The following is a 72,089-nucleotide window of genomic DNA, read 5'->3' on the forward strand; positions in this document are numbered from 1 at the left end:
GGGCCAGCCGAACTTAGTCCCGCCCACAACATTTGAGGTCGGGAAGTTCGGTCTGGCATTGCTTCGTTGTGGAGCAACTATGCTTACCCCAAATCTGGTGGACCAATCAAATCGGGCTTTACGATGATGGACAGGTGAGCAACAGCGCCTCGTCTATCACGTCATCTGAGCATGCTTAGGTTGACAACAAAAACACTGTGGCTAGTAGGAGACAGATGGCTTCTAAGACCCCATATGGAAAATGCATATTATTTCAATGAGGTTTTATCACTGAAAACGATTACTTCTGAAAACTTTGGCCAAAGTTGAGGTGTGGGAAAACTCATGGTTTCACTTTCATCAAGGGAAAACAGTGTGTTGCATTGTGACATGTTGTTCCCTCGTTCGTTTGAAATCTCTGATTGACCACCTGTTCGAGGGATTTGCGACAGCCTTTCGCAGCTATTTATAACATGTTTGTAGCATATCAGTGTTCAACAGAATTATTTTTAAAAACGGAGGGGATATAGGCTATCAGTTTTTTCCTAATAGCCTACCGTAGTACGTATCTCTTAGATTTCGCTAATGAGTGTTGTAGGAGATATTGACGGCACAATAACTTTTACAAAAGACCAGAAAACAATGTTAAGGTATTTGTGGAGAAAAAGCATGGTTTGTGTGTTCTTTCTACATCTCACGGTAAGTTATTTCGTTGCTCTGATTGGTTAGGTCTATCCAATCGAGTGCAGAGGCATTCCCCCCCTGTATCGGTTGAAACACGCCCCATAATTACGTCCCAATGGAGCCGTATCAGACTCATATTCTGACTAGAATTGAGTATGGCTACGTCAGGCTAGGAAAAAATAGTGTCAACATTTAAATAAGTTATCAAATACCCCAATTGTATAAGTGTAACAAAATAAACTAGCCACACCAAAACAACTAATGTAATGTGTGGATGGGGCAGTGATCAGAGGGAGCATGTCACAGTAATGATGCTTCATAAGCCAATGATTACATTGGTCCGATTCACTTAGAGGCAGATACTCTAAAGGGTGTATATATTTCACCCTCTAAAGCTGAAACCATGACTTCAAGTTGAGACTTAATGATAAATGAATATCTTTTAATGTAAAATCTATAGCACTGAAATATGACATCTGTACCAATGACTTATGATACTGCACTGTGTTAGCGTGAGATAAAAGATTAAAAGATGGAAGCACATAGACTTCTCCATCCCTCTGTCAATTACTTGAAGTAGTGAAGTGGAAATTAGCCATTGTAATAATATTCAAGCCATTACACAGAATGCACTAATGGAATTATGTTAAATCATTGAGATTTAACTTTAACTAAATTCAGATTTAACTAAATTGTTCCACGTGTAATGTATCAACTCAAAATGTAAATATAAACAAATATGTAACATCACTGCAGTTCACCTTATTCCATCATTGCAGATAACCAAAATTAAATTGTACTTGAATTAAAATTAACCCTTCAGGAAATCCTTAATTAGATATGATCCGTAATGAATTTGATCCTTCTTGGTATAACCCAGCCTCAGAAAAAAATCCTAAAACAACCCATGTGAAATAAACTTTTCAGATCATTAACTTCATTCACTAACTTCAAATTCATTTTTCAACTATTTTCAAATATTTTTCAACTATTTTAAATATTTAACTACACCATGACTAAAGGCTTTTCAATGTTCTCCCTTTTGATTTGAGAGTAGGTTTACCCATCTACATGCCACCAAGAGAAAGCTAGATATCATGCTTACTTGTCAATGTCCCTCATTTCTCAGAAAGAATATTCATATCACCGTTGACTGTTGTTTCATGTTGACTGACAGGTTAGAGAGGAAAAAGTAGGTGTGTTTAGGATGTCTAAAATTTTTGGATTCTGTTATATTTGTATTAAACATGCTATCATAATGACTACACTATCCACTAAGCTGTTCTTAGGACATTACTTTAAATGTTAGCTCTCTCTATTTGTATGCACTTGTATGCATCATGTATCTTGTATCATAATCTTGTATGTGTCATACAGTACCACATACATGTATCCTGATGCCCCCCTCACCCACATACATTTCTGTCTGTGGGTCCAGTTACACAGAACACCTTTAATTAAACCGCTCTCATGCATGTTATTTTTAAATGCCTTTAAAAGTCTTTCATTTCACTTGGGCAGGCAGCTGAAGGAATCAAACACTTAATTAGATATCGGTTCCTATGTTCATGACTTGTACATCACCACCATCACTGACATAGATCTATGGGAATGTACATGTAACACATCCAAATAATTTAGATCCAATGTTGATATCCTAATTTAATCTGATTTAAGTGAACTTTGGAAACAACATAATGTCAATTGGCTGTTTTTTAATTAGGAAGCTCTGGATGTAGGCTGATTTGATCACAAAAAATGTGAGATTGTCATAAAACAAGCCTTGGGTATTGGGATTGTATGTAGGACTCGCAGACTGATATAGCCTAATAATAGTCTAGGCTGTTGTCCCTAGTGCAAAGGATGCACAATGAATTAGCTGTACAGTGCAATTTTCTGTATGCCACTGCTCATATTATGTTAGCATAATGTGGTGCTATCTCATAGTAAATGGAGCGGCTAAAATGGAAGTAAATATGCACTACAGTGCTATTTCTGCCTCATGAATGTGGCGTGGATTTATAATGAAATAGCGACCAGCTGATAAATAGCATTTCAGAACCAGTCTGAAGACCGCACCAATGATTTCTTCAAACCTCAGTCAGAAAAAGGAGTCTAGTCAGCGTAAACTAGCAGGGCATGGAACCAAAGACAGGCAAATGAATCCAGTTTGATATTCATGGATACCCAAACCACACAGCTTCAGCCAAGCCAAGCCTTCAACTCACAAAAACACAACGCTACAATCAAGCTCCAATCTACAGTAGGGGTGGGGCAAAATATTGCTATGGCATATTGTATAATATTGTATAACTTCTTTTTTCAATAATTAAATAATTAAATGTAATATTAATAACATTAAAATATCACATTGTATTCATATTCTAAACATAATAACATAATGTGTCATAACATGATCCTTGTGGTGGCACTTATTAAGGTGAGACACTACAGGTGACTAGGGTAAAAATTTTACCTAGCAGATATCACTATGAAACTTCCCCAGTTGATTACTTACATTAATATGAAAAAAAAATGTATTACATGTTTTCTGTAATTTAATGTTTAAATAGGCAAATTAGGCTAATTCAGGATAATTAGGATCTAATTCAATATGCGCTATTTTGCATACACTTTAAAAACTAAATCTATTTTAATCATTGTGTTAATCAATCAACTTATCTATTTTATCATTGTGTACACATATTAGATGAAAAGTCTCTTACTGAGGGAATTGTGGATATCTCTTTTAGTTGTTCAGTAAAACAGAAATTTTCGTCATGTTTTTAGGAATAAAATGTCATATAAATCAGGCTAGGAATAATATATCAACAAACCCCTCTGTAAAAACCTTCTAAATATAGTTATGGTATAAGACTGGAAAGTTTGGTGTATGTATGTGCTTCTGAAGTGGAGATTTCTTTCTCAGAGTGGGAGAGGAAACTCATTTTGAGAAAACAGCTTTGAAACAGGTCAATGAGATTCCGTTCTTAGCTTAGACTCGCCACACACTTTGGTGATTGGTTGCTGATACAAAGGAAGTTTCCATATTTGGATTGTGTAGCGTCATGCAGGGAGAGAGCTTTACAACAACACCGGATATGATATGTTTCCGGTTGCAGTGGTGCATGCAACGTTAGAATGCTACAGGCGCAAGTAGACAAAATGTAATGAAATAAACACCTTTTCGTTGTAGTAGTGTGAAAGAATACTTAAGGTCTTGAAATTGACCTTATATTTATTTCGTTACTGAGATATGCCTTTTCAACTATTGATTGACACTCATGCCACTTTTTAAAAATATTCCTCTCAACGAAACCATTAAATTACACTCTGGAGTAGTAACTTTTAGATTTTTCACACCAGGTGCGTGGCGTGGCGTGAGCGTGTCATCTGCGTGGCGTGTCTGTTTTTATTTCGGCTCCCATGTTAACAGCTTAGAACTTGCACACCGCCGGCGTGACACGCACGTCTCATGTGCGGCTCGCGCCATGCTGAATACGTGTGCATGCTATAAATAGGACCGACACCTATTTTTCACGCGACACGCAAGTGTGTTTGAAGCGTTTCCATCCGTCCGTCCAAGAGACGTTTTGGTAAGCAGACATAGAAAATGCCACGCAGCGCCACGTTCCTGGTGTGAAACAGGGCTCCTGCAGACTGTCTGCGTGGCGTGAGTGTGTCATCTGCATGGTGTGTCGTTTTTATTTCGGCTGCCATGTTAATTGGTTAGAGGTTGCTCACTGCCTGCGTGACAAACATGTCTTTTGAAGGCTGTTTTATGCTTCGAATGTTTTATGCTTCGAATTGACGGCGTACCCCCGCAGACTCCTCTGCGTCGCCGTGAACCCCTCTTCGACCCCTTTGCCTAGCTCGACGTGCACCTCCAAAAATGTTTTACTTCTATGGGGTTTCCCATTCTGAGTACCGTTTCGGTCATACAGTCTATGATTTCGGTGGTTTGCGATGCAGACACAGGCAACACCAAACTTCAAAGCCACCCCCTACAGTTATGGCAGTGAAATGCACCGGGATGCAAAGCAACCCAACGCAGAACCATAAAAGGGTCACGAGGCCGTAGGAGTGTCGCCATAGCTACGCCAAGGAGTTGACGCAGAAGCATGTAACAGACTTCAGGCGCGGCTCGAGCCGTGCCAAAAACGTGTGCATGCACCCGACAACACCACACAGCTGCCACACAACTGACACGCAACAGACACACCACGCTCACGCCACTCAGGCAGTCCGCAGCTGGCCTAACATTGGAATTGGTGTCCTACCCACCAGTGATACTGATAGACACAAACCCAGATACATTTTTTACAGCAACTGGAAAATGCATATTTTTGTTCTCAAGTGATTTTGAATGTGGAGCACTTACAATCTCAAAACTTTGCAGAAGTAGAGTCCATGAGGCAAGTATACTGAAGACAATTTGAGATTTGTCTTATTCAAAAGCTATAGCTCTTAAAGTTGACCAGAATAGTGATTTTTTTCTTCAAAAACACAAATTGACCCTTCGCTAAGCCACACCCGAAAACCGCCACAGGCCAATCGTGGCTTAGCAACCCAAACTAGGCACAGGAGGTCTGTCAAGCTTTTCGAGTTTTGCCATGTTAACCTGTGGAGACTGACGGCCTATGGGTCATGAAGGGCACTTATTTGGATGTGTGGTGCCCTAACGTAAAAGCACAGTGAAATAACATGTTGCACATGACATTAAACATGATATAATTTGGAACACATAGCCTATTGTTCTAACTGTAAAAAATGGCATATTTCATGATATTTCCATAATTTCGAGATATGAGCTTCACGAAGATGGCAAGAAGTTAACAGACATTCACCAAGACGTATAGCCCGTCAGCAACCTATCTAAAATAACACCTACTATTTAAAGTGGCATTCATGATATGTTGTCAAATATTGAAGTTGTGGGAAGTACATAGCTTAAACTATGTTTCATTCGTCCTGGCCAGGAGGGACGAATGAAACAAAATGCACATTCGACCTCTTCTTAAGTAATTCATGAACGGTTTTGTTCAGAGCTGAACATGCAACTATATTTGACAGAGGACAGATGTAGGTTGCTAGTGACAAAATATTAGCTTCAGTGTGGTACAATGTCTTTGTAAATGACATTTCATTAAAAAGTCCCAGTTCTCTCCCTATGTAATAGACGTACAGGGTGCGAAAAGCTTGCCAGGCATAGCAACAGTAACTAAGGAGGGTGGGACTTGGCGAAGGGTCAATTGTCTTGGAAGGACAGCATAAATGCAAACCCATTTTTACTTTTTGTTGCAATAATATGCTACATTATAGGTAGCCAACTTAAAAGTATCAGATCCAACTTTTGTCTTTTTCCTCAGAATGTGTCCGAAAGTTGAAAAAAAGTAACTAATGCAGGAGCTTAAATGGTAAAGTACAGTGCTGCCGCTCCCACCACACGCCTCACGCACTGTGTGTAGGGCACCCTTTACTGCAAACTGCCACTCTTCCTCGATAATGTTTACAATGTCAAAATGCACAAACACCATGGGTGTGTTCGAAACGGGTAAAGTTGCTGCCTTTTAAGATATCTAACTGGGGAGCAAGGCAGCAAGTGCGGTTCGAAACCGAAAAGACAAATTCTGCTGCCTTTTAAGATATCTTAGAATTCCCAAATAACGGTCATTTTTGAAGGCAGCATCGATGCACACTTCATGCTCCCTCCTACCCATAATCCCTTGCGGCAACATCTGAAACAGCTGTGAAAGGTAAACAAACATGGCGGATGACATCGGTAATGGCTGCTGAATCTGTTTAAAATGTCATTTGTGTGACCTTATTTTGCTTAGATTTGTAGATTACAGATTAGAAATAAACAATTTACTATCTGATTATGCCATTGTTGTAACCATTAATAGCGTCTGGTCTGATATATCTGCCGGCCGTAAAACTAATTTATACCGTTAGCCTGCTAGCTTATGTAAGCTAATTTAGTTTAACGTCAGGCCTTTGCTAACGTCATACCGTAGTGTTAACCAAAGATTCTAGAGTGCTACGCTCATTTTTAAAAGATGCATTTAATCCAAAGTCATGTCTAGTGAGAGCTCTCTATGTAGGGAGGGAGGCAGTAGGCAGCTGTCTCCCGTTTCGAACACACCCGTTACATGCAAGGATAATACTTTTATCTCTTTTTATCTCCACCATGTAGCAGATCTAGCTTACTCCAATTAATTGAGAATGCATCTTGTGTGTGCAGGAGAGAGACAAAGAGAGTGTCAGTTTCTATTTGGCTTGTCATTGTGTATCTCCTTTTTAATATAATAAACTTTTAAGTAAATCACAAGGGCAACAAAGACGAGGCTACTAGAGGTTGCGATTTGTGAGGTTATCCGGTTCCCACTGACCATTTTTAAATTGAGATTGGTGAGATAAGAGGGCTCTTTAATATAGGCTGCAGTCAATGTGATTTGGAACATGGACAAGAATATAAAGACTAGTCTACTACTTTGCCTTAGTAAATGGAATTGGTGAGTCTTCAGTAATTTGTTTTCCAAGCATTTACATGAAGCACATCATATGCCGAGTTGACTGAAACACATTCCATTCAGATAGCTAGGTGGCTATCAGGCTCTTAATTGCGAACATAAATGTGAAGCAACATGTCATTACACACATTTTACAACTTAACATTGTGCATATTATTAGTGGGCTTGATCAAGCAAGCAAGCCTTAAGCACTATTGTTCTTCTTAAAGGGACACCAGGCAACGTTTTTTCGTGTTAATTACTCATCTTCGTAAGTCGGTATTTTGTAAGTCAGCTAAATGACTCGTTACAGGGCGAATGAAGACTCTCTCGCCCGCCCCTACTGCCTGTAGGAAGAATATCCCGCTTGCAAGTTCAGTGTATCCTACCCGCCGACCGAAGCAGGCAGGCTAACGAAACGCTAGAGATTGTTGCAAACGTGTGTATAATGGCAGAGCCGGTGAAGAAGCAGCGAAAACCCTTGACAGAAGACGCAAAGAAAAGGAAAAGAGCTTCAGACCGAGCGAGGGGGAGTTTCATAGAGAAAAAGCATCAGGCTTGCCTTGTGTCCCTTTAAGTGTACTTTCTTTATTCCCGTTTACCCACTTTTTTGTCCTCCCAGAGCAGTGTTTCTCAAACTTTTTCAGAAGGACCACTTAACCAATGAAAAATAAACGCACGGACCACCTAGCTACAGTAAAAAAAAAAGATTAGACCTACTTCAAGAGTATGTTAGCCTACACAATAGGCCTACTCATTGAACCACCTTGCTTATTGTCTGTGCACTTTGCTTATTGTGTCAGAGGATTCATATGATTTAAACTGGCATACCTTACAAAGACAGTGTTGCAGAACTATTTGGATTTACATACAAGTTAAAATAATAATAATAATAATAATAATAATAATACATTTTATTTAAAGCGCCTTTCAGGACACCCAAGGTCGCTTCACAGATAAAACAAATATAAGAAAAAATATCAAAAAAGGAGAAAAATTATCAAAAAATATATAGTCCATTTAGTCATATCATAGTCCATAGGCTAGTCTGAAGAGATAGGCTTTCGGTTCCTTTTTAAACTGGGCAGTGGATTCACACTGCCTGATGTCATTTGGAAGTGAGTTCCATAGCTTTGGGGCTGTGTGGGAGAATGCTCTCTCTCCCATGGTGCTGAGGTTCTTCTTGGGCACTTTGAGCAGACTAGCTGATAAGGATCGCAGCGAGCGGGAAGGGGTGTAGCTCTCCAGGAGGTCGGTGATATAGTTGGGAGCAAGGTTATGCAGGGCCTTAGAGAGTCCAGTAGGATCTTAAACTGGACTCTCTGGGTAACTGGTAACCAGTGTAGCTGTAACAGTACAGGTGTTATATGGCTTGTGGACTTTGTGCCTGTTACTATCCTGGCTGCAGAGTTCTGAATTATTTGGAGGCGATGGAGTGATTTATGTGGAATGCCAGAGAAGATGAACACTGCCCTGCACTCCAGTGCTGGTAAGACGCTCTAGAAGCAGCTGATGGGATATAGTGTCAAAAGCTGCACTCAGGTCAAGGAGGATTAGGATGGAAATGAATCCAGCATCAGCTGTACAGAGGAGGTCATTTGTTACCTTCACTAAGGCAGTCTCTGTGCTGGTTGGTTCAATATGGCAAACAACTCATCTATATTATGTTGTACCACATCTGCTCGCGGACCACTTGGGATAGCTTGCGGACGGACCACCAGTGGTCCTCGGACCACACTTTGAGAAACACTGTCCTAGAATGTTTGAGACATCAACATGGTTCCAAAAAATTTAGGCCCGATCCGGTGTATCCTGCTTGTATTCGGTTATTAAATGATAATGCAATAATAGGCTAATAAATCGTTTTCCGGGTCCAATGGCTTTCAGAGCTGCTTGGTTTTCTCCATAAACAGTAAAATAAACTATTTTTTTACACTATTCAGTGTAGCCTTTAAGAAAATTGTCATCCTACTACTCACTTGTTGCCTCAACCTAATAAAATCCTATTTTTCGCGAAAGCCTACACGTAGCCCTTGATTGTATCATTTGACTGCACAGCTTCAGTAATTGCTCTGTTAAAGTTAACCGATTTTGTTTTACCCTCAATAAGACGGAGGTGATGGTGACAAGGTTTACAAGTTGAAAAATCCGGCTGGCTGGATCTTGTTGTGCTAAAAGGTAACATTTTGGCAATGTTTGTCAGGTGGAAATAAGCTGCCTGGGTAACTTTACCGATATGGAGCTTAAACTACTACTAGCTACTACAAAGTATTTTTAACTGTTGTCTTTATGTCATGTGGGAGGTCATACATAATGTTATGTGATCATGTAAACAATATTCAAACCAAAACAACTGCATCCTAGAAGCTATTGCTCCTTTACTGGCATCATCATGGCATCATCACCTTTTTTAGGGTACTCTGAATGCATTAGTTTAACATGATCACATGGAACCATGATAATATACACAAAGGTTTTTGAATATTTGCTAGTTTGGCCACAATATGCACAGATTTATGTTCATATGATTACAGTGCCTATAAAAGTATTCACCCCACTTGGATATGTCCCCTTCTATTGCTTTAATGAATGGAATCTTTGTTTAATTTGGCCTTCTTTATAATCATTTTCAAAAATCCCCTATTTATCCCCTCACATCCTGGTCACAAACTGTTCAACCTCCTTCCCTCTGGTAGCCAATACAGGGCACTGTTCGCCAAAACCAGCCGATACAAACACAGCTTTTTTCCCCATGGAGTCACTCTGTTGAACGCTCAGAAATAGCGCCCACCCTCACACTGATCAAAGACAATCAACTCTGTTCTGCTCATCTACCTCTTGTATATTTCAATCTTACAATTACAATATTGTTATTATTATATTACCATTACACTGAACTGCCTTGCACTATATTTATATTTAAATCTTAACTCTAAGACTTTACTGATATTGTATGATTTCTTCCCTCTCTTAAATGTTATAGTACATTTCTATTTTATATATTGTGCCTTGCTACTGACCTTTCTGTTACTGACCTTTCTGTTTTTATTCTTTATATGTTAAGTGAGTGTTGTACTTTTGAGAGCAAAGATTAACCAGTCAAATTCCTTGCTTGTTTACGCAAACTTGGCTAATAAACTGATTCTGATTCTATTTAATGTCAAAAGAATGTAAAGCAAATGTCTACAAAGTAATGTTAATTAAATAAAAATATCTAATGCAAAATAAGCGATTGCATAAATCAACAGCCAGCCAATTGGTGCCAATAGTCTCACAATTACTGAAATGGAGATCGCCTGAGTGAATGTGTAGTAATATAAAGACACCTGCGTCTTGAAGGTCCAGTCACTGGTCAATCAGTATTCCTGGCTATAATTCTACCAAGAAGACAAAAGAACGCTCCAAACAACTCAAAGAAAATGTTATTGACAAGCATAAGTGAGGGGATGGATACAATAAAAATGTTACAACAAGTAGAATGTAAGGAATTTGGCAATTGTGCAAATCTGCCTACAGCAGGCTGTCACCACAAACTGAGTGACCATTCAAGAAGAATAATGGGGGAGGCCACAAAGGCACCTATGACAACTTTGAAGAAGTTAAAAGCTTCAGCAGCTGCAAGCTCTATGGGTGAGTGGTAAATTTCGACTAAAGTTCGCCTGGAGGACAATCTGATTCAGTCTGCAAGAGAACTATGAGAAGATTTACATTCCAGCCAGACAATGAGCTGAAGCATACAGCGAAAATTAAACAGAAATGGTTTAAAGATGAATGTTCTGTAGTGGCCGAGTCAAAGCTCAGACCTCAATCCTATAGAAAATCTGTGGCTAGACTTAAAAAGGGCTGTTCACACCCGATCCCCTTCCAACCAGGCAGAGCTTGAGCAGTTTTGCAAAGAAAAATTGAGTAAAATTGCAGTATCCAGATGTGTGAGCCTAATTGAGACCTATCCACACAGATTCCATGCTTTTATTGCGGCCAAAGGTGCATCTCAATGCTGACTTGAAGGGGGTGAATATGCACCACTTATTTTGCATTATAATATATTTTAATTAATTAACATTACTTTGTAGAAATCTGCTTTCACTTTGACATTAAAGTGGGGTATTTTTTGTAAATGATTGTAAAAAAGGGCAAAATAAATTGATCAACATTCCATTTATATAAGCAGTAAAAAAGAAAACATCCAAGCGGGGTGAATACTTTTTAGACTGTATAGTTGTGGTTGTAATTTGTTCAACCCTCAATGGCATAAGAAAGAATGGCACACAAAAATGTTTAAATGTTCAGTGTCCACAATACATTATGAAAGCACATGGTATTTCTGGTATTTTATTTATTTAATTCATGTAAATGTAAACAATCCTACACCTTTTTCTTACGTTCACATCGAAAAAGAATACAGGCCTACATAGAGAGATGTTATGGACAAATGTTATGGTTATGTTATTTTGCAGACACTATTGCCCAAAGCGAACATTAGTTAAAAATGTGTAAAGTAAAGTTGAAAAGGTCAACAGTAATAGTAATAATAACAATAACAATATCTGATCAACAATACAAATAATGAGTTTTTATATATTATCAAAACCATAAAACTATAACTGTACAGTGCAACAGCAGTAACATTCATGGTTCTATGATTTTAGATTAATCTGAAGATGAGAAGTCTGCATACTGTCTACATGACCAATTTTTAAGTCTGTAACAGAACCAAGTTTTATAATGTGTCTCTACCCATACCAAATCCTTATTTGTTAAATCAAATCAAAATGCACCACAAAATTTGAGCAATTATCATCTTCAGTTTGTCAAAGTTAAGTGGTGACATTTTGAATTTCTTCTCCTCCCTTCACTAACAAATATGTCTGAAAAGGACATATATAAACTTCCTAATCTGTAGAAATTACAATTAGTGGATCATAAGAAATTATATTGGCAGGGAGACTTAATGTCTCTTCGACCTGAAGAGGAATATGCGGGTGAACTGAGCTTTTTGAAACAATGGACATACCCTTGGAATTATAAGTCTCCAATTGGGTAATTGAAAGGAAACCTTTCTGAACGTAGATAAGGGGGAGGGGAGGTGAAAACAGTTTATTTTTCATTACCTTTAAATTTTGTACCAATTAATCTGCCCTATTTAATTATGAGCTGCACAAATTAAACAATAAAGCCTACTGGAGGGGAAACTGATTTTTTGAGTGCAGGGATTGCCACGTTGAGCACAGTGTAATACATCAGTGGCTTTGACAGGGCCTGTCGGCCGCTGAGAGAGACAAAGTACCCCACTGTCCATATGCTGCACCACTGATATGGCTCCTTATAGCACATCAGTAGTTCCAGGAACTATAAAAGTCAGAACCATAATTGAAAGGGCTAAAAAATGGTAACCCTAACAACCCTAATTAAATGAAATAGGTTTGCCTGGATGAGCTGCACACAAATATAACAGTGCAGGGACACTTGAGCTCAGTAGAATATTGGGAAACTGCTTGTGCACGCTTCTGTGTGAGAGAGAAGGAGAGAAAGCAAATAAGGAAAAAGTATTTGTGATCTCTTACAGATGTGTATGTGAGACTTTATTTTTTATTCATACTTTGGTAATTGATAAAACAGAGTCAAAGTGAGAAAAGCAAGAGTATATATCTTGATGTTAGGTCAGGAATTAACAGTTGCAAATAAAATAGCTTTTAGACAACATTGTTCAACATGATTGTCAAAATCCAGGCATGATCAATCACTGACAGGCCCCTTTCCATACATAAATAGTTCGGTCCTTTCAGCCAAAATAAGTCAAGAATCAAAAAATGCAGTCCAGGACATGTGTAGCTTAAAATGCATCATGTAAAAAGGGAACAGAAAGACTGTATTATTTGCAAGTCAAGTCTACTCTTTTTCATCACATCAGGAAGCATGCTGGATTCCATGCCACAGGCCTGATGAATGTGATGCAATGAAAAAGGTAATGTATTAGGAAACTATGTACCACATAGCAGTACATGATATGATGCCATGCAAAGCACGCTTCAAGTCCTCTTCAGCCCCTCCTCCTGCAACTCTTAAACTTTAAATCTTACATCCTCTCCCCTTTGTTACTCAATGATTGTTGAACAATGCAATACAAGATTATACAAGATTATCAAAACTGAACTGGATGTGCTTGAACTGCAAAACAAAATAACAAAACTAGATGCAATTATAAATGTACCAAACTGTGTAACAGTGTGCCTATGTGTGTGTCACCACCCACCACCAGTGTGCATGTAAGTGAGAGTGTGTGTGTGTGTGTGTGTCTGTGTGTGTGTATGTGTATGTGTTTGTGTGTGTTGACCTACACAAACTACGAATCATTAAAATTCCCTTCAAAATATTTTTTTGGCCGATGTTAGAGTCTGGGAACATTGTTTGGAAAAGTTTGGCTATATCTTCGTTCCCGTTGTACGAGTGGTGTTTGGTCACAGTTCAATACCCACAAGACCTCCGCTTTCAAGGTGGAGTTTGATCCGAACCCACTGTGTGTGGAACTGGAGGCGACACAGACGGAATCCCGTGCAGTATCGATCTTCTTGATTGGTATCAATATTGATACCGATTGTTAGTGACGGGTTTGAGCCAACTACTAAACACACTGTCTTTGAGCCATAGCTGATGGCTTATGTCATATGTTTCTATTTCATATTTTGGAATTCATATAAACTTTATACAGCTCTAGAAAACATCGAGAGATCACTGCCCATTTTTCTGATGTCATCCTACGGATGCTGAGTGACATTCGAATGAGTTTACAGTCATATTCAAAATTGATTATGTAAGGGATAATGGACGACACGGTGGTCTGTTCACAGAAATTAAAGGAGTTGTAGAACGCTGTGATAACACCCAGATTCCTCAGAACTACAAGTGGAAGGAATGAATGCGCCACCAGTGCATTTCTCATGGGAAAAAGCAATAGAACCAATGATTGAACGAGCGTTTGAATTTAAGACGTGACTAAATGTAATTTATGACCTTGTATGGAAAATCCGGACGTTGTTATGACTTTTTAGGGCCTAAAATTCTTATTATCAAATTTAAGATTTTTTGTGCCCTATCGTGACAGTCTAAAGCGCATGGTCACTAGTCAAAAGCTTATTTAAATTTAGTAGGGGCAGAAAGGCTAGGCAATCAAGGACATGGGTAGATAGATGGAGGAGAAAACAAAAATAATAAATAAAAAGTTCTATGGAGATGTGAAAAAGTTGGAGAAAGTCAGATATGTGTGTGTGTGTGTGTGTGTGTGTTTTGACGTGTGATGAAATAAGAAAATAGAAAATAAATTAAATCCCAGGGATGGATTACTGCACGGGCCTACCGTACCCAGGCCCAGGGGCCCAAGGAGTCGGGGGGCCTGAAGCCCAAGCCATTGCATGGAATCATTGCCTCAATATCAACACATCAGGATGTAGGATGTGAATCTGATTGAATTAAAGTACTGGCCAACCCCCGAAATGCACCAGAATACAGGAAATCACATCAAACAAGTGCAGTGGGGAGTTACTTTCAGTTTCCGTTTTGATGCCCCCATGGGTCTGAGCTTATACAACAAGGCTATGGGTCAATTTACACTGAACTTAAGCTGTGCTTTTTATTTTCATCTCTGTTATTACCCATTTGCATATGATGGTGAATAACTACTCATTGTAAGATGCATTTCGTAATATCTTTATTCTAATTATGTTTCCCATTGTAGGCCTAATCGTGTAATTTGTAATGTTTTGCATGGATATGCGCTGGTGCACGTTCATTGATGATAGAAGGATGGTGCGTTGTGCACCCACCCATATCACTGTTGATATTGCGCTCTTAAAATAACAAATGAACAACTCACCGTGGACTTCTGACCAGGTTTTTCTTGGTCAGTGTCGTAATGCATTTTAGGTAGTGTACGATAGCGATTTTTAGACGCACCAGACCACTCAGGTTGTTCATTGCCACACCTCCTGGCTAGGGTTGCCACATTTGATTTTTGAAAATTCGGGACCCCCCCCCCCCCCAAAAAAAAAAACAAACAAACAAACAAACAAACAAAAAAACAACAACAATTATATAGGTATATATTTTAGTATACATTAGCACATTGTTTAAAAATGAGACATGCAAAATACGTAAATAACGAGTTTTTCCGCCATGCCAGGGGGAAAAAACTTTTAGATAAATATTGGTCAATCAAGGTCAATGTAGGCCAAGGCCTAGCCTACCTTTTTGTGATAGCCTAGGCCTACGGAAGCTTCCGAATTTCAAGCTTTAGATTTTTTTTAATTTAATTTGAAGCTCTTTCTTCACAGTCTAGCTCCAGCATACAGTACATTATTGTTGTCTGATTCAGGTTACTGTATGCAGCAAAATAGTGCAGCAATCAACAATATCATCAACAGTATCAACATTCTTGGGTACCAGTTTAATAGGGGGGAAAAAGGTTCAATCTGAAAACCTAACGATAATAGCAACATGATGCAAAACCTATTTGAGATCAGTTGTGCAAAACGTTTTTAGATTGAACGTGCCCAAACTTTCCCAGACCAGCTTGGTTGCCAGATTCACAATTTTCTCGGTAGAATGGGCTAAGGTGGTGGGAAAAGTTTGCATAGCCTTAGGCGATGGAGCAACAATAAATATGTTGTAGCCTAGATCTAGTTGTGCAATAACATGTTATATGCCTATTGCCTCTCTATAATATACATCAGCCTGAAATTATTTTCTGTTTCCCAAATCATATGGCTTCATGTGGAAGGAACTGAATTTTCCCAGATTCTTCAGGTTTCTGTCCCAACTTAAATGCTATTTGATCTCAATGTCTGATAAGCAGCCACGTTTGTGTGGTTTTTCTTATGTTTTTGAGCTTGTTTGTGCATGAGTCAATATTGCGCCAACTTGGCAACACTGACTCACAACAAAACCTGTATGGATTGGCCATCTCTGTTGCATGGCAGCTTACTACCAAGCTGAAAACCCGTATCCTGTTTAGCTCTAGCGGTTACTGGTTAAGGATTAACGCTTTAAATAGTGTGCTAATATTGGCATGTAAGCAAAGCGCTAAAAAGGTTTGTGCTGTTCAGTACACGGAGATGGAGGTTTAGTGAGCCAGCTAGCTAACGTTAATTAGCTACCGTTAGCATAACAGTAACCTCTGTGAGATATTAGCTAAGAAGTTTGCATGGCAACCACTCTACTGTACCATTAACGATAACGTTACAGTATGTGAGACCCCATTCAGACCTGATTATTGTGATTGGATCTTAGCCACTTCAGAGTTGGTAGGCTAAGTTATTTAGCTAATCGCGTATTTACTTCATAAGAAAACATGGCTTTTCTCGTATCCTCTGCGACATCATCTAGCGGTAGGTCTTGAGTGTCTTTTTGTCTTCATCCAAAGCTCTGGTAAACCATATTCACGTGTTAAACCGATGCAGGGCAACATTGCATGTTCACGTAAATATCGATAGAAGCTACATGACTAACGTTAGCAGCTACTCCGTTAACTCTGGATTTGCCTTTCTGGAATGACGGGGTCCTGTCAGATGATTAGTTAACTTCGACGTTTTGCCTCATAGGCTAAAATAAAAATAACTAATTCAGTATAGACCCTTTCAACAATAAAAACAAAAACAATGCTTGAACAATTCAGTTAAGTTACAGCGTTACTGATCTAACGGTATGAGATTCATTTAACTGGAGATTATATTTGACTACACTATGGAGGAAACACTCCACAGTTGTGTGCATAGCGCTTGTGATAGCCTAACTCGAACATTTACAAACACTGTATGTGCAAGGCATAGTCATTTCGGTTAGTGAAAAGTGTGTTCATTCTTCCTTCCTCGCTTCTTAATCAAGCCCCCCCCCTCGTGAAAATATGAAGGAAATGAAAAAGGAATGCAACGAGGATGGTGGAATCAAGTCCCGATTCTCAATGTTCCTCCTAAGGTCTAAACCCTGAACCATCAAAGACTGAAAACCGACATCAGCTGGTAAGTGATCCCATAAAGAAACTGCTTTACAGAATTAGAAATCACTAAAACACACACATTTACATAAACATGCTTAGGGCTTAGCATACACATTTTTAGACAGCTACCTGCAACAAGTCTTGCAATCTTGGAATTCCAATGTATGTTTTGCAGATTTGCAGTGCTTTTTGTTTGGTGCTTTGTTTTTGCCAATTGTTTTATAGGCCCACCTAATGGTGATGTGGTACATCTTTTTGACACCAATACTTCTATTTTTCAGGGCTAAAGGATGTCCCTCATTTCTATCACCTTTCAAGAAGGACAGAAGAATGTCGCACAATTGGGCCAGGGTGGCATGGAAGGATTACAAGAGAGTGCAGGTTGTATTTTAGATACTGCAGTTTAGATACTGAAATTCACATTCCATCACCAAAGAGTATAGAAGTTATTTTTGTTTTCCAAGTAATTTCAGTAGAACTGTAATAGGGTATTGTTATTTGCTATATCTACTCAATCAAAACAACACCACTGCAATTTGATTGATCTGAAATACCCAATTAAATAGCATGACTTTTTAATGTTTTAATAAAAACAGAGATATAGCATTTTGGAACCAAACTCTTCAAATATTTAGATATTTTTTGTACATTTCAGGTAACAGCATTATTGTCTAGGCAACATATTTGAGGAAGGGCTTGCTCCAAAGACTCAGTCACAGTTTAGACTACTGTCCCGGACATAGCGAGCACACAGACTAAGCTGCTGACACTTGAGCCAGAGGAACCAGAGCAGTAGTTTCTCATATGGGCCAAGGAGACTGCTGGTCAAATGTCTGGTGCTTCTGTCACCGGTCTGATAATATTTGATCATGGAACTGCGGGCTGATAGAAAAAATAAAAACAATCGTTTCCCCAATCAGGCTATACTTGCTAATTTGGTGTCATCAATGAAACAGAGGGGCAGAAGATAGGAATGACATGTGATTGATGAGCATGAATTTCACGAGACAAATTGGAACAAACTGTTCCGGTAAAATATATTCTTGCCATGCTTAAATGAAAAAATGCACTTTTTCCCTGGCAATTCATTTTTGGATGACTGTAGATAGTTGTATGATATGTATGTATTAAGCCTACAATTTCGTAGACAGTAGGTTACACCATAGGCTATCTTGAGAATAAAACACTTCACAGCTGCTTACCATAACCATCCTCCACAACCATAAGGATCTAATGGAGAACGATCTTTCGTCACGTTTTTGCTTCCTATTGTAAAAAACAACTGTTACAGAAGTGGTCGGCATCTCTCTCTCAACATTTGATATTAAAATGTCAATTTTGAAGCAATTTGTAACTATTGTAACTATGTGTAGCTTATGCAGCCAGACTGTTGTATGCTAGCCTACCACTCTGCCTTGCCTACCACTCCAGTTGTAAACAAACAGTGAAGTGACATGATGCAGGTGCAAAACCTTAATAGAGGCATAAAATTAAGTGGTGGTGGTGAGCGTTCTTTCATCTGCATGAAAGAAACTGATATTGTTGGTAGGCTGAATGTTTTTCAAATATTACATAAACATCAAGAATATAATCAATAGACAGATAAATGGCCGAAAATAAATAATCTTTTAGAGGGTCATTTACACTAATTATTCTTCCTGTAAAGATATCTAGATACTGTGTACTAAATAGAAATATTAAGTAAATAGCTGATTACAGAGCCTAGGAACGTTTAACGTAGCTTTAAATACTGAAAATGGTTTGTTTTTAACAGCAGGTTTTTTTGTGTAAACTGGGTCATGTCTGAAGTAAAGCCTTTTAAAGTAGTCTTTAATTTATAATGAGAATGCTGAATATCAATAAGAGTTTTGTTCAAAGAATGATCCCAATGAATATATTTTTGTAGGACATTTGGAGCCGCATGCTTGTAGCGAAGGTCCAGATGGAAGTGTGTCAGATGATGATTTGGTAAATATTATTGCATCTTTGTTATAGATTAATGTTTCAGACAGTGCTGTTTCAAACCTTCACATAATTTTCTTACAAGTGTCATTGTATTTATTTCATTTTATTCCAGAAGAGAACAGGAGTATTTCCCGAAATATTGTCTGAAGAACACCTTTCCAGAGATAGTGGTATGTATGTGAAAAAACAACAAATAATGCACATTTTAAAATGTCATAACTTTCAATACATGACTCATGGTTTGAATAAAATATGTTTATCTTTTACAGCTTCCTGGTGCCAGACATCCCTCACCAAGTCTCTTCAGAGGGCTGAGGCCCTTCTACGCACTCGACTGAACCCCAGCCTTCGCTGGTTGCTATGGCAAAAGGAGGAGGATGGGAGCTGGGACTTTGAGAGTGAGAACACATTTGTAGCATGCCAGAACTTGACCTCCCGTTCTTCTGCTCGCCTTCAAAGCATTGAGCAGACGGTGGTGGACATGAGCACACATTGCCATATTTTGTGGGACCAAGGAAGACGGCTTCAGCCGCGTGGCTGCGTCAAGGGACTGTCATCTACTACCAGTGGTGATGCTTACTGTCACATACAAGCATCTGCTTTTGGCGAACACTATGGGCAGCTGCAGTTGTTACTGGAGGAGCGATCTAAACTAATTTTCATTCATGAGTATTCCCAGCGCTTACGTGTGGCAAATTGCTTTGTGACAAAGCTCTCTGTTCTGCTGGACCATGAGCGGCTATTGTTGGTTAACAGAACACAGAGAGCAAATAAGTCCATTTCGATGTGGAACCTTGGCCTACAAACTTTAAGCCAAGAGCTGAGAGTACATTTGAACCACTGGGATGTACTTTGTGCCAAAGCCCACTCAAATGTGTACTTGAGGAAAGTCCTGTTCTGGTGGAAGGAACCCCTTCACACAATGTGTCAAACCTTTCGAATTGTGGGGCTACAGTCATTGTTCCTGATGGAGCAATGTATCTACACTGCGCTGTGTATCCTGGCTACTGAACACCTCATCCATGTACCAAGGGATGCTTTAGAGGACCTGTTAGCCTCTGTACAGATCTTCAACCACACTGTTAAGGATAAGTTCCAGCACAACACAGCAGCTTGGAGAAAACATGTCATTCTACTCTCAGACTGGCCTTACTTAAGTGGTAGTTTGCCTAGAATAGGCCCAGAACCCAGGACTTTTACAGTGTTTCAGCTAATAAAGATCTTGGCTGAACAAAGAGGGCAGATGGCGGCAGGACAACTCTATCTCTGGACTTCTCATCAGAGTGATGTCATCACTTGGTCTGGACTTGCTACAGAAAACAACAGTTTTGATTGGAAACATCCTGAAGAGATTTTATCAGTTCTCTCAAACCACACTTTAGAACATAATTCCACTGGGCCAGAGGGTCAACAAGGCAATCTTAACTTGCATCACAACAAGGCCACAAAAGATCTTCAATCTTGCTCTTGCTGCACAGATCTTCCCTTTTGCTCTTTTGTTCACATTGATTGTAAGTGTATAGAGATTCTGTTTCAGGCTTTAGTATCATCCACTGACTTGCTGTTACCACAGACTCCAAAGCCACCCATGCCTGGTCATCTGGACACCACTGAAACCCTCTTGGAAGATTGTAAAAGACTTGGTGGGAGAGAGCTCCAGCCAGTGTCTATCTGTGAAAAGCAAAAACCAGTTCAGTGGAGAGATTTGATCAAGACAGAATTATGTTTGGAACTTTTCTCCCAGTACAAGGAAATGTTGTGGATGGAATTCAGCAAAGCAGCCATTAGATATTTTTTTTACAAGGGACATCACAATGTCATTGGAAGTATGAATCAGTGGAGGGATCACATGATGTTTCTTTTAGTCATGTGGCTCACTCATGGTTTCAGAAGTGATTTGGGTATGCATCCATTTGGTCATGGGGTAGTCACTTCGCCAAAGCTGGGAGAATTTGCATGTCACAACAAAATGTTGGTCACAAAATGAAAAAAGGTGATTTATTAGATTCTGTTCAGCCAATCTAGAGAAATTGACCAAAATGTTAAACTGTCATCATCTTAACCAAAAGTCAAGAAAATCAGCTGCAAATCCGTAATACATAAATTGAAATTATACATTTAAGATACCAGCAACCAGATTCTTCCCGTCAATCGATTGTCATGAAAAAATTGATGACGACAAGCTTCCTCATCTTTAATCTTTTGTTTAATCTAACCAATTGCGCTAATCCAAAGATCAGCCATTCTCAGCGCAGTTCCTCCATATGACCAACAAACGGAGAACACTAGATCTGTTCAAATAAAATAAAGGTTCCAAATTAATTAAAATGATCCACTTCCAACCCACTTCCTAAACAAAGTCATATTTGGGTAGTTTTACAATCAGAAATAGCATTTACGCACCTCTAAATTGCACGTAAGCATCTCTAAATTGCGTTTATCCACCTTTGTATAGCCTGCCATTTTTAAGCCATTCTTAATTAAAGGTGCTCTAAGCGATGTTACACGGTTTCTAAGCTAAAACATTTTCTTTTCACATATACAGTAGCAAACATCTGCTAACCATCCACTTACACTGTAAAAAAAAGCGGTCTCTGTAGACAGCCCAGGCTCCAAAAACAGCCTTGTGCAGCCTAGACCATGAAACAAACTTTTCCAGGCATTCACCGACGAGATGCACGTTCAGGAGAGTTTCAGTTGCATGGGAGGAGGGAAGGGGAGGGAGGGGCGAGCTAGCTCTCTGTTTTATTTGAACGTCAACAGAAGTGATGATGTCCAAAATTGCCTTTAAGCTTATGTCGCTTTACGATCGATTGTCGATCGTAAAGCGACATAAGCTATAGTTGTCTATAGTTTCATATTGTTCATATTGTTAATTTCATATTTTTGAACCTGCACAACATGTAGTTTTAGTGTGCTGCATTATGGTATAGACTGTCAGTGACAAATCCTCAGCCAGCAGGAAGAATCAAGGATTGGTCTGTCACTATGGTCTGTCACTATATTACACCACGTCATCTAAGCGAGTTTAAATAATGAGCGTATTTTTAAAATGGATATGCCCCGATTTCTGAATCGTCAACATGGCATCCCTCCTGATGCTGCTAGCAAACGGCCTTGACTACAAGCCCAAAGTGAGTGACCCAGAAAAAATAGTGCTAAACTTACGTTTTTAGGTTTATTTGGTGCACGGTAGATTCATGCCACTGACTCAACAAGGCACGGTGTTGACGTTATTAGGTTAACCCTTTTAGGCACGAAGTTGCAAGTCACCTCTACCTTTTCCCATATGCCTATGTTACAAGTAAAATTCAGAATGTAATGTCAAATAGATAACTGGTTGTTATTTCATGCAAGAATTTTATTATCACCATCTGCAAATTTGAACTATTCTGCTGATACTACTGGCAGATTAATTTAGGGTTTCAGTGGAAGCATACTAGAATGAAACCTACTTTTATTTAAAATGTCATGTCAAGTCAGTTTATTTGTATAGCTCATTTCATATGGCATACATAGACACAATGGGCCCTATCATGACCGTCTAAAGTGCATCGTCACTCGTCAAAAGCTTATTAAAATTGAGTAGGATGTCCAGTCCACATTGGGAGTGTTTTCGTTATCAAACGAGGAGTGCATGGCGCAACAAGGTGTTCCTAGGTTTCTTAATCAGTAATGGGGGTGTGTTTGGGGCATAACATCATTTAAACCAATGAGAATGACATCTGTCATTCCCTTTAAGGCGCGATGTCAAAGAATGCATCGGTATTTTGACAGTCAACAGCGCATTAGAAAGAGGCTGCTTGCAAGACCATGTGGAATAGTCATTCCACTAAACCATGCTTTACTAAAACCTAGCATAGCCTTCACGCACTTGCACTCATCTATTATTTGAACTCATTGGCAAAATGAAACTAACTTCACCATGGTGTGTCAGTCAACGACAAGACAGTTATATGCAGTAAGTTACTTTCACTATTGACTGACAATGGGTTACCATTGAAAACATAGGCTGGAAAAAAGCAACACTTACTCTAATATTGTTCAAATGACTCAATAAAACAACATTTATCCTGCAGAGGAGAGGAGTTGCTTACATCTCGTGACATTGCGTCTTCAGCTGTGCTCCATACGTGTCTCTCGCCTCTCCCCTAATCACGTTTAACCGTCATTACCAATTTGCAAATGATAGTGAATAACTACTCATCATGAGATGTACAGTATTTCGTTATATCTTTATTCGAATTATGTTTCCCATTGCAATCGTGCAATTTGTAATGTTTTGCATGGACGTGCGCTGGTGTGTGTTCATGGATGATAGAAGGATGGTGCGTTGTGCTCCTGCCAATATGACTGTTGACAATGCGCTCTTAAAATAACATATAAACAACTCGCCATAGACGTCTGACCAGGTGTACAATAGCGATTTTTAGACAATGCGCCAGGCCACTCCCTAAGTTGTTAATTGCCACACCCCTGGGCGCATTGTTTAAAAAATAAACATGCAAAATAAGGAATTAAACTTTGTGCGGGGTGGAAAACGAGTTTTACGCCATGTGCCAGAGTGCAAAATACAGCCCAATGTACTTTGAGTGGAGAGTTGTCATTAAATTATCTGAAATAAACAAACACACTTAGCAAAACAAAAAGAAAAGACAAAGAAAGAAAAGACAAAAACAAAAAGGAAAGTTAATAAATAAAAATAATAATAAAATGGAATGTTTTAAAACTAGAGACCTGGGGCCCATTGCACAAAACTAGGATAAGGGATTAAGCTGGGATATCTTGGTTATCCTGGCTCAATTTATCCGTGATCCGGTTGCACAAAAGCGGGATGGGGGCAGCAGGATATGTTATGGTATAAGTCACCATGGCGATTTATTCTGTAGCTCCAGACCAGGCTATGTTCCAGGATCTATTTAATCTCATCCCTTAGCTCAGTCAGCAGTCACCACAAACGGAAACCAATAGTTATTCCACTGCCCACTACACATTGTTATCACATATAACTAGTCTGTCCACTGTCATTATTTAAATGTTTGTAATCATTAATTAACTTTAACATATCGCCATTCCCGACCTGTCATGCGACAATGTGACGTCACGGGAGCGCCGTAACCATTTCACACGTGGTGATCGGGACACTAGTTGCAATATTCTCCTAAACAGAGGTGTTGCTGTTTGTTGCTGTTGTGAAAAGGCTATCGCTACCCACTTTACACCGTAGAAGAAGCAATGAAGCCGCTCTAGTTGCCATGGTGAATCAGTGAATTGTGATCTGTGGCGGGGTCTATTTGAGGGAGCCGTGAGCGCGCACTTATCCAGGATAGGTTTCACCTGGCTTGATAAATCCGTGTCTGCTCATCCTGGCTTGGTCTTTGTGCAACCAATTAAGCCTGTACGCTCTTGTTTTGGATTCATTGAGTGCAGCTTAGTTTACTTATCCCGGATGTATTAATTCTGCTTTTGTGCAATGGGCCCCTGTAGTCATGAATTAAAAGCTAAATAAAATAAATAAGCATATTGTACATCTACATCAATTTGAAATACTTTTGTTATTTATCATGAGTGAATTCCTTAAAGTTTACATTTAGGGTAGAACAAAAATGAAATGCCTGTATCTGCTGCATCACAAAAAAGAGTAAATGATTAATTATAGTACAGGAGAGACCCTTAAAGCAACACCATTGAAGAATAGATATTTATGGCCCTTGACATCACTAGTCAACATCATATAGCACAAAGATGGTACCCAGTTCATCAAAAACTGACTAAATGGGTGATCCTACCCGATGAACAATGTTACATAGTGTGAAATCAAGTGTTCCCGTGATGCGTTGGCAATGATAGAGACTTTATTCTCCATATTATAAAATCACTGTAGCATCAACATACGATTGAAGCTTTTTTTTAAGGTAAAATAACTGCAGGAATTGAAAAATATGTATCGATATCGGCATCAACAATTAGCCAAAATGAGTTATGAGAATATCGGCATATTGAATATCTACAGAAATCCAATATTGTGCATCCCTATAGCCTAGTTAACCAGTTTCACTTAAATGCTGTTATCACAAGGGGCAATAACAAACAGTGCAAATATTACATACAAATATTTAACCTTATACTGATGGCGAAAAAGTACATCAGAAGAATTATCAATGACAAGTTGCCATGAAACATTTAATATTCCTTCAATAGATGAAGATGCCAAACAACAACAAACAAAACAAATGCAAATAGCAAATAATGATATGTCAAGAATGTTTAATAAAGGGCTTACCTGGAATGTGAAACCAACCCTTTCTAGGTTGTTTTAGAGTGTAATATCATGGAGACAGATATCATAAATTAATGAATGTATTCATGAAACCCACTCACTATATCTTGGAATGAACTTACAACATAAGACACATTTCGTTGTGACATGCCCTATAAGACTTTTGCAGTTTGGCTTAGGTTGTACTACCACAGTGTATATATTATCTGTTTAACTGAGCCTGGTTTATTTATTTATTTTCAGAATTCATTCCAGTTGAATGTGTAGAGGTTTTGAAGGGGCTGTGTTCACAGATTTTGTATAACACTGCCTGCATGCAGTGGGATGAAGGTAAGTAAAGTTTTTGACTCAGACAAAACAAATCTTGTGACCTAATTTACTGTACTCTTTCTCAACAGCTGTTTAGTAGCACAAAATTAGTAAGTCAATGATGGTTTGTAAGAAAGAGCGCAAAGACGTAAGAGATTACCATTGGGCATATGCAGAAAAAAGTAGGCTTGTAAAGAAAATTTTATGGTAAATGTTGCTTCTTATTTGATGGATAAAACATGGTGTTCCTGAAGATGCTTCATTTTCTGGGTGATTCCAAACTTTTGAATGGTAGCATATTATCACCATCCTAAAACAATGGTATAAGTCATTCTTTTCAGGTTTTTCAGAAAACACAAAAAAAGTTAAAATTGAATGATGATGATTTAGAAATAACAATAATAATAATAATTGTTATGTCATTATTTTTGGAAGGTGACGATTTTTTGAATATTTATTTGGAAATTGCCTTAAACACATTTCAAGATGGCCAAGGTACCTACAACCTACTTATACAGTGGCAAGAAAATGTATGTGAAACAAGTATGCTAAAGTTGACTTGACCCTGGTTCTGTCATGACGAATGTCTGAGAAACTCCATCGCTACCTTGTTCTAGCCAGTGCCTGGCGTGTATGTGTATTTAGATGCAGTAAAGCAATTTGTTACACTCGTTATACTTCCTGACACTGAGGCTGGCGGCAAAGTTGCAAGGGTGGTTTTTTCGCTCACAGGCGCTAGGGGGAAGCGAGACGGCCACCATTCAACCCCAAAAAAGTCATATAACCATTCCAATGACTCCGAAGCTGTTAAGTTATGGTAAATTAACCTAAAAAACCGGCATATTAAGCTAAAAAAACCCTGAATAGTTCGCCTTTAATTAAAATCCTAAAAAAATTCAAATCTGCCTGCCTCTATGGGAATTTAACATAGGGGTTCATATACTTATGCCTCCTGTATTTAAAGAAAAACATTTATTGATTTACAATACATTATTCATTCACAAAGAAAATTGGTGTCCTTAAAGGTTGGATTTTTCCTAAATTTTTTTTAGTCAACTTCAGCATCACATGCTTTGTCTTGCCACTGTATTACTCATATCTACAGTAAGTACTAAGGTGTCAATCACGCCTTCAAGCGGCTCTTTAGGTACAAAGCTGTATGACGAGTATGTGGTAGTTCGTTCTGAAACCTAGTTCCAATGAAATCAGTAAGTGAAAAAATCTTGACAGTACTGACACCAAGGAAATCCCATTGTTATGTGTTTCAGTAATATGTGATGCATTGGGGTATAGTCTGAAGGACAAGTGTCTTCCTGGGGCTATGGCGAGGACCACCATGGTGAGAACAGCCACCACAGAGCGACTGGTCCAGCTCTTTAACCCCCTTTTCATGATGCTACAACACTTGAAAAACAGGCTACAAGCAGGTAACTCCATCCGGTCATGTGAATTTTATTTGGAAATGTATCATCACATGCCACTTGTCGTTATGTATTTTGACTCAAAGTATTCTGTTTATGTTATCCTAAATAGGACTGGTGTCTTGTGTGCTAAAAATCTAAATCTAAAATCTTGTCAGCGTTTTGGAATAAGCTACAACTTAACCCAGTGCCTCCCGAACAACCCTGGTGTGTGACTGGCCTTTAGAACTTTTTTGGCTTTAATCCCTTTGTGTGTAAATCGGGTTGGGCACCGAAACACGGTTCTAATATGGCACCGGTGCCGACACAAACGGTAGTAACTGCATCGAATAACAACATGGATTTCGGTGCCTCATTTCGGTGCTTAAATAGCGTTTTTTTATTTTTTTTATACGAGGCATCACTGCATGTCATGCGCCATCTCTAACGTCTTGCTCTGATAGCAACACATCCAGATACAGTTACCTAACATATAATAAACACTCGATGTATAAACCAGGGGGGTGCACCACATAGGCGAGTGGACAGTGTTTGACAGCTTGCGTGAGCCCAAGTAGCTTACTTTAAAGCGATATCGCGAGCTCGTGTCAAAATCTAGCAGTGGGCCTAACTACACACAAGCAAAAGGCTATGAAACAACTTCAACAGTAGGCTAGCCTATACGTTACATAATATCCTTGTCCTACGCTAACTGACATTTATTTGAAATGTTATCAGCAAAGTTGTAAGGGTGTGTTATGGGTTAAGACATGCCATTTCTTGAAGCATTTGGGAACACACTGAATTAACTGGAAAGTAGAGTCCCTGTTAGATTAGCTTGCTTGCAAATGCCGTTGTCCATGACCTGGCAGTTTTATGGCAAGCAGTTTTAACATACCTTATGGGAAACCGCCTACACTGGGTAAACTTGAAAGCAGAGCTTGGGTAGATGACAAATAAGGGTGAAACAGCATTTTTTTTTTTAAAAGTTTGAAATTGCTTAAGAATTGTATGAATTTATAAAGTTCAAATACTGTTGTTTTTGAAACTGTAAGAGGTTAGCAGTTTTTTTTTTTCTCATTATGTAATTAATTAAGCTTTTCTCACAACTCCAGGCAAGATATGTCCTGCGGTGTGACATGACATTACTATAACATTCAAATATTGATATATCATTCATTTCAAATACAAATCAGGTATGTTTTAAGTTTAACAAGTATTCTTAAAGAATTATCATTGAAATTCTGCATATTTATTTTCACAGCTGTTTTTCGATTATATTCTTTGCTTGTGCCATCTTTTACCACTCACTCCAGTGGAAATATTGTGTAAAATGAGAAAAAATATTTGAAAATGTTAATTATGTTTTTCTATAGTTTAGGGGTGTAAAGATTAACCGATACGTATCGGTATCCGTTTTTAACGTGTAAGATACGGCTACATCGATACGTGAAGCCCCGTATCGGAAAAAAACTGAAATGAACCGGTCGTTATATCGATTTACTTGTTATGAATCGGTGCACAACCTTTTCTGCTCGCTCAGACTCATTTACGTTCCAAGCAGCGCGTTCATCCCACTTCCGGTTTTGAAACTAAGCTCGTTCATCCCACTTCCGGTTTTGAAATTAAGCACTTATAGCATTCCTAAACAGCAACGATAGTCTGTAGAGTAGCCTTACCTTTGATGAAGGGATTTCCTTAATGTTAAATAATAATTTGGCCCTTGCTGCTAAAACGATGCATAAATTATTAGCCAATGATTTTGTTCATATTCACTCAGACTTGTGGCATTTTAGGTTTCTGCATTAGGTCTACTGTTGGAACAAAATAAGCCCAGAGAGTTAATGGATTTGTAGGCCTATTTTATTCTTGTAGGGTAGGCTAGGCCTATATGAGAAAAGGCCAAGAGTGTCTTAAGCACTGTTTTATTTTATTTCGGTATCGTCTTACCTCAACAAGGCTACAGCTCCATGAAAACAATCAGATATAACTCTATAAAATCTGTAAAGTCTATAAAAATTTATTTTTATGTTGTATTTGGCTGCTGTGCTTGACTGAAATGTAGACTATTCTTTTTTCATTTCAATACAGTATATGAAACAAACCCCAGTTTAGATAATCATATTCACACATTTTGTTGCCTAATTGACAACCATGACCATGATAATTGATAATATAAAATTAATGTGCACCTTGAGCAAATTATAAAAAATCTTTCAGAATGCTTTCCATGAACTGCATCGAATTGCATCGAATCGTACTGAATCGTTTTTTATAAACATGTATCTTTTCTTGTATCGAATCGTGCCCATGTATCTAGATGCGAATCGTATCGTCTTTTACATGAGAGATTCACACCCCTACTATAGTTATATTATGCAATGTTTTCAAATGTATATAATTATTTAAGCTGGTTAACATAGTAGAAGTCATTTAATTGTTTTTGAAGTGATGTCACACCACAGGACATCCCGTCACATCACAGGACGAAATGAGACACTGTATGAACAGTTATGGTGAAATTTATTGAATACTTTTGTAACAAACAAATTCATTTGCATCTCTATTTGAACATAAATGAAAATTCAGCATATCAGTACAATCATATTACTTAGTGTATGAATTTTAACTAAAAACGTAGTGAACAAGACATACTGAATAATTAACATTTTGTAGACGTCAAATGAGACCCAGTCATAAAGAACATTCATTTCTATTTTTAACTTAAAAGACTAAACAGATATTTTGTTTCTTAGTAGAAAGTCATTAAACTCATGCTAAAATAATTAAAAGCATGTTAAAATCATCAATTCAGCTCTTTGAACAAAGATTCCAGTGAACAAGAGAAATTTCACAAACAAAATATCAGACCATAAACATGACAAGCCAATATATATTAAAACAAAAGATATAAAAATGATTTTATAGGAGAAATGGCAAACTTATGTGTTGAACATGAGCCAGTCCATGTTCGTTAACTTTGCAACTCGACCATGGGGCTCAGGCTCTGAAATCTTACCAAATATTTCACTCTGCGAGTAGTAAATGGTATCTTCTTGGTCAGGTCACTGGAAGGCATTCTTGTTTCCATGTTGAACCATACAGTTCACCTGTATTTCCTCTCCCTGAATATTCAACACTTGGCCCACATATCGCTTCTCATCATATTTTACTATGATGAACTTTCCCACTTCAAAAACTTGGTCTTGATCACTTTCAACATCTTCATCCAAGAAGGACGGGGTAGGGATAGGGGTAATCTCTTGAGCTGGACTGTCACCAGCCATTGTGACTTTTGTTACCTTGAAGCAGCCACACACTTTTGGGTAGCTGCAGAAGCAACTTACTGCCCTATGAAACACCTCCTTTGGTGTGTGCCTAAAATGCCTTTCACAGCAGGGAGCACAGGAGGGAGCAGTTTGTCAATTTCTTCTATGTCCTTTTCCTCTATCCATTTCATTTGGATTTTCCTCTCCTCTTTGCTGGACAAGAAGTCAAAGAGGGCCTCTGCAGTTTGCAGATCAGCTCCCCTTTGGACAGCCTGATCTGCCATCCGCTTCACACAAGCGCCAACCCCATCAGGAGCTCCTTTTCCGTGGCCACGTTCACTATAATTCCATGTGAGACACTGGAACCCCCAGGTAAACGGTAGCGTACTCATTAGGAAACAATTTGACTTGTTGCGATACTGTGTCACAGGACCATCACTGATGAGGTGGAGTGACGCAAACTGGGTTCTATTTCCACCAAAGTGGAAAGATTGAATTTCTGTGTTCAGTTTGCATCCATAATTTTCAGAAAAATCAATGTGCAACACCAAATCATTTTCTTGCAATTTCTCCTTTAACTCCCTCATTTTGGCTGATTGGTGCATCCAATTGAATTGATGGGATACAATTGACTCCAGGTCACGCTGGAAGGTCTCTGCCAGCTTTCCCAGCGTTCCCTCAACCCCTTTTTTAACCCAGTTCGTGAACACCTTTTCCCCTACAGTCACCTTAACCCGCTCCCACTGCTCCCACCTAGCAAATCCATCAGCATTGTGTGAGTTGAGACGCACCTCATCAAAACAGCAGTTGGTGCACTGCCTGTACATACATTTTTGTTCCTCTGTGTTACAAGTAATGGAGGAAAGAAGATTAGACAGGCTTTTGGGTGAAATCATCATAATTTCATCAAGTAATATCCAAAATGGCTGCCAGATCCTTCTTCTTCTTCCTGTTCCTTGCCTTCGTCTTCTTCCATTCCTCACAAAGCTTTGCTCTCTTATGTTTTGGGAGGCTCGTTATATTTCGTGGTCTAATTTCTCCTTTAGCTTTCTTTTCTTGATATCTGTTGATGGAACAGAGACGGCTTTTACATGTTTTCTATACAATTATACGTCTTAGAGAATGTTTCACCAACTCAATTTCCCTATTATAAACTTATTTACTTTCTCCTTCTCTCCCTAAGGGTCTCCTCATGTCTGGCTTCATCCTGTGCTAACCTTTCCCGGTACCTCCTTGTCCTTTCTTTGCTCATGCCTAAAAACGGACAAAAATCACTTAAAAAACAATGATCAGTGACTGTTAACAAACACATACAACAAACAAATGAAGACCGATATATATTTATGTTTAATATATGTATAATATAAGTATATTATGTATAATGAAGACAGATATATATATATATATATATATATATATATATATATATTTATGTTTAAAATATGTATAATGTAGGTAAGTTATATTTAATATTTACAATATTTGTTTTTATATATATATATATATATATATATATATATATATATATATATATATATATATATATATATATATATATATATATATATATATATATATATATATATATATATATATATATATATATATATATAGAGAGAGAGAGAGAGAGAGAGAGAGAGGAGAGAGAGAAACAGAGATATATTTATATTTATGTTTAATATTGCAAACATAACCGACGAGAATCTAGCTAGACATCTGACTTAATTATGTCACACTACAGGACGGGCTGTCACACCACAGGACTAGTTGACCTTTGCAGCCATTTTGAGTAATTGCTATACAAGACTGACCTTGGGCATTACAGTAACTGAATAAGTTCATTGTTTTAAACCTGAATATGATTATTTTTTACAAATATTTTTCTTTTTTCTCGAACTAGATCAGTCACACCACAGGACTATCAAAAATGGACGCATTCATGGTCTGACAGAAATCATGAAATTTATCAAATTAATAAGAGATTAACACTCACCTTTTAAACTTCTTAGCACATCCAAACATCTGGGGGACTTCCTGGTAGGGGCTTGACTAAAGGACCCCTGTGGCTGTCCATGTAACTGCCAGTAAAAAAAATCTAAAATCCTATGTCACACCGCAGGACAGCATTTGTGTTTCAAAACTAAATGTACTGTAAATATTATTGTTTTTAGCATTTTTAAAACTTAAATGAATTAAGTAAATACATAAAAAATAATGCCAAGGCATTTATTAGCTGCTCCAAACATATCTGCTTTATTTTACTAATATTTACATTTGATGAGTCATCAATGTTAGTCACACCGCAGGACATTTTGCTATTCACCTTAAAATATGAACAACACCAAATACATTTTACGTCCCAAAATCATCATATTGAAATAAAATGATGCTCCATGCCCCACTGGCATGTGTTGTTTTAGTTGAGAAATGCAGTTCAGTTAACCTTTACACACTATTACGGAAAAAACAGGCGTCACGTCATCTGCCCGCTTACCATTGTGTGTGCATGCATGGCAAGCTGTTTTAACATTTTAAATTTATTATTCCTAGGAGCAATGAGATTGATAGTAAATTGAATATAACAGTTCAATTTCATGTTCAAATTTGTCTCATCAATTAAAAAAAAAAGCAATTCATGCTTTAAGACCAGCGGTACCGGGCCGCAGGACATTCCTAACCGGGCCGTAGCCTACGACATAAGTTTAAAAAAAAATGCATGCAAACTAAACTAAATTTAATTCGCAATAATGTCACGTTTTTACATGGCATAGGTCTATATGCAGTTGTTTGATTGCACGCATGTTTGCATTTTGCAAGGTCTATTTTCTTACGTCTGTCTGTCCCGCCTTCAACACTTTTACATATTGCCTTCAGCTGCGCAGCCTCAGGTCAGCTCACTTCACTTGATCAGTTCTTGGCGAACGGTAGTGTCACACGAAGTTAGCTAAACTGCTAGAATGAGCAACAAAAAACAAGCATCTTAGCAGGTCACTGGCCAGAGTGTTTGAGTTGCGAGGGCAGAAAAAAAGTCACCTTTAGCTGCACATTTTAGTGATGAGGACTGGGTGTCAAAACTCGCTTACCTGTGTGACATATTCGGGTTGCTTAATGACCTCGACCTGTCACTCCAGGGGAGAATGGCGACTGTCTTTAAACTGGCAGATAAAAGTCGCTGCATTTAAAGCCAAGCTTGATTTGTAGGGACGAATTGAGTGGACGGGGTGTATTTGATATGTTCCAAAAAGTAGTGGGGTTTTGGGAGAGACTGAGGCAGGGCCCTTTCTCTCGCAGCTGGTCTTGCGATCACCTTGTTGCGCTCTCAAATGAGTTTGGCGTTACTTCCCATCCTTCAAAGATTCACGGCAAACCAATGAGTGGGTCCATAACCCATTTGTCAATATCCCGAATAGTCCTAACTTGTCAGCGCAGGAGGAAGAGCAGTTGATCGAAATTGCAAATGGCGGTGGTCTTAAGAGTGTGTATAAGGAAACCTCTCTGGCGGGTTTTGGATCAAAACCAAAGCAGAATATCCGAGATAGCCGTAAAAGCGCTGAAAAGCGTTTCCCCTGCGTATGTATGCGAGACCGGGTTTTCGGCAATGACTGCAACTAGACAAATTGCGCAATCGACTGGACATTTCAAACACACTGAGGGGTGTCACTGTCTTCCATCACCCCAGATGGAAGCTTCTTGTTGCAGGGAAACAAGCAGGGCTCCCACTGATTATATTAAGTAATGCACGTTTAGTTCCCATGTTTTGTTCCCATATTTTGTTAAGCATGTTCACACTTATAGATGTAGCTTCAAGTTGTTCAATATTCATAGTTCATATTGCTCAATTTTCACTTGCACATGCATGCACAACACATATGGAACATGGAGCCGGTCCGTGAAAAAAATAGGAATCAAACCGGTCCATGGTACATAAAAGGTTGGGGACCCCTGCTTTAGACCATTTTAATTTTTAAAAAAAAATTCAAAACAAAGTACCGGTTCAGGCACTGTTTCGGCACCGGTATCGATTTAGCACCGGTATCGGATAAAACCCAAACGATACCCAACCCTATGTGTAAGGGTGTGTGTGGATGCAGCGATGCAGCGAATGTAATTTGTAGCCTATACACTGTAGCTACAGTGAATGTAATTTGTAGCATTGAGGCTGAATATCTTTTCATCCAAGCTATTTGTAACTAACAATGTATAAAAATTGCTCACCATTTTTCATGATCTGCTAGGCTATTATCTCTTTGTCGAACTCTCATTGGAAACATATACGAGAGACTGTGCAGCGCAGTTAACAGGCTGCTATTCACTTGTCATTTTGGACGTGAGCTAAAGTTGGACATAGCAACAGTTACTAGGTGGGGTGGGCCTACCACTGAATGACTGACAGTTCAAGAGGATCTTTGCAATAACTTTAGATCAGAATTTATTCTGAAAATATATTATAATTAGTGCTGTCAAACGATTAAATTTTTTAATCGCTAAATTCCTATAGTTAATCACGATTAATCACATATTTTATCATATGGTTAAAATTCTATTATTTTGCATTTCTGAACTTTCCAGGAGTCCATATTAACAATAAAGCAATTATTGTGTATCTTGATTGGGATTTGAATGAAAGCAAAGCAAGTTACTTTATTAACTGAACTTTAAGATGTAGTTCTATTTGATTATTTCAAATCAAATTTCAAAAGATGTGCAGCAGACCTGAGGCAACACAATATATTCTTCAGAAATCTAGCTGATATAAACTGAAATAAATGCTACTACAGAAGTGCGTGCACAAAATGTAGGCCTAAACACATTATAAAGGGCATAACAAACAGAAATATTATATTCAAACTATATTAATTATCTTTTGAGTTCAGTTGAAAATAAGGACGTTTTCAACATGAGTGCATTGCCATTTTATAGGCCTACAGTCTATGGTGCACTGTCACTTGCCACACACATCAGCACCGAAGTTTTTAACAGGCAAACACTGGATGAACAATGGATTTTATGGAGCAGCGTCTGAATCGTGATTTACACGGCGGCAAAGTGCGATGCTGGTGTGCGTATTGAAAGTTGTATTGAAAAGTTGTATTGTGCGTATTGAAGTTGTATTGAAAAGAATGGAATCTAATGTAAATGAATGTCGAAAGCAGAGTGCATCGCAAATAGTAGCAGCCAAAAAGGAATGTTGATAACAGAACAAGTGACGGTGAAAGAATCTTTGGCGGCACACATTTAATGTGTCAGCCTAGGCTACTACTCTTTGGCCGGCTTATAAGCCCAAACAAGTGTGTGCAGCATGCCTTTACGTAGCCTAACGGCGCATCATCATAAAGATACATTTAATCTGCATCACGCCCCATTTTAGAGGAAAACAAGTTAACATTATATCATTGATTCCGGAAAAGACAGCTAGTAATCACACGTTGACGTTACATCTATTATTTAATTCACAGGACATTCAATAATTTTACTAACACTGCAGTTATGAAGAATTATGTTTATGTAACTTACTCATGTCGAAACTATGTACGTTAACAACCTAATTCGTTTGTAATACCCCATGTTGAGAACAAATTTAGCATGTACACTTACCATAATATCCCATGCAAAACGATTAGCTTGCTAGCTAGCTAACTGTGGAACTTCAGTATAACATAGCCAATTATCTCACCTAGTTGTAGGAAATAGGCTATGTTCATATTACAAGTAATAGAATGAATGTGTGACTTATGTTTAGTTGATGTTATGACATGTAAAGTTAAGCTTGCTGAACTTAGTTATAGTCAGCCACGGGCAGTTTGACTGTGCCTATCGATACATTCGTGACACTTCTGTAAACTAGAAAGAGCAAACCATAGGAACATGGTCACATTAATCCCATAAACACACAGATAACTCTTACACCAACCTTATTTTGTGCCTTTTATTCACGTTTGTTTCAAGATTTAGTAAGTATAAGCCCTTTTCGCTCCCCACTTCGATGCAGCATAGGTTTCCATTATATCACATTCTATTCGTATTGTTTAGTTTCCGGTCTAGCTAAATCCAGTGTGGTGTTGTAGTTGTTCTAACGTTACTAGTTGTTGCAACAGCATGTGAAAAAACTAGTTTGTTTGTTTAACCAAAAAGAACGTTAATCTCGTGTTAAAAAAATTGACGCCGTTAAAATAGGTTTACGTTAACACCGTTAATAACGCGTTTAACTGACAGCACTAATTATAATATTTATATTTCAGAAAAAATGTGAAACAAAATCACCACACTAGAGAATATCTAATAAGGGGAGAACCACCACTCTCTGGAAACTTCCAGTTTCTGAACTGGTTGCAGTTCCCCTTTTGGTTCCACGTGTGGGCGCTCACGAATAAGTGAAGAATGAATGGAGGTCTATGGAGCTGTACCACTCAAAATCCACTTTTCTCGGGATATAATTTTTTGTGTAGAAATTTGAATGTTGCAGTCAAAAGAGGGGGCAGAGAAAATTCACACCGCTAAGTATATATTTTTTACTTATTTGTTCTAAAAAGCCTTTCAAATGTGTCAATGACGTCATTCGTTAGCAGAAAGCTAGTGTGTTGTGGGCAACAACGACCCAACCTGTACGAAATCGAAAGGACGTAAGTACTTGTTCATTCAACTTTTGACCTATAATCTATATTGAGCTTGCAGAAACCACAATCAAATCTTTGAATTTTCAACAACAACCAGGTGGAAGAGACAAATTTAGTTGTCTAGCTCTATAGACCCCCATTGTTTTTGCACTTATTCATGATCGCCCCTAGCGGAACTGCAACAGATTGTAGGTACAATGGAGTTAATAGGGAGTGAACCGGCTCTTAGTAAACAGGCTCTGACCACACCAATTGATCGATCGCATGCCCCGCCCGTCGAATGCAGATGATCCTATGGCAGACACACTCCGTCAACTTCAGCTTACAGCTCCATAGAAATGCATTGGGAGCCCTGATTTTTGTCTGGTTTTATGTTTTTTTTAAAAGGACGGCCAAACGACATGTATGGGATTAACGCAACACCGACACACAGAATCATTTTCTGTAATTATGTTAAATTAAATGTTTTCCTCCCAGCTCTCCCCTATTTTAAGCAAAGGGTCAACTTACTCCTTAGCAAACTATAACGAAACAGTGCTGCACCACATCTGTAGATTAAGCCACACAGCCGACACAAAGTAAGATAAATAACGATGTTTATTGTTCTTATCATTGTATAATATGATTGTCACTTGGAGGACACTAATAACTAACGTTAGCATAGTTAGCTAACTGCTGCTAATGTGCTAGCAGAGACTGTTGATAAAGCGTTCTAAAGGGTCTTTGGTGCTAGCATCGTCACGTCAAAAAGCATGGGGCTGTGCACAGTAGTGTAAGATTTATTAAACATAAATTAATAAAGTTGAAGTGGCTCTGCAATGTAGGCTATGTTTCTGTTTAGGGACTGTTCGTTATTTATAAATGGGGCCACCGGAGGGATTTTGAGTGCTTCAATCAAAAGTTGCATGACCCTCCCCTACCTGCAAGAACATTTTCAACGACCCTTCAGCAGTTTTTTCAAAAAATACATGACCCTCCCCGGCCAATTGTCGATACCTTCCGCCCACGCTTTTAAGCGCTATGAAAACACATTGACTTAGGCTACCGTTCGAAAATCAACCTCTGCTTTCTGATCTTACACATCACACTTGACTTCACCAAGTTGGTGGCCATTTCAGTAGATTTACTCACTAACATTGTTGTGGAAACACAATAAGCATGGAAACTAAATGCACACTTCCTGCAACTGCATTAGCCTACTTGTTACTCCTCTAGTAAGTATTCACATGAAATAAAACAATAAAACATTGAGACCATTCAACAAAGCACACTGGGTAATGACAAATTCAACACATGAACTTGTTGCTATGGACTCGATCTCTAAACTTCCTCAGTCATTGTAAAGCTGCGAAGCTGAACATTATCCAAAACTCAATTTCTCAGACGAAACGTCAATTTGGGAGCTTGCTACACTCCTTCCTTCTCAAATGACTTGAAAAGGCCGTTTGCACAATTTCACAAATAATCACAGGGACCGAAAAATACCTAACATGCCAACTTTTTCCGGGTTTATAATTTTAACTTTTCCCCGCTGTCTTGCCGTTTTAATATTTTCCCGTAGAATATCCCATATTACTGTAATTCTCTCATAACATTAGTCCTGCATTCTGGCCTGTCTCTGTGTTGTCCTGTTGTTACCCCTTGCCCTTCCAGTGAAACATGTATTCAAATCATCATTTTGCTTGCTTGAATGCGAACTCAGAGTGATGTTAACCTAGGCCTATTTAAGTTAACGACGTGGTTGTCGTAAGAGCATGATTCATTGGCGCTTGCAGTGTTCGGCCTTAGGCTATGTCTACGTGCGCACCTGCCAGGCTACTCAGCTACGAGTAGACAAAGAATTCCCCCTGTATATTCACTCCAAGTTGGCCTTCTATAACTTACCAACTCTACACTGTAGACCATAAACTGGCTATTTATATGACCAATGTATTTGTTCAACTTTATGAAGCAGAATTACGCACTGCTACTTGGAACGTAACACATTTTTGTTGGCAGGAGAGAGAATGACAGCGATTAACAAATTGCACTTGTTGTTGGTTACCAATAAATAGGGCCTACTATATATTTTATTACAAACAACAAAAACAGAAAGGATGGAGACGGCAAAGCTAAAGATGGGCAGGAACAAGGTCAATTGGTAGAAATGCTTGTCAAAACGTTAGGAGCTGGATGTGTGGATGAATGAAGCACAAGTATGCTTTATGTTAAGCATGCACACTGTTTAAAGTTGGGCTACACGGTAAACTACAAGTAAACCAAAGTTATATTTAGCTTTTTTAGGGCTGGATAAAGTTGACCAAATGGATATAGGCTGTTAGGCGTAAATAAAGTAGGCTACTTTGTTGCTCCAACCCTTCCAACGTTAATGGGGACGAATGTTGACATTTTCCGTATTTTGCGTGAGAAACCCGGGAAATCTCCCTTATTTTCATTGTTCAATGTTGACAGAGCTATGAAACGAAAGAGAACCTAAAGCGCCCTGCGTATGATTTCGATAATGTGTGTGTGTGTGTGTGTGCGCGTGTCAGTCAATCGTAACAGTCTGCATAATCTTTGTAGCCAACCTTACAGAGTATCTCTGTAAACATTGCCGCAATGCCTCGTCATATCTGCCACGTTTTAATGGTTAGGACAATGCTGAAGAGTAAGTCATCATTCTCAAAATAACCTATGGCTGCGAGTTTTGTTTTCAAATGTTTTCATGCATGTTTGGATAACGGGTGAGGAATGTTTAGGAGACAGACTATGCACGCGTGTTTTAGGCAAAGTGCAGGCCCTAATCTCTGACTGAAAGTGCACAGAACTTGTGCATTTACATAACAATATTTAATACATTTTCCCAGGGGTGACTGTAACTTTTGGGCTGAAGTACAAAAACATGTCTGAACTGTCGCAAGTTCACCAAGCTCCCGATCTCATTCCACAAACCTAGAGCGCCCTCTCGCGGCTGTAGACGGTAATGTTTACTCCTTGGTTCATGCCAGTCAGTATGAATTAACATTTATATACATTTTGATTATAAGTCGCACCTGACTATAAGTCGCAGGGCCAGCCAAACTATGAAAAATAGTGTGACTTATAGTCTGGAAAATACGGTACTGCCTGCATGGTTTAGGCTGTATTACAGTATATCAGTCTTTGCGGTAAATAAAAGGAAAAGGAAATGTCATATTACAAATATTTACATTATTTGTGGGTTGGCAAGGTAACTGACTATGACAGTGCATTTGTTATTTGCCTTTTTTCATCTCTTTTCTGCATAAACTGTTCCTGGTATCAAGAAATGCAAATGTTCACATTAGCTGGAGTTTCGTGTGTGAAACCATTTCGTGTGTGAAACCATCACTAATATGGGTTTTTTATCTGCTCAAAACTGGTTTAGGTGGGAGAAAGTTGTTATGTACTGTATTGTGTGTTTTATGTTTGCTTGTTAGATTTATTATTTAGTAATAACTGTGAACTTGAATTTCAATGCTGTTCCAAGTTGCTCACTGCTTTGTCCTCTAATGATGAACACATTAATTAATTAGTCACTGTCTTTTCTTTCCTTGAAAAGGTAATGGTGGCCGAGCAATGGTGGCTCAGCTACAGATCCTTGGTGCACTTTATAGATCTGTTGCCACTGTGCAATCAACAACTCTCTGGGTCATGAGCAAGGCATACCAGTTTCTGTCTTCCTGGTACATCAACAAGTTCCTTCTCATCACCCAAGGAGACCTTGTGGTAGGAAGGATTGTTTCAGTTCCCTGACAAAAAAGATACCGTTCTAGATTTCATCTATTCAATACCAGACAACATGTGTAACTAAACTTTCATTTTATTGGCAGGTTCTACAGGCTTCATTGAAAAGACATGCACAGGAAGTAGAGGATTTAAATGGCAAAGGAGGCCATCTTGTCATTGCACCATTGACAGCACAGTTTACTAGAGGAGTAGCAGACCTACAGGTAAGCTTAAGTAAATATGCAATGTATCTAGTGATCAACATTTTATAGTTTGTCATAGATACAAGGCATTAACTAAATGTTGACTTTATAACAAAATAGTAATGCAATTGTCCCCCTTTTTTAATCATGTTGGCTATATTCAGGCTTTTTCTGACAGGATTCTGAGGATTTTTTCCATGGATTGTAAGAGGATGTCAATTGAGATTTTTGAACAAACAATGCCATCAGCAAAACACTGGAGGGTCAATTACAAAACAGGTCATTCATTTCAACTCATGTAGGAAGTTCGGCATTTTTATTGAATAGAAAGTAAAGTTGCATCATACTCATTTAGAATATTTACCAAATCTCTTAGAATTACCCAGCAGCCCTAGCGAGTATGCCACATCTGCAGCCCAGAGTGTAATTGGCCAGGTGCTTGAGGGAGTGCAACCTTTGCCTGAGGAGGCGCGGGTCGCAGCTTTGACTGAAGCCATGACTGTATTCATGGAGGCTTGGATGGAGCACATTCTCAAGCAGAAGATCAAGTTCAGGTAGGGATGTGTTATTGCCTCTGCCATAACCTTCGGAGGATGTGTTTTGCTTCCTATCTGTTCCTTGTATGCACAGCGCCCTACACCATTATTGGCACACTTGGTAAAGTTGTCTGTACTGTGGCCAGGCACGCTGAACCATACCTGGGCCTGCTTGAAGAGATGTACTGTAGGGCTGCACAATTATTGCAATTGCAATCGCAACATGAACCAATGCAATTACCCCAAAATAGTAGTAAGTAGTAAATAGTAGCAAAAGCTACAAATAATCGCGCACATTTTGTCACATTTCTGACTTTTATATTCATTTCATCCTCTTTGACTATGCCACTTCTTGCTCACCGATCGGGTTCACAAATTAAATAGAGACATTTGGAATATTGAACTGAATCAATTCATTGACATTAAAAAATGGTATCGCAAATCACAATTATTTTCCCCTAATCGTGCAGCCCTAGTGTATTGGTTCAGTATGGTTCAGCCCTAGTGTATTGGCTACTGTATGGTTCAGTTGAATTCACAAGCTGTCCCAGACTTAGGTGCTACTTTTAGGTCTAAAATTCTTCGTGAATTACTCTTAGTCAAAATAATTAGGAGTCCTAAAGTTACAAGTGACACACCCATTATTTTTAGGAATTGCTCCTAAATTCGTCAGTTAGGAGCTACTTTTAGCCTTAAAATTTGTTGTGAATACGGGCCCAAATTTACTACACCTTTTTAAAACCACTCATTCACTAATCTCTCTGTCCTATCTTTCTCAGCATCCAGGGAGCCCTGCAGCTTAAGCAAGATTTTGACCTGATCCGAGACCTGATCCAGTCGGAGGAATATAGCTTATCAGAGGAGCTGCACCAGAGGTTGTTGTCTCTGCGTGTCTTTCAGCAAGTAGACAGTGCTATTATGTGTCTGCTGCAGCAGCCCATGGCAAAGCCCTACATGCCTTCACAAGCCTGGGAGCCCTTTCGACATTGCTGTGAGTCTTCAACATAACCTATAAGACATCTAAATATTGCATTTATAATTTTCTTACATGGTACCAAATTAGTGCCAAATTTCTAGAATTCGTCTAGAAGAATTGTCATATTCCCTTTCGTAAGAGAAACATTCTGTTCAAGTGAACAAAAATATTGAAATTCTTTAAATTGAAACAAAACTTTAACCCAGAAATATGTGTATTTAGTATATTTGTAAACAATGTTGAGCGAAAAGTTGTAAATGTATGCATATTTTGGAAAAGTGAAAAATGTTGCAGCTGGGTTAGGTCTCCCTGCACTCTGCTGTGGCAGTGCTCTCAAATGTGGCAGTGCTCTCATACAACTTTGACATAAAGCCAGTTGGGCTACAATAGGACTGGAATCTTTGATTCATCTTAATCCTTCAGGACTGAATACATATGAATGGACATTACAGCATTGCTAAAACAACACTTTTAAGGGTGGCCCAAGACCTATAATATTCACAATATATATATTTCTATAAGCCAAATTATTTTACACCAGCCCACCATCTATTCACCCCTCACAGAGGGCAGCACTGTTAGTATTGGTCTGAGCAGGTTATGAGTTCCGTATTTGCTACCTATACTGCCATCTTGTGTATAAATAGTGTAACTGGTAACACTGATCTCATCAAAAAAAAAAAAAAATTTTTTTTTTTGTAGGAGGCTTAGAACCGTTCCTTTCAGGGACTATGAATGTGCCAGACAGCAGGGACATATTTACATCATGTGATGCAAAGTAAAAAAAAAAAAAAAAACAGTTTGAAAAAGATGGTAGGCAAAATATCTAAGCAGCATGTGGTAGAGTAGAGATTCTGTAGTGTTTCATTGTTCATCAAACAAAATTCTGACATTAAGTTCTTTTTCTTATTGCTCACTCCAAATGGTGAGGTGTTCAAAGGATTTATGTCCCTGATTTTATAAATTTCACCTTTGGGGGAAACCAAAAAATCCATTATAGCTTACATTTTCATTAGTAATGTTGAGGTTTTGCTCACTTGCTACTGTTTTTGTTACATGTTACAGTTCACCTCATGGACTTTAATACTGTGTCAACCTATGTCTGGTGTAAGCTACATCAAGTGTATTTGCGTTCATAACATGACCAGTAGCCTAATTTATCTAGTAAAAAAGAAAAAAAAACTCATTGATTGATTGACTGATTAATTGCATTAGATTTATTGTGAAAATAAATAAAAGTAATAAAATAATTTTTCTTTCTTGACATTGTCCTTTGTTCCAACTCTAGGCCCCAGAATTACACAAGTGGATCAAGCTGCTGGTAGTCTCAACAACTTGGATAGCATGGATGTTCAAGCAGCTTGCCAGAGCTCACTGACCCATGCCCAGGATTCTCTTACCCCAGAGCTGGTTTCTGCATTGCCTGACTCTTATCTTCCTCTGGCTCAGCAAGAGTGGCTAGATCTGCGCATTCATAATAGTTCCCGTTGGAAGCTCCCTGGCTTGCACTGTTTAACCAGGTCGGAGCCATGAAATGACAATGCATGAGCAGCTCATTTACTCTCTGCAGCCCTCATTACAGTTTGCCCTGTGCCTTATCTCAGTTTTGTGCTCAAGGAGGAAATACTGCTACATAGGAAAATGGCAAAACTATGAAAGACTCTGCCACAAGTGCCTGACTAAAATGAAAAACAGTGTACATTCTGGTTGGTAGTCATAATAGGTAGTCAGAGTCTTCTGTCTTTATAGGAAATACCTTATTGGTTTATTTCTTTCAGTTATTCTAAATCTTACATCAAAAACCTCTTTGGTGCTTATTTTAACATCAATATTCAACATTATATACATAATGCTTAATCAAGTCATCATTTATCATTTTTATAAACCCCTATGAAAAATTAAGTAAAATTGCCATTTGACACCAATGTAACTTATTTTTTATGAGATTGAAGTCCATTAAGTACTTACTGTTTTGTATTTCTACATGTTGTTTTTGCATTAATTTTCACATAAACAACACATAAATAATTATATCTAAATGAGTCTTTTTTTTATTGCTTTCCTATTGTATTTTAGGTTGTTTAGTGTCCCATATAAAGGTAGTAGACCTCAGATTTCATTGAGGCCCCTAGTGTGGCAGCAGAAACACAAGGAAAACGGGCATCTTGCTGAATCAAAGTTGAATATGCTTTTATTCTCTCTGTGGACAGACTACACCAACATATGCAGCACAAGGCTGGAGTGCATCTGCCTCTGGGAAGTGGGGAAAGTTTCAAAGGGCAAGGGCCAGATGATAATGTAAACTCTATCATAATCTACATAAAACAAGAGAGAGTGAGTGTGATGTTTGGCCTCTGATGGTAGCTTGCTAATTAGGTAAACTTTAGTTATAGTCCATGAGCCACAGGGGGGGGGGGGCTACAATATTATATATAATACAATAAATAACCAGTTGGGCTACAATAGGACTGGAATCTCTGATTCATCTTAATCCTTCAGGACTGAGAAATACATATGAATGGACATTACAGCATTGCTAAAACAACACTTTTAAGGGTGGCCCAAGACCTATAATATTCACAATATAGATAAAATTCAAGATTTATGTGCAAAAAAAAGCTAATTTGAGTTTTCAGAACAACATGTTATGGCAATACCTGAATGCAGACCTTATTGATCATTACTATTCTACCTTTTTTTACTTTCAATTGCGAGTTGAAATTAATGTTAAATGATGACATACATAGGTCTGCAGTACAAATGTTTTTTAAATTGTAGCTGAAACGAGTACAAAGGATCTTTAATCTATTCATTGAATTCATCATCGTCAGAACAGGAGCACAGAGGATGCCATCTCTATGGCACTTCACTCTGCCCTGGCCCACCTTGACAATAGCAACACCTATGTAAGAATGCTGTTCATTGACTTCAACACCATCATCCCCTCCAAACTGATCACCAAACTCAGTGAACTGGGCATCAATACCTCCCTCTGTAACTGGATTATGGACTACTTGTATTGCATTCATTGTGTCTACACTTGAGATAAATAAGTATGGTTTTTCTTTTATCACATACACATATATTGTTCTTTCTTTACCTTGAGATGTTTCGACGTATACTTCCATTTTCGTCAGAAGGTCACACGGTGGAGTAGTGTGACACGTTTTTATCAGCTGATGTTGTTACGGAGGTGTGATCCACCTGTCAGTTTTTTGACAGGTGGACCACACCTCCTGCTGTCAGTCAGCCGCCCCCCAGGGTGGCACTCCAGGTATGGGAGAGCATATATGCTCCCTCATCTCTGTTCATCGTCTTTGGGCTCCACTTTCTTATTTCAATCGCCTCCTTTATCCAGCGGTGGTATCGGTTGTTCTCCTGCTTAATGACTCTGGCATGCAGGAGGTGTGGTCCGGAAGTATACGTTGAAACATGTCAAGGTAAAGAAAAAACATCTACCAATATATGTGTCTGTGATAAAAGAAAAAACAAACTTATGGATTCTGGACTTCCTAACCAACAGACCTCAGTCTGTTAGGTTAGATAATCGCACCTCCTCAACAATCGAACACCAGTGTACCACAGGGATGTGTGCTGAGCCCTCTCCTCTACTCCCTCTTCACCTACGACTGCACACCTGTACATGGCTCTAACACCATTGTCAAGTTTGCAGATGACTCTATGGTGATTGGGCTCATCAGCAATAATGATGAGACGGCCTACAGGGAGGAGGCCCAGCACCTAACATCGTGGTGCACTGATAACAACCTGGCTCTCAACACCAAGAAGACTAAAGAGCTTATTGTGGACTTCAGGAAGTCTAAAGCTAGCACACACACACCCATTCTCATCAACAGGACTGAGGTGGAGCATGTCACCAGCTTCAAGTTTCTGGGTGTCCACATCTCTGAGGACCTCTCTTGGACCCTCAACACTCAAAAAATGATCTGTCTCTGCTTTGCCTCTTTACGGATCATGCTATGAATAGCAGCAGCAGTGTCTGCATAAGTTGAGACATTGTTATTGACCTTCTGGACCAGAGACATTCCATCAATGATTGTTGATGTATTATATTCATCTGGAAGATGATCTGATAGTGATGCAAGTTTCTGCAAATGCTTTGCAAGTGCTGCTTTAGAGGTTTTCCTTGGGGTCCCCTCAGGTGTCGCCAATGACCATGGTTGGTCCAAGAGGGTGACAAAAGACTTCTCTCATGTCCAGTCTGATGGTCTTGCCATGTGCCTGTGTTTTCTTTTTTGACTCATGCTCGTAAATGTCTTTACTTTTTGTCAATGTATCATGGAATTTGTGCTTAGGTGTATCTGACTCCAGCCTCTATGTCATGATCTTTGCCTGTAGTATGAGCCTGAATCAGATAATCCCTAACCTCTTGTGTTGCTTTGCCTGCTGTAGATATGCAAATTAACTCATGTCCCTCTTAAAATGGATTGATCCAATTTCAGTTTCTGTCTCATCTAGGGTTGGGCACCGAAACACGGTTCTAATATGGCACCGGTGCCGACACAAACGATAGTAACTGCATCGAATAATAATGTGGATTGTTTTTTTTATACGAGGCATCACTGCATGTCATGCGCCATCTCTAACGTCTTGCTCTGATAGCACATCCAGATACAGTTAGCTACCATAAACACTGGATGTATAAACCAGAGTGGTGCAATATAGGCGAGTGGACAGTGTTTGACAGCTTGCGTGAGCCCACGTAGCTTACTTTAAAGCGATATCACGAGCTCCTGTCAAAATCTAGCAGTGGGCCTTACATACAAGCAAAAGGCTATGAAACAACATCAACAGTATACACAATACTGTATCCTCGCTAATGCGCTAACTGGCATTTATTTTAAATGTTATCAGCAAGTTGTAAGATGAAAACTTTATTTCACGGTGTGTTCTAAACATGGCATGATATTAATCTTTCATGTGCATGAGGCCCATATAGCATCACAATGAATATGAAGATCATGTTAAAAGTTAGCTGGCAAAAACATAAATGTGTAGGTTACATACCTGATGTCACTGAGCTGTCAAAGAGGCTACGGTGTACGTTATCGCTAATTAAACTCAGCTGACTAGTGTTAGCGCATAGCCATAGTTAGCCATAGGACACTGTTAAATTAGGGTTTTTGTTTTCAACTGTAATGTAAAGTGAAGGAAATTTTAAACTGAATGGTATATTTGCTATCTTAGCTAGTCAATCACAGTGCTAGCTGCAGTCATTCAGAGGTGAAATTTACCACCCAGAATATACCACCCATAACACTTTGTATCGTTATGGGGTGGTAAGGGGAATGTAGAGGGGGTGATAAGGGGAATGTAGAGTGGTTGTCATTGCCATTTAGATTACACAATTCATAAAAATTATATTTATATATAGTTTATACTGTGATGACTGGGGGAAACCTCTGTTCTTTCTGCAGTGAGCCCTTAGCAATGAGTCCATAGTAACCAGCTAATCTGTTGAATGCTGGTTCATCAGTATGCATTGGTCACTATTAATATTTTATGACTATATTGTATGCCAATGTTAGCTTACTGGAGACTATTGTGGTGAGAAATAATTATTAACTAGTTGCGATGGACTTGTTGGGAAGGGCTAACTACAAGCAGAACGGAGGTTTCTGCGGTCATCACAGCAAATGAATGCATTTCAAAATGTGAGAGTACTTAGCTTTTTTGTGTATCTAGTGACAACCCAGTCATGAACTCTCTCTCTCTCTCTCTGTCTCTCTCAACTTGGCACACACACCTAGTCAGTGTAAATAATTATGATAATTTTCATAATTTGCAGACAATCATGGCTCCAATGAGTAATGCTGAACGACAGTGACTATTCTGTGCTCGCCGCAATGCTGATCCAGAGAGGAGGCAACAGTATCTAGAGATGGAACGGCAAAGATGGAGACGAGATGTCGAAAGAGGGAAGAAGTTGTTAAGTTAAGGAAAAAGTGGAAGGAACAGAATGAGGCCCCGTCCATTTACTAGGGAAGTGCGGTGTAAATTTAAATGTTACTAACGAAGGTATTATAGCAATATTATAAATGTGGCGACGGAATAGCCTAGAACTTGGGTAGGCCTAGCGTTCAGTAGCCTATGCACTTGCGGTGATAGCCAAAACTAATGTGAATCGCGGACTATCCTACAACCAAAGAAAGTAAAGCAGATTATTTGTACCTGCGTTAGCCAAATAAAGGACGGGACTGTAAAAATGAAGTTTATTAGTTTTAAAGTTGACTACAGTTGACAGTTCACTATCAGTCCACACAAACAATTCTGGTTTCCTTGCACTAGCCATTTTCGTCGTAGCCTATTCTGTCTGTTTGTATAGCCTACAGCACACAAGCTTTGGTCAATTTCTGTAACAGAAACAGTGCCACCTCTAGGCCTGGGATATGAAGTAACGTGTTGAGTCGTGTTGAGATGGATCCGTTTGGACGCAAATATTCTTGATACGGTTCCAGGGAAGACGGAGGAAAAAAAGATTGGTTTGGTACGTGTGGACTAGCCCTGAAAGGAGAAAGCAGGCAAAGGCTAGCCTGGAAAATCCACACCCTGATAATCTAGAAAGATTAAGGGTCTGGCCACGAACAATCATGTAATGGCCCAACTCGAGGGGTGGCACCAAGCATGCATTTGAAAATTTCACTTCACGCAATTGGATAACACCAGACCAATGTTTACTCTGAATGATTCCGGACTTAGACGCAATTGGATAACACTACGATCAATGTTTCCAACGTTGCAGCGCTGTCGTCATCAGTTTAGCGCGCCTCTGGCCCGCCTATGTCAGATACGATTTGATTGGTTCCACGGGATGCAAGGGGAAAAAGTAACATGCATCATTGCTCATTGCCAGAGTGTCTCGCAGAGACAATTCCATTGTGCTCTTGCGAGAACTCTGGATTTCCAGGGTAGGCGAAGGCTAGAATGAAGGCTTTTGACACCCCTCCTGAGAGTACTTTATCTTTTTCAATGTACCCAATTTTATGATCATATTTCAAAAATGAATGGACTCAATCTTCTGAAATCTATCCATGTTGAATGTACTGTACCCAGTATTTCATGACATAAATTTGCATTTTAAACTTCATATTAATAAATATGTTTATATATACTTTGGATCTTGCCTTATTACGACATTAACAGTCCACACATATGTCCAGAACTAGTCAAATTATTGTTAAATTATGGAAACAAACAAAATTAACCACCCCGTAACAGGATTTACCACCCTGTAACATGACTTACCACCCCATAACATGTGTTTTTTTTTTTTTAAAATACTAGAGAGTGAGTGAAATAGCCCATAAATAAATGTTTGATCATAGTGTGGTGAAGTGGGCCTATTTACACATGTAACTTTAATTTGACAATAGGGAGTAAAATAGCCAATATTGTTCAAAACACCAACCAATGGACATGCGGAATTCACAGTTTGAAGATTAGAATCTAAATTCTGCAAATCTCCAATTAAAAAACAAACCTATAACTTTTAATATCAAATTAAGGACATTTTTATGACAGGAAAACATGAAATGTTCTGAATTCAATTTATGCATTATGTCTAAATAGAACGCATCTTGTCCGTTACGGGGTGGTAAAAAATAGACACCTGGGCTACAATAAAAAGGAAAATATTAATAGGGATTTAAGCCTGAGGTGGGAAAATGTTTTTTTATGTAGGTCATATATGTCTTATATCATGTGGATGTCTTAAAATATGGCTTGTCCTACATGATTTTTTTTAAAAATGTCAAAGTGAAAAGGCACCGGTTTCGTAGAATGACCCATCAATAAAAAAAAAGCAATTCATGCTTTAGACCATTTTATTGTAAAAACAAAGTACCGGTTCAGGCACCGTTTCGGCACCGGCACCGTTTTAAAAGTATCGATTTAGCACCAGTATCGGTGGGCTCACGCAAGCTGTCAAGCTGTATCTGGATGTGCTGCTATCAGAGCAAGACGTTAGAGATGGCGCATGACATGCAGTGATGCCTCGTAAAAAAAAAAAAAAAGCGATTTAAGCACCGAAATGAGGCACCGAAATCCACATTATTATTCGATGCAGTTACTATCGTTTGCGTCGGCACCGGTGCCATATTAGAACCGTGTTTCGGTGCCCAATCCTAATCTAAAACTTTATGCCAACCACAAGTTACAGTGACATAAGGGGGCGCTATGAAGTTCCCCCTGTGTATTCACGGTACCTCTTGATGTGTGTGCCAAATTTCATGCGTTTTCACCGATGGCAAGCACCTCTTTTGGCATCACAATTCATCACATTTTAGTCCGCACAAAATCCCAAATACCTCACTTCCTGTTGGGCGTGGCTAATGCATTGTACATTTGAAAGTTGTTCATCTTGGGGAGATACACACACCTACCAAATTTGATGTGTCTAGCTGAAAGTATGTACCAACCACTGCATCAATCACCTAAGGGGGCGCTACTGAGTCCCTGGGCCACGCCCGGGGCCAAGCTCTTGTGCCTAACTGCGTTGCGTGACACTGATGTGTGTGCAAAATTTTGAGAGTTTCCGACCATGTTAACCACCTCAAAAACAGGAAAGCAAAAAAGTAGAATAATAATAATAATAATAATAATAATAATAATAATAATAATTCTTACTGTTTCTCTGTACAAGCCAATAAGGTAAAATTGTGTACCTGACAAGTTTCGGCTACCTTGCCTCTGTAGCCTTCATCAGAGGTGTCACATGATGTTGGTCTGACGACGGCGTGGTGTCAGGTACATAATTTTACCTTATTGGCTTGTACAGAGAAACAGTAAGAATTAGTAATACAGTAAGCCTAATGAACCTCTTCAATATAATAATAATAATAATAATAATAATAATAATAATAATAATAATAATAATAAATATAGCCGCAAGCGGCAATGGCGGGCCCGAGCACCTGCGGGCCGCAACCCGTGACATTTCAGAATCCAACAAAGCACCGACGTGGTGCATTTGAAAAATGTACATATTTGATGTGTGTGCTATTTGTTTTTGCATGTTATTTTCTGGCACATTTACTTGCTTGGCCAGGTGGGGGTGCAATGCAAGGCAGGCCCATTGTGTGTCATCATAATCATAATATAAATTATCCTGAGAAATTTCAGATTATTTATTTTAAGCAAAGAACATTTCTGATACACTTTTTGGCCAGATGGTGGCGCTATATTAGGCATTTGAATTACACATGTGAATATCATCACAATAATGATATCCAATATTTTGCAAAGTTTCAGATCAACCAATATGGGCATTACCAATTTCTGGCACATTTTCCTCCTTGGCCAGGTGGTGGCGCTATGCCAGGCAGGCCCATAGGGTCTCTGGATATCATCATTATTATAATATCTATTAACCTGAGAAGTTTCAGATTCATTCAAAGCATAGAACATTTCTGGCACATTTCCTGCTTGGCCAGATGGTGGCGCTATGCTAGGCATGTGAATTATTTGTGTGAATATCATCACAATAATGATATCCAAGATTTTATAAAGTTTCAGATCAATCACTTAAGGCATTGTCCATTTCTGGCACATTTCCTACTTGGCCAGGTGGTGGCGCTATGCCATGCAGGCCCATTGGGTGTCTGAATATCATCATAATCATAATATCTATTAACCTGAGAAGTTTCAGACCATTCATTCAATGCACTATGACTTTATGACACATTTCCTGTTTATGTGGTGAGATATTAAAACCATAAACATATTTCAACATATCAAAAATTCCTTCACAATTTAACATCAGCAACATCTTGGCATAATGTTCAGCAAATTTCACATGAATCTGACAAACCGTCTAGGAGCCGTATGTTAAAATTGATCATCCGACATCAGTGTAATCGTCATTCTTTCTGTTTCCAGTTGGTGGCACTATGCCAAACATGCATTATGGGCATGTGAATATTATCATTAACATGGTATTCAATGACCTGTGAAATTGAAAACATTTCAAGCCATGCATGGTGAATTATGACACATTTACTGTTTGTGTTGAAGGGTATTAAAATTAATAATTTCACCATTTCGTCAAATTACAACATATCAAAAAAAGGCTTCAGAATTTATAATCAGGAACATCTCGACGTCATGTATACCAACTTTGACATGAATCGGATCAACCGTCTAGGAGGAGTACGTTAAAATTGATTATGTCCGCAACGCACAAAATCTCGATTACCTCACTTCCTTTGGGCGTGGCTAATGGCATGTTAATACAAAAGTTGTTTGTTTTTGGGAGTTACATACTGTACACCCCTCAAATGTGGTGTGTGTATCTAAAACTATATGCCAACCACAAGTCACAGTGACATAAGGGGGTGCTATGGAGTTCCTGGGCAACGCCCGGTGCCAAGCTTTTGTCCCTGTCTATTCACTGTACCACTTGATGTGTGTGCCAAATGTCATGCGTTTTCACCCATGGGAAGCACGTTTTTTGGGATCACAATTCAGCACATATTTCATCACATATTAGTCTGCACAAAATCTCAAATACCTCACTTCCTGTTGGGCGTGGCTAATGCATTGTACATATGAAAGTTGTTCATCTCGGGGATATACAGACACCTACCAAATTTGGTGTGTGTAGCTGAAAGTATATGTCCACCACGGGATCAGTCACCTAAGGGGGCGTAATGGGGTGCTAGCGGGTCCCTGGGCCATGCCCGGGGCCAAGCTTTTGTACCTAGCTGCTTTGTGTGACACCTGATGTGTGTGTCAAATTTCAAGACTTTTCGATTAAGTTAACCACCTCAAAATATATTCCAACCATGAGATCAGTCACCAAAGGGGGCGCTAGCAAGTCCCTGGGCCACGCCCGGGGTCAAGCTCTTGTACCTAACTGCGATGCGTGACACCTGACGTGTGTGCCACATTTCAAGAGTTTTCAACCATGTTAACCACCTCAAAAACAGGAAAGCAAAAAAGTGGAATAACAATAATAAGGCCTTGCGCCTGTAACCCACTCAAAAAATAGCATTCATACAGGATTAGGTTATTTTTAGTACGACATCCAACTTCTTGATTACTTTTGGTTAAGTTTTCCCTGCACATCATATTTGTCCAGTAGGTGGCAGTGGTGGCGCTGCATAGAGGGGAAACTGCTATACTTTGTTAGAGAAGAAGACCCAGACAACATGAGCAGCAGAACGCTAGTAAGCTGAAGCTGAATTAGAGATTCCACACTGGTTAAAAAATAAATTAATAATCGCATTTAAGAGATAGTTATGAGTTTTCCCATCAAGCTTACGTCTAAGTAAGAGACAACAGAGGAAAATATTCTAAGTTACTGAAAGGAATTTACTTTCTTTCATTCCTTTTCTCCGGTTGGTTTTTCTTGGATGCATGATTTGAGAAAACGATTTCCTTTGGAAAATTCGCCATTGGACATGAGGCGGCAGAGCGGAGGGCGGGGAAGGATCATCTTGCCTGCATTACGAACTGCTACTACTCACCATTTCATTTCATCAATCAGATAAGCGTGAGATTTCGACCTACTTTAAAAAAACATACTACCCGGGTAGATGGACTTTGGATTTATTATTTTGGGGTTAAACAGAGCTCTGGTCATTTTATTTTCTATTTCTGTTTGATAACTGATGTAAATAAATGCCGGCTATATGTTCTGAGTAAACCACCTTGTTTTTTTATATTTCTCTCCTCTTTTGAAAAGTTCCTTAGAAAGGCAGCACTTCACTTTTATTACAATAAGAGCCCCTTACACACCCTTCGGTGCTTGGGCCCTAATAATAATCCTTACAAAAACAATAGAGCCTTGCGCCCTTCGGTGCTCGGGCCCTAATAATAGTGAAAAATAATAATAATCCTTACAAAAACAATAGGGCCTTGCGCCCTTCGGTGCTCGGGTCCTAATAATAATAATAATTGTACATAATGATAACAATGTGTAATGTATGAATATTTTCACCAACCAGTTAATCTACATCTCATTCCCACATTCTTACTAGTCAAAAGTACAACTGAAATGAATAATGTAGATCATTTTAGCACCTGTGATGCAATTACCATAATTTCCCAACTATTAGCTGCAGTTTATACATTGATTTTGCAAAATTTCTTCATCTATGAGGTTAATACACGGTGGCAGTTCATATGGTATATGATTTTGTTTCTTTTAACTTGCATAAAACACTGTCCTGTGGCTTATACACAATACGGCTAATACACAGGAAATTACTGGACATTATACAATTATAATATTTATGTTAAGCTGGGTACACGTGGTGATGTGAAAAATTTTCATTTGGTGTTCCTTGAATGTAAAGGTAATATGTGATTGGTAATCATCATGTTTTGATCTCTTGGAATATCTCTTATGGGTAGTTTCAATAAAATACTAATTTACTGAATTTTGGGGGGGGGGGTTCCGAATAGTACATTTACAAATAGTAAATAGCAAAGCAATGCAGACCTATGTAATCATTTGTATATCAAGTCTCTGCTGGGAGGTAGGAAGGTAGAAATACATTGATTAATAAGGTAGTGGGCATTTCAAAAAGTGCTCACGTTGTGTCTCTGAAAACGTAGATTTGCACATTATTACACATAAATCTTGAATTTGACCAACCAAAATGAAGGGCAAAATCGCATAACGATTCAAAATATGTATGCCAACATCAAACACCACATATACATCAGTAATAATGAGGTTTAGATTATTTTCTTATTATTTTTCTTATGAGTGGTTTAACAAAAAAAGCCAATAGGCGGAATTTGCTTTTTTCAAATCAGAAGTCAACTTTGAAGGCCTGTACAGCCACAAAGCTACAAGATCCAACTTGCTATCATACCATTTTATACTCCAGTAATATGTAGCTTTCAGAAAAATATAGTGAGAATTTCCCCCAAGTGGTAGTGGCACACCCCTTTTTGGGCCTGTGGCTCATGGACTATTACTGAAGTAAGACTTCACTATGGATATCACACTTTTTGAAAAGGAAAAAATATGAAGGCAAGTTGTGGGCAAGGCAAGAGTTAGAGGAATCTTGTCTCCTGTTTCTGTAAGTGCCGTTGACTGACAATAGGTTCAAGGTCACAGCATGATGTCCATAAAAGTCAGTATCAGCAAACGTGGTTTGGAAAATGGGTGCACAGAACCGTGTGTGATAGGTTAACCTGCTCTATTTGAACATGGCTGGTAATCTCAAGTAAAAACCCATGCTTGAAAGTCACACAGGATGCCACTGTACAGTAGATCACAGCATAGCCTAGTTTTCGCGAGTGTAGCCTAACATAACAATTATGCCTAATGGAAGCAAGTCTGATCACTACCATTGTAAACGTACATTAATAAAATCGACTACTATCAATCTGTTTTATGTGGCAAATTCATGTGGTCATGATGCTTTGTGCATGATCGAAATATAATGAAAGGGAGGGATGTAGGCCTACAAGCACACAGCACAGCACTTGTGTAAGACACGAAAACAGCTGCTAAATGGATATGCTCATCAACTGAACCTCAAGGTGTTTGTCAATGTTGCAGTTGAAAAAAAGACAAACCTATCGGGCTTCAAGCCAGTGGGGTATACTACGAAGGTCGATTAGTGGGTTGGCGAGGTATGTTGCGCTCAAAGCCAGGGTATGCTGTAACACAAAAGTGGCTCTGTTTTAGCGTCGCTGTATCACCATGGTATCTTATACTGCCAACCAATCCTGGTCGGGAGGAGGTTCAGCTAAGACTTTTGGGTTAGATTGGCACATTGGTGGACACAGGCCCTTAAAGCACTAAGCGCAGCTTCCTAGCCCCTCCCTGGACCTCGGAGACTGCATCGTACAGGGGTCTCTCAGGAAACACAGGGTCTTTCGGGACAGATCCGATTCCTTGGCATGCCTGAGAATATTCTTCTTTCTTTGTTTCATTTGTAGGCGAATTTTTAATATAATTTTTAGGTGTCTTTTGTGTTTGTTTAGAAGAAATACAATATACTGTAGACGGACATACATTTGTTCATCTTACACTACGCCACTGCCTCTCCTTCACAGCTGTTGAGAGCATAGTCTATGCTGAACATTAGGAAGATCAGACCTTATCTGATCCCACTGGATCCCTGTAGGTCCGTAAAGGACTGCTGGCCACAGTTTTGCCCAACTTAAGTCATCTTTTGATGATCTATTGGAGCTCACTTTATTTATTGTTCTCCACTCCTGCATACCTGAACTCTGGGTGGTGGCCAACATACGAGGCTGTTCTGTTTCTGGTTTCATTCCATATTGTCTTGCCTCCGTTCATGTGACGTTTGTGTCTGTTCTCCCTGTGCTTGGGCAATGCTGGTTCGGTGGTTCCGTCGATGAGGCTGGTTTGGGCGGCTCCAGTCTCTCCCTGTTTGGCCCTGCTGTTCCAAAGGTGTGAGCTGTACAACGGAGGCCGAGACCTGTTGCACCATCCAGACTCATCTGTGTTCAGTCTGTGTTTATTCTTTGTTATTTTCAGTTAGTGTATTGTATTTATTTTTCTGTTCTGTGCTTGGGCTAATTGTGGAACTCCCTTTAAGGCGTTTACTGTGTGCTGTGCTGTGCTTTGCCATGCCTATTGACTTGTACTGTTGAATCACCCAGCTTGGTGTGTCTTTTGTGGAGCACTCTGACTTGCTTCTTGGTTGGGAATGTTTCATCCCTCTCCTAAGTTCTCTGGAAACCAGCCCAAGCCCTGAGTAGATTGTTTCTGGTTTGTTTAATAAATTATATTATATTTTTGTAAACCACGTCTCTGCCTTTTCAGTCAACGAACTTGTGTGACCTGGGTCATTCTCTAATTTAGGGTACATTTCATGTCAGCAAAAAAGCACAAGAGCAATGTCCTTTCTCAGTGGAACATTAAGTGTCTCAATATAGTATATTAATTCAGTGTTACATATCTGTTAACTGCAGAGCTTAAACATTAACTGTTTTTAAATTTTTTAAAAACATGTTTTTACTTCAGAGTTTGTCAGCTATGTTATGGACAAACAGGGTGTTCTAAAAACCATTCAGTCTTGCACTTGAAATTAAATGCAATTTAGAAGGCTCTTGAGTCTATTTCTGCCACACATACAATTGTTATTTAAAATGATTTCCATAATCAACCTTTTTTAAAGACGAACATGCAATGCATTTATAACTGTCCTTATGGACAATGATGTTTTTCATCATAAATCTCCATTAAAGTTATTTTTGATCATTAAAAAAGATGTTATAGTAAACTCCAACCTATGCAAATAAGTACTGTAGAATGCTTAAAAATGTCAGAAACATCAATATTGGCTATTTTAACTTTAAAAATCTAAGTGTAACCTAGGTAACAATGAAAATCACACGGTTGACACTAGTAACCTAGTTGACTGGACATATTGTTAACCATATTGTTAACATTTTATTCATGAGACAGAATTTAATTAGCAAAGTTGCTTTCGGTGAAAACCTCTTATTTTAAATGTAGAATCATCTCTCAGGGACCAGAAAAAGCGGTTCACTGCAAATCCAACTTTACTCATGCACTTCACCTGCACATGAGTCTCTGTGATTTCCTGAATGGTGCCAGGGTAAATTGTCTCCTCATAGGTCAGAACACACCATTGTCCAATCAATTGAGGACTCCACAGAATTTCATTGTCCTTCTTTGAGTGTACTAGAGGCAGTGCAGGGGTTGATGGCTGAACCTCAAAGCTGAAGGCATGTGTGTCTTCACACTGGCACTCAAACATTTGCCTGGTAGTACAAGGGCAACTTACATCTCGATAGAGAAGCTTTCCCAAGGACCCTGTGACCACCTGATGTATTCTCATGGTTGAAGGCACTGTTGGCAGAGAACCTGGCATCTCCTTGAGGAATTCATCCACAAGATTTTGAGAGATGTAGGACACTCGTACAGTACCACTATCAACCAAAGCACTGTATAAGTCCTCTGCTGATCTGATATCATGCCCCTGGCTTACAAGCCTGTCAGCCGTCCGTTTCTGGAGGCCTCCTACTCCATCGGGAGCACCTTTCCCGTGGCTCGCTTCAAAAAAATTCCATGTTCCCTTTTTGAAGCCACGGTTCACCAGCTCTGTGGTCAAGAGGTAGAAATTTCCCTTCTGCCTATATTGTAGGGCCATCACTAAAGAAATGCACCACCTCAATAGGAGGATGTGAGGCCTTAACTTCATCGAGAATGGGGGACAGATGTGGCCATATGGCAGGAGGGCCCTTCTCTTTTGATGAAGAAATTGTGCCAAAGCACATGTGCTCTGCTGTCCCCCCAACATAAAGAACTCCTGTGTGGAGGGTAGCTTGTTTCTGGTTGAAGTGCATTGCTTGTATTTCAGATGAACGCTTACATGAATAGTTTTCTGAAAAATCCACGAGAATTAAGCATTTGTTGTTGGACATATTTAGCCTCAATTCACGGTAATGTGAAAATTGACTTTTGATGTTAACTACATGCCGTTTCAAATGGGTCAGTTGATCTTGAAACATCTCCAGCATGTCTCCTAACTCTATTTCCTTTTTCTTCTCCACTGCTATTCTCATAGGGACCATTTCTTTGACACCATCATTGTTCTTCTTTTCTCTAATCATTGTTTCAGTCAACTACTGAGTGATCTCGACACGTTTCTGCAGGTCACCTTCTGCTAGGATAGCAAACTCCTGCCCTTTGCAATCAGGACACACATTGTACATACAGTCCATTGATTTTGTATTGCAGCTTATGGATGTCATCATATCCTCCATGTCCACACCCTTAATTCATTTAAGCGTGTGAAGCTTTTCGGCAAGAAATGAAAAATTCTCATGGACCTTGCAAAGACAGGTTTCTCTGTCTGCAATTGTTGGATGAACTACCCAGAATGGATGCAGATGGCAAAACAAGGAGTAGGAAAGGCTGGAATGAGGATGTTCAATGAGAAATTTTCCTGTGGAGGTTTCTCAAGGTGTCATTTAAAAACCTCTTCTGTTTTTTCTTCTTCCCTCTCGTGATTGTTTGAGCTTTCCCTGCCGTCAAACAGCTGTTTTCATCCCTCATCAAAAATGTGTGAACATTTTCTTGCAATCTATAGCACAATTGGTCTGGTGCATTGTCTAAAAATCGCTGTCGTACACTACCTAAAACGCATTACACCACTGACCAAGAGAAACCTGGTCAGGTCAGAATGATGTAGCGTTGTCAAGGCAGCAATTGCACTGGATCTAAACAAACCAATCTAACCATAGTGATGGCTTTCTTAATCTATTTCAATATGTCTTCTAACGTTTTTAAGATGTTAGTACATTTTTATTACACTGAATCACATACTACAACACATATTCATACCAACACAATCAAATTCGTGACTATAGAGTTTTGTAGCATGGGCTTCCTCCGTAAAAGAGACTAGCATTGAACTTCACTGCTGTTAAAATCCTTAAATTCACACGTGTCTTGGCTTTATTTTTGAGGCAAAAAACGTCACTCTTAAAGGAACATTTCACCGCTGGGAAGATTAATGTGTATTTAAATTAAGTCATTTATGTAGTAGAAATGTGGAGTCATCATTGAAGTCAGTGCCTTCTTAAGTATAAGTATATATACTTTTTTGATCCCGTGAGGGAAATTTGGTCTCTGCATTTAACCCAATCGGTGAATTAGTGAAACACAAACAGCACACAGTGAACACACAGTGAGGTGAAGCACACACTAATCCCGGCGCAGTGAGCTGCCTGCTTCAACGGCGGCGCTCGGGGAGCAGTGAGGTGAGTGAAGTGCTCAAGGGCACTTCAGCCGCGGTCAGGGCTCGAACCGGCAACCCTCCGGTTCCAAGTCCAGAGTGCTAACCAGTGGGCCACGGCTGCCCCATAACCAAGAAAAAGAAAAAAAATTATATTTGGCTCATGTGGATTAAAGCCAACAACTCTCAGAACTTCCTGCCTTTCACTGCTCTTCACTGCCCTACCAAGCAATTGACCCAGGAAGTAGCCAAGCACACAGAGGGATTCATTAATATTAGATAGATAGATAGATAGATACTTTATTGATCCCCAAGGGGAAATTCAAGGGTCTCAGTAGCATACAGACATCACATACAACATGCACTTACAGCAGAAATGGTAACATAAGTATAAGTATAAACATATAACTAAACTCCACTGTACAATAAAGACAGTAGAAGATAAGAAAACTAACAAAACTAAATACTAAATACACTATATAAATTAAATTTAAAAAGTCCAATGTGCTTGAGGGTGATCAAGCATAAGACGCTTGTAGTGACAGGGCCGGGACTGGTAAGGTGCTAAAGGGAGTGAGTGTCATGGTGAAGGTGCAAAAAGTAGTCCAACCATAGTCCTTTAGTTGTGTGTGCATGGCAAGGTGCTCAAGAGAGTGAGTGTCATGGTGAAGGTGCAAAAAGTAGTCCAACATTAGTCCAACAGTGCAACAGTTCAAAAATTAAGGTCTAGAGACCAGCATAATAATATGGACAAATAGGAGAGTAAAGTATAATGTAGACAAGGTAATATAAAAAACTATGTCAGTGCAAGAACAGGTTGAGGTAATAGGGTTATAGCCATTCATTCATTCAGTATTGTAGCAGAAGCTTGACCGCAGCCATTGATCATGTGTGCTAATATAGCATGAAAAACAGTGTAGCAGTGAAAACATTAGGGTGTGGACATTAAAAACAGTAGTAAAACAGTAGAAAAGCAGTAGTGGGCAGTCAGTACTCAAACATGGAGAGGGTGGAGAGGCAGACAGACTAAGCAGAGAGGTCTATCTCTCCTCTTCCCTTTAGTGCGGCATTGAACAGTTCAATGGCCCTGGGGACAAATGACTTCCTCAGCCTTTCAGTTGTGCATGGCAGTGAGCGAAGTCTCCAGCTGATCAAGCTCTTTTCTAGTGCTGTAGAGTGGATGACATTCATTGTCCAAGATGTTGATCAGTTTGTTCAGGGTCCTTTTGTCAGATGTTGAAGTGATGCACTCCAGTTCAGCTCCCACTACAGAGCCAGCCTTCCTTACCAGCCTGTCAAGTCGCCCAGCATCCTTCTTCTTTGTGCTTCCTCCCCAGCATACCACTGCATAGAAGAGGACGCTGGCAACAACAGACTGGTAGAATGAGGAGCTTGCTGCACACATTGAAGGACCGCAGCCTCCTCAGGAAGTACAGCCTGCTCTGTCCTTTCTTGTAGAGTGCGTCAGTGTTGGCTGACCAGTCCAGTTTATTGTCCAGGTGGAGACCCAGATACTTGTAGGGTGAGCGTCCACACCCATCTGCAAGAGCTTGTCTGCCAGTCTGAGGGGTTGGATGGTGTTAAAAGCACTTGAGAAATCAAAGAACATGATTCTCACAGCACTTTTCCCCTTGTCTAGGTGAGAATGTGTCCTGTGTAAAAGATAAGTGATGGCATCGTCCACGCCCACTTTCTCCTGGTATGCAAACTGTAACGGGTCTAGTGCATGGCGTACCTGGGGTCTGAGCATGCCTAAGACCAGTCGCTCCATTGTTTTCATCACATGTGATGTTAGAGCGACAGGCCTGAAGTCATTAAGCTCACTGGGGTGTGGTTTCTTGGGGACGGGGGTGAGACATGATGTCTTCCACGGTGTTGGAACTTGTCCGAGACGTAGACTCCAGTTGAAGATCAGTGGCTCCCCTAGTTCAGCAGCACAGGCCTTGAGTAGCCTTGGACACAGTCTGTCAGGCCCGGCTACCTTATGAGGATGAAGTTTTTTTTAAAGATAACTTACTTGATCAGCTGTAATGATGGGGGGGATGAGGGGAGTGGAGGGTGAGGAGGAGGAGGGGTGCTTCTGAGAGGGTTGTCGCGGTGGCTAGAGACTGATGGCCGTTGGCTGAAGCCATTGTTGCTGCACTACTCGTGGTCACCATGTGGGGGAGAGGTGCGATAGCCTGATCAGCAGTGATGATGGAGTGGGGGAGGGGAGGGGAGGGGGGCAGCATCTGGGGTCTGTGTGTCTGATGGCTGTTGACTGAAGTCGTTGTCACCTCGTTGTTCGTGGTCGCCATGTGGGGGAGGGGTGCAATATCCAGTGATGGTGGGGGTGAGTGTTGCACTGGTAATGAGGTGGGGTGGGGGCTGGGGGATGACCACCTCCTTGATGTCCCTGTCAAGGTTGCCAGAGTTTTGGACACCTCAACAGGCACAGGCAAGGAGGCATCATGCGGGGGCAGGGCATGGGGTGATGGGGGCTCAGATTGTTGGATGTCACCGGGATGCAGAGCTGGAGAGACTGGGAGACTGGGAGGTGAGGGTAGGGCAGGCACGCAAACAAGAGCAGTATCTGGAGCTGGTGCAGGGCAATCAAACCTGTTGTAAAAGTGGTTCAGCCATTAATTGAGCGTCAGCGTCAGTTCTGGCAGGCCAAGTAGTCAAGGCGCTGCTAACCGCTATGGGCGTCAGCTGATCAGCTGTCAACTCCCTTCGCACTCCCCTCGCACTCCCCTCGCTTCTAAATGGCTACATCCAAACAGGGCGCCTTATTTAAAGCTGCTTTAGTTTTTCCTAACTTCTTGCTGCTCGCATTTATGCAACTCAACTCGTTAATGCATACCAAGCTCATGCTACTGTCATTATCTAAAATCTGTGTGGTCTTACTCACCTTTCTGACGGCCATGACTTCCACCACTGTCGACGAGGATCTAACCTCCAACATCCAGCCTCCAATCGGCGCCTCTCATGAGGATCTATTTGTTCTCCTCTGCGACTCCCAGGACATCCCACCGGCTGCCGACATCCTGCCTGGGCTTCCTACTCCCCAAACATCCGGAAGAAAGCAAACTCAAAAAAGGAAACATATCGAGCCAGCCGGTACTGCACACAAACGGGCCGGTGGCCAAGTTCGTCCGGGTCCAAATATTAGCAGGTAACGATATCAATCTCGTGAAAATTCTGCTGGGCTCTGAATTGTGTGAGCGGCGTGTCGTAGACTGTGGCGACATATCAGTCGCGTTAAAGGATGGGGACCCTAGACTGATTAAGACTCTGACCTTTCCCGAGTTCTGCATAGCCTTTGGGGTATACAGAGACGTAATTTTATGAAAGTCTATCCGTCAGAGCCGAACTTGATAATTATCTCGCAATTATTTCCGACCTAACTTTCTCCTATGGGGAACATTGTTTTATGAGTACCACAAATCATTTTCTGCAAAGGCCGCAATGTTCATCCAGCGCTTCAATCAAAGACTGGACTGGTCCGCGGTTGACCTCGCGCTGATAAGTAGGCACTTCACAGGCCACCAAGTCCTGTCTTGCTCTATCTGTGGCTCTCTTGCGCACTCCTCTTCTCTGTGTCCAAAAACTGCCTCTCGCCCTTCCCATCCTGGCCCGAGCCACAATCCTGGCTCCCAGGTGAATAGCACTCCTCTCTGTTACAATTTTAATGAGAATGTTTGCAGGATGTATAACTGTAAATATCTTCACGTCTGTAGCTACTGCGGGGATGCCCACCCCAAGTCGGTGTGTCCGAGGAGAACTCGCTTCATGAAAGAGCGAAAGAAATAAAATCATCAACGCCTGTCAACGTCCCTAAGCTGGGTCGGGCATTGAAAAAGCATCCTAACCGCTGTTTCGTGGATTATTTATTGACTGGTCTTGTTCAAGGTTTCTTTGCAGTCAAGTCAGATTTTTCCATCTCGGCACTCAAGCGAACTTTTTCGGATTTGGGTGTTCCTCTCTCAGAGGAGAAGACCCTAGGTCCCGTTAAGGTTCTAGAGTTTCTGGGCATCACCCTGAATTCCGACCTAATGCAAGCCTCGCTTCCCTTCGAGAAATTATCCCGCATAAGACAGGTTATGCATGCAGCTCAAGATTCAAAGTCATTCTCCAAAAGGGAACTGCTCTCTCTTCTAGGCCATCTTAATTTCGCGATGAGAGTTATTCCTCAAGGCAGGTCATTTATACCCAGGCTCCTTGACTTATCCAAATCAGTTAAAGATCTCAATGACGTTGTTTCTTTAGACGCAGGATGTAGATCAGAGCTAAAATTTTGGTCTTTGCTCTTGGATAATTGGAATGGCATTTCATTTTTTCATAATGATTTTCTGGAATCGTCTCCAGCGCTCAATCTGTATACGGATGCTGCGCCCTCCGTAGGGTTTGGGGGGGTCTTCAATAACGAATGGTTTGCAAGCGCTTGGCCAAAAGAATTAGTCAACTTGCCTGCCAATGAATCCTCAACAGCCCTACTAGAGTTGTATCCTATTGTTGTAGCTTGCATTCTCTGGGGTAAACATTGGGCTAGGAAACAAATTCTGTTTTTCTGCGACAACGAGGCAACTGTTAACATCATTAACAAGATGCGCTCATCTATTCCAATCATTAATAGATTCATGAGACGTCTTACATGGCTGTCAATTTTGGGCAATTATACCTTTCACGCAGCTCATATCCCTGGTTTAAATAATCAAGTGGCCGATTCTCTCTCTCGAATTAATTTACAGAAATTCCATCGCCTGTGTCCAGAAGCAGCCCAGTCAAGCCTGGAATGCCCCCCGTTCAGCCAAACCATTTTAGATTAAATGATCCGCTGCAATCTTATGTGCGCGCTGCTGCGCAGTACATGCGTGGAGGTCTGTCTAAATCTACATTAAAAGCGTACGACTCAGCTTGGTCTTATTTCACCACATTTTGTGCTACTTTATCTGTAGCCGCTCTGCCTGTGAATATATCCTGTGTTAGTGCATTTATAGTCCATTGCTTTGAGTCTCGAAAAATGCAGCCTTCTTCCATCAAAAGTACTGTCGCTGGCATCCAATTCCATCTACGCTGCCTGGATCCATCCGTTACCAGCATTCTGGAAAACCCATCCATACGCCTCCTGCTGAATGGCCTCAAAAAGGAGTCACCTCGAGGCAATGATAAACGTCTCCCTTTCACATTACCTTTAGTTAATACAATTATATCACGTTTGAGGGAAGTGTGTTTTGGGCCTTACACAGATCAAATGTTAGAGACAGTCATTCTCACAGCTTTCTTTGGGTTCCTAAGGGGTGGCGAATCTCTCACGATCTCACCATTTCTGATGTTTCGATTAATGATCACCATTTCACCTTGTTTCTCAAACACTCCAAATCAGATAGAAATAGTGAAGATGTAGTTGTATATATATCGGAGTCTAATACTGTCTTTTGTCCTCTATCATCCATGCTGACCTACTTGAGGAGCCGTCCTCGTGCTGGTCCGCAGGAGCCGCTGTTTGTCACTCAGGAGCCTGGTTTGCATCTCATCTACGCCTCCTCTGCCAATTCTGCGGACTGCCTCCAGACCGTTATACAGCCCATTCTCTGCGCATAGGGGCCGCAACTACTGCGGCGGCATCTGCTCCTGTTTCAACCCTAAAAGCCATGGGCCGATGGACGTCTACTGCATATGAACGTTACCTTCTTCCTGATGTTCGCGCCATTCTTGACGCTCTGAAAGCTATGAGCTCTGCTCCCTGATCTGCTTCTTGCCCTATGTGCTCTGCTCCCTGCTCTGTTTCCTGACTGATGTGCTCTGCTCCCCTGTGCTTAAAGGCTACTTAATTCCATCATCTTGTGTTGATTGGTCACAAGAGGATTGCCAGGTATGGTCTGTTTGGGGGGAATAGTTTAGCTCGCTCAGTGTTAAACTGTGTGAGCGCCCCCTAATGCTGCTGCTGTCCCCAGGCTCACTGCTCTTTCATGGTGCTCATGAAAGGTCTGGGGACCCCTCTGAACAGAGCCATACCGCCAAATTTAATTTGTAATATATTCAATAAAATTTCCTAAAGAATTTTTATTGCCTGTGTTGTTCTTGACTTAATGGACCTGACAGAAATAAGGATTCTAAAATTAAAATGATCATTGTTTTATGTTTCACTCAATCTTGTGGCCATATATCGTTTGTCCTGTTCTTCATATGAAAATTTTCAAAAATCACTATTTTGGGCGCCAGTAACTGGCTGGGGCACCTGCACCGTACGCCGGCGAACTGGGTTCGATTCCCGCCCCGACTCTCTCTCCCACTCACTTCCTGTCAATCTCCACTGTCCTATCAAATTAAAGGCATAAAAAGTCTTTAAAAAAAATTGACAGCATAGGCTAGCATATCCGACATTTAACTAATGTGCTACTAATTTGTGCTACTAATTTGTGTGTAACGTTAGGACTCTGACCTTCAAGCCGATTTCGCGAGAGCACTGATACTGCCCCTGCTCCAGTCGGCCCGGGGTCTTCCTACTCAACAGGCAGGTCTTGCTGCAGGCCTCCTGTTTCTCAAATATCCTCAACTGTTCGTCGCTGTATTGCGCCTCGTACAGGTGATAACAAGCATCTGATTCGCACACCTGGGGCATCATTTATAAACAATGCAGTTCTACGCAAGCTTCGGTATTTATAAAAATTGAACTTTGTGAACGGTAAAATGTGAGCACCTCCACGCAAGCTCTGACCCATGCCATGCGTACGCACAAAAAAAGGGAAAAGCAGGAAGTGCGACCTCAGGAGGAAACGGGGAGAACGACCCGAAATTGATTCAATAATCAAAGTTTAACACAAACATAACATTGCGCAATGATGCACATCAAAGACGTATCTGACTTAACATAATCCTGTTTAAAATCTAAAACGTGGTTGATTGTTGTTTGGTGCATTTGTCAAAAATTCCATCTTATTTGAGGCAAGAAAGACATGTTGATAGGCTATACATTGTATGTTTTGTTAATTATCAACTTATGGCTTTCATGCATGTTGTGTCATTTGTCAATACTGATCATTAGGCTATCACACATGTTGTTTGTTAGGTTGCCAATGGTATATAAGAGGGATTTACCGTGGAAGGTGTTATGATGCACTATGGCGTATTTGGCATTGCTGGAGGATGTGGCAAAAGGAAGAATTAGGAGAGAACGAGTCTTCAGAGACTAACTAGATTTCCTGGCCAATGATGATGAGTGGCTCATGAGCTGATTCAGATTGCTACGAGCTGTCCTTATACACCTCATAACTGAGTTGGGCCCAGTGTTGGAGAGAGGTACCCCCCGAATTTCATACCATCCCAGTCTCGCTGCAAGTGCTGACTTGCATCGGCTTTCTTGCCACTGGCACTTTTCAGCGAGAACTGGCTGGCCGGTCTGGGATATCGCAGCCAACCTTCAGCCACATCTTGCCAGACGTGTTTGGAGGTGTAATTGCTTAATCACCAAACTACATCAACTTTCCTTACACGGTGGGTGAACAGACAAATAAAAAAGCGCAATTTGCAGCAAAGTCAGATTTCCCAGATGTGATTGGTGGTATTTACTGCACTCATATTGCTATAAGGGCACCGAGTAAAATTTTATTTTATTTTTTTTATTTTTATTTTTTCCTTTATTTAACCGGGGGGGGTCATATTGAGACTATAGTCTCTTTTTCAAATGGTCCCTGGCCAAGAAAGGCAACACTGTAAGTAAAAATAGAGAAACCTCATCTACAAAAGACAAACAATGAACCAACAACAAACAGAAACCATGCACACATTAACAGCATCAAACACTAGTACAGACAAAGAACACAAAAAGCAACAAACAGAGCACACCACAATTACATAACATTATGACATCACCACACAAATCACACCACATTATACAGCAACATAACAAAGCACAAACACAACACCTAACAAGGACAAAAATTGAACACAGTGACAAAAAAATATATAACACAAGAATGTAACATATAACAAGACATCACAACAAGCAAAAGCCACAAACAGTAAAAACAACAGATAAGAATAGTAGCCTACTTGCAATTACACTTATAGCTGAAGGTCTCTGAGACATACAATTTAAACTCATTTAGTGAGATAAAAGTGCTTAGCTTCAACTGTTTCTGCAAAGCATTCCAGGTTGAAGGGGCATTATAGCGAAAGGCAACTTTACCAAATTCAGACCTTACGGCAGGTGTAATTAAAAGAATGCTATTATTAGTAGGGCTGTCAAAATAACTGATTAATTTCGATTAATTAATTTGAGAAAAAATAACTGATTAAAAAAATTAGTCCAGATTAATCGATTCCGTATGACCTTTGACCCCGAGCCGTTCTGGTCAGTAAAATGAAGGAGAGAGAAGAAAACGTGCTGCCTGGATCCTTGATTGGAACATTTACTTTTAAAAAATGGCCTGATGGTGTTGATAAAAAATAAAGTGTTGAAAATAAAGTCCTCTGCAACGAATTTGCATATCACTGGAGTTCATCAACTTTATAGTCTCACATCATTCCCGAAGAATTTATTTCCTCAGCATTATTAGGTCATATCATAGATTATTATGGCAATTATTTGAACAGTGAAAATAATAATTAGAGTATTTGAACTTTAATGTCACTAATGCTGATTATTCAATGATTCATTTGAATTTAAATATTTAAAATACCTTCACAGCAAAAATTATATATGCGATTAATTTAGATTAATTAATCACAGAGTATGTAATTAATTAGATTAATTTTTTTAATCGATTGACAGCCCTAATTATTAGACCTAAGATTGTACCTATTGTTTTCTACTGAAGATAAAACTGATAAATAAGAGGGCAACAATCCTATCACTGCCTTATAAATAAAGACAAGCCAGTGATGCTGTCTACGAACTGAGAGAGGAGGCCTGAGAATTTGAATTTGAAAATGAATTTGCCTTTGTTAACAGGAAGCATTTTCATTCCCTCAATGTCCAAGTTATATGTGATGCGGACATGTTGCTCACAAATGTTGCCGCCCGGTGGCCTGGTTCAACCCATGACTCATTTATATTGAGACAAAGCAGCATTGGGTGCAGACTGGATGCTGGAGCTGTGCGCGATGTGACAATGTATCCGCTGAAATGGTGGCTGCTCACGCCATTTATGAACCCCCAAACGCCTGACGAGACCAATTATAACCTGCGCCACAGCCAGGCGCGCACTGTTGTGGAGCGCACCATCAGGCTCCTGAAGGGCAGATGGTGTTGCCTGGATGCCATGGGGGGAGCGCTATGTTACAGACCCGAAAAGCTCTGTAGGATTGTTAGGGCCTGTGCTGTGCTGCACAATGTGACACAGCTACAAAACGTGCCTTTTCAAGGTGAAGAGGTCAACCTTGACCTCGACCCCGATCCCCATCCTCAGGCATTCCACCCCAACGCTGGAGCCGTGCACCAGCACGAGGAGGTGATGCGCCGCTTGTAAATAATTAGGTATGGAAACAAATTATTACTTTTTAAGAAATTCTTTAATGTTGGCATTGCCGCAGGCCTCCTGTTCCTCGCTGTATTGCAGCTCGTACAGCCATCGTAGTTACTTATCAGCTTTCCTCGCAGAACACGAGCCTAGCCTGTTAGCTTAGCTTAAAAGAAAGATGGTGGACACTATTACTAAATTCTGGGAGTGAGGTCACACCCATAGACTGGTCACATGGGCAGGTTGAAAACATGCGTAACTAACAATGTAGTCTCCAGCCTCTGGCCAAAAAAACCTCAGATGATGCAAAATGACATTTTTTATGTATCAGAGGTATTTTTCCAGACAAAAAATACAGATATCTCTCGTCTCAGGGGGACATGAAGGAGGGAAGCACGGCCATTTGAAAATACTATTGGGTTTCTACTGATACAAAGCTTAATGCTAATCGGTGAAGTATCCCTTTAAAGAAGCACTATGCAGGGCTGGTTATTCCTTCGCTGTTTATGGGTTTTCGCCGGAGTTGTAGAACCATCAGAATGACTCTCAACCTGCATAATTAAGGTAATTTTTGAAAAAATTCCGCCACTCTTTGATTAGAAGTGACACATCCACTGGAATTTAGTTTATTTCTATTACACCTGCCAGGTAATTCGTGTTATGTGGCTAAGCTGCTGCCTAGCAGGTAAAACATGTTTAAATGGCTATAGCCTACATTTAAAACAATTTATTAGAAAGCTAGAAAGGATGCCACATGTCTACATTCAATGCTATGCTAAGCCACTTCGAAAGTTTGTTTAGATCCAGTGACACTGCCGTCATGGAATCGGAGTGTCACACTTCGGTACTCTATTGCAAAATACTATACCGTAAAATATATTTTGCCCAGACAGCCCTCTCAGTGAAAGGGGCAAAATTCTGGAATTCTCCAGATCAATTCTCCAGAAGTGTATTTCAAACTTCTCCACCAAATCCTGGTTAATCCAGCAACAATCTTGCACTCATGCATTGTATTTTTCTTTTCTCTTGTGTTCTTTTAAAAAAATGTATTAAAGACAGGTTTAGGTATTTTTGGCGAGTTTAGAGCTCCCTCTGTGTATTTATATATTACTCTGCTATTGTAAATACTGCCACTGTGTTTCTGGAGTGGTAGTTGCTGGTGCCCCTATCGAGGGCTTGCATGTCAGCTGACTACCTGAATACTGAATGATCAGGTTTCCATCATTAGATTTTTTTCTTCCCCGATGGCACGGCATATTCCAAGATGACAATGCCAGGATTTAGGCTCAAATTGTGAAAGAGTGGTTCAAGGAGCATCAGGCATCATTTTCACACATGGACTGGCTACAACAGAGTCCAGACCTTAACCCCATTGAGAATCTTTGGGATGTGCTGGAGAAGACTTTGCACAGTGGTCCGAACGCTTGACAGAAATAAATGTTGTGACATTGCAGAAGCTTGTGGAAATCTATTTTGTGTGTGACCTATTTTTTGGTCAGGCAGTGTATATGTAACCCTGTTGAAATTCATCATTGATCATTTAAAAAGTCAATTTTAATAAATAAGTTCATGGTTTAAATAAGAGTATAAAGGTTAAAACGCATAAGTTAAAGATAAGGTTATGTTATTGCTCAATGAGAGAAATTAATATTGGTTATTTCCCTTGGGTCATTGAAAATGTTAATTATTGTCTTTGTAATAATATTTGTTGCCTGTAAGAGTAGGAAAATAATGAGTAAGACAAATTATTTGTGAATTTATGTTATTTTTTAAAACTTTTTGTTAAGAGCCAATCAGAATGGGTTGGAGGTCAGGAGGTTGCAGGAAGTGAAGGGTATAGGGTTGATGAGTGAGAAAGAAGGGAGGGATGAACACAAACGCAGGGAATGTTTTACGGTGAAGTAGCGTACACTAGTTAAAGTTATCAGTGAAATATGCAAGCCATGTATTTCTGAAGTTTAAGTGCTATGTTTAAGTATAATATTTGATGGTTATATATTATAGTTCCATTTTAACTACTGTATTTGCATGACTGGGCAAAACCATTTCCAATTTGTTTAATTGGAATTAAGAAATGGCTTGTTAATTGTACAATGTATCTTACAGAAGGAGGAGTAGCACTAACAGTACAATGCACAAGTTAATATTATCCACTAGATGGAGCCAAAGAAAAACATTTGAAAGCCAAAATACTTCTCATTTGATACATAAGTGTATCACATTATCGTGTTTTTTTTTGTAAAAATGTTTGTGTTTGTATGTATGTCTTTTATGGTACTAAGTTGTATTTTGATAATTTGGATCATTATTCACGTATTCATCATTCATTGATAATGCTTGAATGTGGTGCTCTGATTCAATGTGTAACAACAGCAAAAGTAAAATATTAAAGTCTGCAAATATTTATATATATTTTATATGCATATTTGTGAGAGGATTCATGAGCTTCATTAAACATGTATAATAAACAGTCAACAAACAGTCCTAT

The 72,089-nt window shown here is 39.6% G+C and overlaps 1 protein-coding gene across 3 annotated transcripts; it reads left to right on the forward strand.

Annotated features, from left to right (window-relative positions):
• The first annotated feature begins 16,109 nt into the window (after nucleotides 1-16,109).
• Nucleotides 16,110-44,427, forward strand: ccdc142 (coiled-coil domain containing 142). Of its 3 annotated transcripts, none has more exons than XM_048231708.1 (14): nucleotides 16,110-16,555; nucleotides 17,052-17,185; nucleotides 17,445-17,544; nucleotides 19,070-19,131; nucleotides 19,241-19,298; nucleotides 19,398-21,029; nucleotides 25,652-25,738; nucleotides 26,986-27,144; nucleotides 40,560-40,726; nucleotides 40,831-40,950; nucleotides 41,094-41,208; nucleotides 41,306-41,483; nucleotides 42,245-42,456; nucleotides 43,730-44,427. In XM_048231708.1, the coding sequence occupies exons 3-14, from the start codon at nucleotides 17,454-17,456 to the stop codon at nucleotides 43,972-43,974; spliced, it is 3,126 nt and encodes a 1,041-aa protein (XP_048087665.1). In that variant the 5' UTR covers nucleotides 16,110-16,555; nucleotides 17,052-17,185; nucleotides 17,445-17,453; the 3' UTR covers nucleotides 43,975-44,427. The 3 variants fall into 3 exon arrangements, with proteins under 3 accessions (XP_048087665.1, XP_048087666.1, XP_048087667.1); XM_048231709.1 differs by having other exon boundaries at nucleotides 16,110-16,258; XM_048231710.1 differs by having other exon boundaries at nucleotides 19,398-19,526; nucleotides 43,730-44,420.
• The last annotated feature ends 27,662 nt before the right edge of the window (nucleotides 44,428-72,089 follow it).

This window comes from Alosa alosa, chromosome 21 (assembly GCF_017589495.1).
Source record: "Alosa alosa isolate M-15738 ecotype Scorff River chromosome 21, AALO_Geno_1.1, whole genome shotgun sequence".
NCBI lineage: Eukaryota > Metazoa > Chordata > Actinopteri > Clupeiformes > Clupeidae > Alosa > Alosa alosa.

Excerpts from the sequence above, each read along its gene's own strand:
- ccdc142 (XM_048231708.1), top strand. The coding sequence starts at position 17,454 with ATGTCCCTCATTTCTATCACCTTTCAAGAAGGACAGAAGAATGTCGCA. Across the intron at positions 19,299-19,397 it reads ACACCTTTCCAGAGATAGTG|CTTCCTGGTGCCAGACATCC; the intron begins GTATGTATGTGA and ends TATCTTTTACAG. Across the intron at positions 21,030-25,651 it reads TGGTTTCAGAAGTGATTTGG|AATTCATTCCAGTTGAATGT; the intron begins GTATGCATCCAT and ends ATTTATTTTCAG.